Genomic DNA, 67,329 nt, shown 5'->3' with positions numbered 1-67,329 from the left:
TGCCACTTATGCAACCAAACGACAACGTCCAGTCACTACACACCACATGACTAGACACGAAGCACACCAGTGCAATCGAGCACCAGCAACCAATAACATTGGTAGCTACTGCGGTAGCCAAGGTAATCGTACAATCAACCATACATCAAGCCCGGCTGCTCATAGACACTGGTTCTGAAATCACAATCATCACGGAAAGGTTGGGGCGACTATTTCACGTGACACCCAAAAGGTCTGAAATACTTGTACACGGAATCATCAAGTCTTCACCACATTTACCTATAGCACAATTGTCGATGTTCGGCTGGGTAATTATTGGACCAACCGGCAACTACACTCATACTGCAACATCAATGACCATAATCACAGAAGAGCTAGAAGATAGCCTGCAAAATCTACTACTATGATTTGGATACTAGAAGAAGTACCAAGGGAACCAAACGGTCAACTTAATCCAGATGAACTGCAGTGTGAACAGTACTGTAGTCTCCCACCACCACTACTAGTTCATAACTGCGAGTAGGAGAATCAAGCACCAAGCTACCAAGAATACACTTACAGGATTCTTATCGCTCATATTAATTGAAGAAACTCTCATCTATTCATTGTATCATACATTCAATTCGACATCCATAGACCACTGATTATTTATTATATATATTATATTCAATAAAGGGAAAGACACTACATTCAAACGCAGTGTTGAATTATTGCATTGTCCCTTCCACTTGCCAGCAAGCCTCCACCCACCATCTCAGGGGGGCTTTTAGTCTGATCCCAGACAGTATATATTATTTTGACTAATATTTGATGACCAAATGCTGTGAAAAAGGTATTATATTATTATAAGATTATAATTGATAAAATATTTATAACTCACAATGATTCTTTTTATAAGACTTCCTTGTTACAATACTGATCATAAAAATTTTAAATTAGATTTATTTCATTCTAAAAATTTGAATTTTATAGGATGGTTGGTCGAAAAAAGTGTAGTGAAGCTTACATGGGCTTTTCAAAGTTACCAAATGGTTTAGACGAAAGTATGATCTGTATATTAGACACCAATATTACAAGGCGAGCAGATGCTTGTCATGGTGACAGCGGGGGTCCACTTTTACTTCATTTTGAGTCTACTAATATTGTTCTTGGAATCACTTCCTTTGGACAAAGTTGCGGGAGCTATATACCGGCCATTTACACATCTGTTTTTAACTATCTTGATTGGATTGAAAAAATTGTTTGGTCCGCATAAAATTAAAAATAAGCAAATTTTACACACAAATATTTGACTTTATAAAAAAAGTAACATACAAAAAATTTAATTTATATAGTTATTATTTGTTGAAACTAACTTTTTTTAGTGTAGTGAACAATTTTATTTTTATATTATATTTTCTAAAACTCTTAAAATATTAACGATAAAAGATTTAAAGTAAAAAATTAATTTGATGTATACCGTCATATGCATTTTAAGTAAATATTTAGAACAATTGTTATAAACTGTTTTAGATTAATTTTTATAAATTAATATTATTCTTATAAAAATAATGTTATTGTGTAGATTCTGCTAGCATGATAATATTTATAATAAGATCCAAGGAATTTCATAATGATTAACTATTATAACTATTCTAACAATTATAACTATAAATAACAATTATAAGTAATACGCTTAAGCATACTTCTTTTATATTTTCTTTATTAAATACCTTTATAATCATTAGACTTCATAATAGTTTTTATTATTATTCAATGTTACTTCACATAAAATATTAATGATTAATAACCATTGATCCAAAAACATTTCTCTGCAGTTTACTTCCATTTTATTGAAGGAAAATATCTTTTCTATCTTTAAATAATAAATCTATCATTGGAATTCTTAATTCAGATTCGTTGCATGATTTATTTTCATCGTTATTCGTTTTAATCCTTTTCTTTTTATCGGTATTCTTTTTATTCAAGACAGATAATTATAATTTAATTTTAGTATATATTATAATTTATTTTTGTTTATAAAATAACATAAAAAGGAACATGTTTCGTTAGGAACTGATGTTAAAGGTACAACATGTATAATGATAGACCTTTAATTTCAATGAGAATAAATTTTAAAATAAAAATTTTTAAAAATTTAATATATTAAACCCAACATTGTATGCATAATTATATTCTGCATTTTGTATACCATTTTATTTTCCATATATGTATACATTTTTTAAGTTTAGTTATACAAGATGTATTACATATATGTACATATCAATTGATTGCACATACATAATATTTAGAATGTGCATTAGCGAAAAAATAAGTGCGAGTTTGTATGAGTAATGGGTTGGAAATACTACTCTGGAATATCATTAATAACAATCTAATTTTTGTAATTACCTAAACAAAACAAACTGGTAATGCAAACATATTAATTCTAAGCCTTGTGTACAAAATGCAACTCGTCGTTCCGACTTGTTTTATCAAGGCCGGTTCGACGGATACAATTTGATGCCGTTGACAACTCAGAGGCCACGGGTGTTGTGTGGTAGCGATGAAAGGTCACAAGTGGAAGGGATATTATAATAATACAATACAAATATGGCTGAAGTATATGCGATTAATTTTGTTATTTATTGATGACAAGGTTGACTAGTATTACTATTATTAATTGTAGAACTAACTTTTGTGTTGAATTAATGTGTTTGCAGAGGCAAACGTTTAGTAATCTATGCAGCTTGATTGTTGAATACGAATGGCGAATGGCGCGAAGTTTCGTTCGTCGACACTAGCGCCTTTTGAACGAGCACGTGCGTGGTTGAGGTTATGAATGCAGCTTTATGATTGAAAGATATCACAAAGTGGCGCGACACTTGATACGTCGACACTCGCGCTATTTGGTGCTTAATTTCATAAGCGTCCGAGCTTGAACTAAGGTGAATGTTGCCGAAAGGGAGGCCCTTTTTGCGGGCGCGAACTTGACGACGCGTACTGGAATCTTTTCCGCACTGTCGCTCTAGGAGGAGCTTCTTCACCCTTAGTTGCTTGTCGATGTAATACTCTGAATCTCAATATATATGTAATTATTGTAGTAAAAATACTACTTACGAAGACTAATCGTTGACTCGTCTCCGGACTCTGATATGCGGATTGTCGTCGCTCCCTTTGAACATGTAACGACGGTTTCTTGAACTGCGTTAGTGGACATACGGGTTTATGTCGTCGTTCCTCCAGGACTTGTAACTACTGTTCCCGTAACAGCGTTAATGGACTTTCACTAGACACTTAACTGAGTATGAACTATATCAAGAGTATACTATATCGAGAGGGTACTATCGAGAATTATCTCGAACGGTATATTAAGAGTACTATCAAGAGTGTAATCTCAAGAGTGGAATATCAAGAGAGATGAGTATTGAAAAATGTGCACCTTAAATACATTTGCTGACCATGAATTTGACTTGAACCTTTTCCCTTATTTTTCGTCCAATCAGAGATTCCTCCCTTACAGTGCGAGGGCAGCGCCTCTTGTGGCTTCAGAGTTAATTAAGGGCCTAGTCGTCTCTTGGTTTTCATGACAAGAAGACCTCTTTGCTGCTCCACATGCCACAGCTTGTGGGCAGCGGAAAGGGAGGGGGGCTTCCGCTGACGCATCTGGCGACAGCATTACAACTTGTCGACAGCGGGAAAGGGAATGGAAGGTCCGCTTGCAGTAATGCTTGAAGTAATTACCGAGCGGAACAAAAATGCAGATGTCGAACTATGGGTTTTTCCAGATGTTTTATGACGCTAGTGCTTGATAATTGCGAGCAAGAAAGTTTTGAAATCTAAATACAAATTTTACAATGTTACTTGCCAGATGTTTTATTGTATTGAAAAAAGGTCTCGCATTCTCGAACAGTGTACTTGTGATGTTTCGGTTTCAAATAGCCTATAATCTTTATGGTCTTCGAGTAGTAACGTCGCTTTGAATTCTCCAAACGTCTTACGCCTTGTTTTTTCTTAGAATTCTCGAAATTTCTAGAGTTTTCTTTCTTCACCTCGTGTAAGATTCTAGTAAAGCAACAATGTTGCTTTGTTGCCAGATAAATAAGCTGCCGCGTGGATATATAAAGCAATCTTCAAGTGTGTTCATATACACACGTCAAGGCTACGCGTCCTACACAGGAGTGTGAGCATATTATCTCTGCTAGTCCTTACAATACTAGCAGAGGCTACGGCATCGTCACCATCAAGGAGCAATCTCATTATTGATACAAGACAGAGTTTAACACTCTTCTATAAGTGAACCATGCTTATTATAAATGTAACGTTTAATAAATTATATGTTAACAAAGTTTGCGCATACTACACCTTTCTATAACCCTTCCACTTGACTTCCACCCAAGCATCTGCTATTATTAAAGTATTAAAACAAATTATTAAAGTTATCGAGACACTAGCAGTTCGAGCTAGAAAATAACACCATTTTCGCACATATTTGGATTAAGGTTATTTGCCATAATATGTGAACATTAAAATTATAAATTGTAAAGTAAATATTTTTATTTATCTTAAATTAATCGAATTAATATATTCAAATATATTAAAATAATTATAATGATGAATGGAAGGAATTTAGGATGAATTTAGATAAATGAAGGAAATTATAATGAAAAAAAAATAATTATAAGAATCAAAGCACCGTGATACTAATAAATATTTACTTGGTTGAATATACTATATAGGGCAAGCCGTGCAAGGAAATTCATCAAAATTAATTTTTTTATTTTGACTCACGATTCTTAAGCCAATTTTACAAACTTATAAAAATATTTAAAATTTTCTGCATAGACGATTTGAACATTTGGAAATTTTCAAAAAAATTCTAGATCTCTTCACCAATATTTGTCATTCGAAAACATTTATTTAATGAATAAGTTATTTACTTGTAAATTCTTCGTTGTAATTTTAAAAAAGATAGCTTGTGCTTAAGATAGCTGTTTTTAACGTATATGTTCAGGATTGAAGTAATTTCCAAGACCGTTGGCACTCGGAATTTTTAATCCCTCTTAGAATAATCGCCAGGAACAGGCACTCTCAATAAGCAGAACGAATATCATCTTGCGGATTTATCTTGACCGGTAAGTCCAACGAATACACAAGGCATTCACAAGTAATCACTAACACGATCACTACGCACAGAATTTCTGCACCATACGCAACCCTGCTTTGCAGTGCAACAACACATTTCCGCACCATACGAAACCTTGTTTGTTGTGCACCTACATACTCTTACGCTTCAAAAGACACCACAATTAGCACTACACCAAAAGGTAAAGAGATTTACGACCTCTCACTTCTCATTGTAGTAACCATTCACACTACGTCAAGAGGATCCGGAAATTTACGACCTCCTACACCGACATGTAGTACGTGCTACCACCAAGTGGAAATCACTAAATAACTGTAAGGATCACAATAACGCTCATCATCAACTGAGAGTCATTATAGTGTAATTGTAAATAAACGCATCAAACAACACGAAAATAAACCTGTTAATTACTGAATAAAGCACTACTCCTTCCACTTACCCTCACTTTCTTCCACCAGTAAACTGTTAGTTATAGTCTAATCCAACCATCCTTCGACCACTGGATGACTGGAATTCTGAACAGTATATATAATTAAAATTATCAAAAACAATTATTTAAAATTATGTTCGAGATTTAGAGAATCTCACGAATATTATCATTTGAGGAAAAATATCAATGACTATCAATTCAAGAAAATTATTCAACGGTCATAATTTCTAAGAAAATTCTCCAACGGCCTTAGAGGTTCAGAAAAATCGGTACATTTGAAATGATACAATCATCTTCGTTGTTCTTCGCACCACAGTTGCACCCATTGTTTCTAGCGTAATGAGCGGTCCTTCGTTGTCAGCTAACAAAGCTGTCGCTTTAATATTTAAGACAAGCGCACCATGATGCGCATTAGTATACTTTCAGTCACTGACGCAGGCAGTCAAGCTATTCAACCATGAAGACTAGTCGGTCAGCAAGCTACTCACTACGATAGAAGGACGACGAATCAATTCTCCTGTGCTGCATTAAAAGGTGTTGACGTTATCTCCTTCTTATAATACAATTCATTCACATGGAGCATTCGGGGTAGAAAAACATTCATCACAGAACAGGCAAAGTACTATATCCCTGTGAGTAAACCAAGTCTTAAAATAAATCATTGTTAACCCTTGCAAGATTAGTATGATGCTATTATTACATATCACACTCACTAATAAGGAGTGTGCCCACTCGGTTGTTGATTCATATAAAATCAACAACAATTCATTATAATCAAGGAGCATCCCATGTAAATAACTAATTCACCACGGAATCAGTTCCAAGCAACTGTAATCACGTGATTGAATATAGTGTATACCCTTCCATCACATAATTTCAACACATCAATAATGTAGTTGTAAATAAACCCTAATAAACCATATTTATCGAAGAAGCACATACTGTACTCTACAGCCCTTCCGATTAACCCCTTCTCAAGCATCCGCTAGAATGGGCAGCAGATTATTATAATGCTATCGAAACATTGGCAGTTCGAGCCAGGGAATCCGACAGTTCCGAACAAATTGTAATGCAAGAAATTTGTAGCTGTAGAACAATTACATAAAAATCTTAATGGAATTTACAGTGCATAGCGTAATACTTTATAATTTTAAATATTTAATAAAGAACTTCTTATCTTTACCGAATTGATATATTCTACAAGCTCTTAAAAAATCTTTTAAATAATTCTTTCATAATCCTAAAACAGTATTAAAGTTTTTTTAACAATTTTTTTTCTATTATAAATATAATAAATCTAATTTTCAGGTGTATTATTTTTAAACTTATTTTTTAATTATTTAAAACAAAAGTTTACAAATCTTTCTATCAATGCACAAAAATGTTTCATGTACAAATTATGTTAACATAAATTAAAAAATTTCTAATGAAACCGAGTTAAATTCGAATATAATATTATGAGATTATAATTATGAGACATAGTACATGAAAATTAATTATATTAAAGACAATTATATTTAACAAGTGAAATAAGTGTATAAGGTAGAATAAATAATAAAAATAAAATAAAAAGATATAATATTTTTGTGAAATTTAATTCCAATATAAATTCCCTTTAATATGATAAAAAAAATTTAAAATAAGAATGTTGCAACTGTAAAAATGCAAATACATCATACATTAATTTTTTTAATGAAAAACCAGATACATTCATAGAGATAAATCTGATAAGAAATGTCTTTCATAACAATTGAAGGATAGAAAAACATTAGTCGATTTGGAACACTATTAACCGTTAATCTAAGTAATTATCGTAACATTATAATAATAACAATATTGTGTTTTAAAAACTATGTTTTTTTTACATATAAAAAACTCACGCTTTTTATAAGAAACAACCTTTTGGTATACAAAAATTTCAATATATTTAATTCATATATCGTCATTTAATTTAAAAAAAGAATATATTTTAAAATAATTGTAAAATTACTTAAATACTTTTATTTATATTTAACGCAGAAAAGTTTTATTGTAATTTTTTTTACATTTTTTTGTACTATAATATTGTTAAAATAACATTTCTGTTCATTGAACTTTCTAAAAATTTTATTTAAAAACCTTTGAAAATTTGTCAGTAACCTATGGACATTAAAGAAAAAGGTAAACATTTAATTGAAAAATCTATTATCTTAAATAAAATCTTAACTATAATTATAAAAAGTTAATTCAACATATCAAAAACAATAAAATCGTCCAATGAAAATAATAAATTCTTTATTTAGGTAAACACATATATAAATATATATATACACACATGGATATATGTATGCATGAACGAATCACTATACTTATATTATTCAACATATATTCAACATAAAAAATTTCATTAATTAAAAGGTACAATACTTTACACAAACACATAAAATTGTTTAAACTTAAGTAATATTTGTATTAGCTTATAAAGTAAAATTACATTAATATAAATAAAATACGCGTCGGAATAATTTTACATATAAATTTATGTTTTATAAAAGTAATAATAGTACACGATATTTAAATAATTAATTAACATAAAATAAATTATAAATAAGATCTACTAGAAAAAAATAATAAATAAGGTGATATAAAGTATAAACAGAATATTACAGTATTTTAATATATTATAATATGTTATATATATGAGTTAATATGTAATACAAACACTAAATATAATAATTAAAATTTTCTAGAATCATAAGTTAGAGAAATTTTATGTATCTAGGTTATTTGTTATAAATATTAGTGGTCATTACAAAGAATACAATCAAGAACATTACTTTTGAGAAAATAAATTTTTATTACAAATTTATTAATTTTTCATGTAAAAACGTTTACAGAAGAGAGATATAAGTGCACATGCATTGTAGCATGCATGCATATGTTTTCATATGTACAAGAGCAGTGTTCGAGAATACGAGAACATTTTCTTGCCACGACTTCCCACGGTCGCTGGACACTCGAGACGGTCAATACATCTGGAAAACACTCGTGTATAGTTATTTTATTTATTCTCGCAAATTAAAAAACGTGCTCATTCTTTCCAGGGCAGTAAAACTTTATGTGTTTATTGCCAAGAAAACTCAAACGTAGATTCTAAACGAATATCAGATAAGTACCGAGTACAAACATTTCCTAAATTTCACTGCAACCCAAAAACCCCGCACGTGTGACAACATGCAATAGCCGTACGTGAGCACTCGGCCTTTAAGACTATGCTTGCATTGTTCCTGACTACGCCGCATCTGGTCAATCGCATCGGAAAATCGACCACGCCCAAGAGGACCCTGCATCTAGCCAAGTCTCAGAGAAGGACCAATAGCAGTGGCTCCCCACTTCCGACACTTTCCGGATTAGCAGATTCGGGACTGAGCCCGGAAGGAAGTGGAAATGAAGGCGTGCATAATCTATTGTGCTGCCCAGATCAAGCTCTGATTGGTTAATTGAAAAAATAAGGGGTCCCAAGTGGAACTGGATTAATGAACTATTTAAGACGGGCAATGTAATGTACCACTGCTTATTCCTATTCCTGTTCTTCTCATGATTGAAAGGATAAGTCACGACTTACTCTCATGGAGGAGGACCAGAGACAAAATCGTTCAGCTGAGTCTAATAGAAGTTCCTTCTACGATTGTGAATTAGTATACAGTTGAAATTGATCTCATCAAGATTAGATTGCATAGGACCAGACCATTTGTAATCTCACTTGGAGACAAGGAAGGAACTTAAGAGCTGCAATTATTGAAAGGGAACTTCACATCAAGCCAACGAAGAGGGACTGGAAGAATCACGCTACACTGCAAGTAAGTCCTTACCGCTAGTACTGATTCTTCGTCTCTCGGCTTTATTCTGAAAACGGAAGGCTGAAGGTTCGACTACTGAAGCTTCCCATGCTTGCTTACGAAGCAAGACCAGCTGTTGACGCCAGTGGCTTTTTATTTCCTCTAACCTCTAATTTAGGCACCTGCTCACTCACACTGCCCATTATTCAGAGGCAACTGCTCACGTGTTGAGTAGAAACACGACAAGATTGTAGTGTTCCATCAGAGCACTACAACGATCATAACCTTCAAAGTGATAATATTCAATAGATTATAACTTATTTCTTTTCACAGTAAATCATAATCTCACCAGTTGCATGCAGAGAATAAGAAATTGATCATCTTCTAGTTCTCCAATAAAAGTATATCTCAACGCCACAAGAATATTAAGAAATATAAAGGCATGTAATCTCATCACGGTTAATGATCCCAACTTGGAAATAAAGTGAAATAAATGGAATAAACAGCAGTAACAATTATGTGTGTTAATTATTGAACCAGTGCATTAACCCTTTACTTGCCTAGCATTTCCTACACAACATCTAGTAGTTTTTTTGTTCTAAGTTGATTTTGCACGTTTGGCTGACGAGTCAGATTAGTGGAATTATTTTTGGAACAAGCAGTATATTATAAAAGAAAATAATTTTTTTAGTTTACCTAATAAACTAGTTTATAAATTATATTAGTAAATTACTAACAATACCATAATATTAAATATTATTTTTTTCAAAATGAAATTTTTTTATATTATAATTATTTAAATTGAATAAAAAAATAATAACCTACAATAATAATATTATATGTTTATAAATATCAATATTTTCAGCCTATCATATTTTTATATCTTTATAATTAAAGTAATTTAAAAAAAACAATTTAAATGTTTTTTCATTCAAAATATGTAATTCTAACGATTTACTCGATCTATGTATTTTGTTATATGCAAAAAATAATACATAAAAATCATACTTAATCTAACAGTATACTTGTCATTGTTAGTTTTATGTCTGAAAAATATAAATATTCTAATTTTTAAATACATTTACATTTTGATAAATTTCAAATAATTATTAGAAATAATAATTAGAATTGTACAACAGCTATTATTAGTTCTATTGAGTAAACAATCCAAAATGAGAAGATAATTACTTTATAAATATTTATGTATCCAAAAGAAAAAGTATCAATCCAAAATTATCTTAGATTTTGATTAATAATAATGTATGTAGAGTTAGCTCAATGAAAGTAGCAATTACTATCAAGTGATGAAAATACAATTAAGGCGTAATTAACAAACAATAATGTTCATCAGATTACGTATAATATGCAAATATTGTACTGCATGAAATCCTAGTTACATGTGAGGGCGCGCGTATTTTTAAATATATAACATTCTATATATAATGAAAATATTTATATTATTAATGTGTTTAAATTTGTTTGTTCTTTAAATTTCTTCTAATATAATGTAACATAATTAAAATGCATTTAATCATAATAATGTGGTACATAAAAATATATAAATATATATATGAACAAATTTAAATAACATGATTTTAATTTGATTTCAATAAATAAATGTGTAAAGAATAAAATATAGATTTAAATATGAAACTTAACTGATAACAAAATTATTTTAAGCGTATCTTACTAGAAAATAAAAATAACATAATATATGTAGATGTATATTTATGGATATAAATTATATTTTATTGTATTATTATTAATATATTAATTACCTTTTCAGATGCAAGGGCATACCTCAAAGTTTACTCTTTATTAGTCTTACATAAATTTCAGATTTCGATTATTAAATTATTCAATATATTTATTTAAATCTTATTTTAGGCATTTTAAAGAAAATAATTTATATTCTAATACGTAAAGAAAAATAAATAATCACTATTATTAGTAATTGTTTGTATGCACTGTAAATAGAATTATTAAATTACGCATATTTATTGTTACCAATAAACATAAACGACCATTACACATAATGAATACACTTAATTTTTCGCTGAACTAACGGTTCTATAAGAAATATTCAATGCTTGTTACTCCATGTATCTAATAGAAAATGATGGTTACTTTAAAATACAACAGCTCTTAGCTATTGAAAAATGAGGAAAAATAAATAGCGTACTTATTTGTGACATGAACAATTAAAGTTTGAATGCAAATACTAAGTTTATGTATGTATAAATAAATAAATATATAGTTATTGCAACAATATTTAATAAAACAAATAACCACTTTATGTTACATTTATGTTACATGACGTTTTTACTATTATGTTATTATATTACATATGACATCAAAAATCAAATATTTATTATTGTAATATATAATTAAAAAATGTATAAAACAAATATTTATATAAGCCTAGTATATAAACCTCAAATATATTATAATATTCACATAAGTTTGCTAATGCCATAAATTGCCAGAAACTCGTAATTATGTTTACGCATTATAATAGCTAATAAATTTACATTTTTATTGTGCATACTCCAAATGAATACCCTATTTTTCTATGAGGGGATCAACTTTGAGTTATAGATTGTTGTTTAACATGTCAAGATTAACATTGAAATTAATTTACATTGAAAATTGTATTTCTGCACGCGCGCGTGTATGAATGTATGCATATAATAAAATATTTAAATAAAATAATACTGTATTCAAACATTAAATTCAATGTGTTAAAATTTGTTATCATTTTTCTTACACAATTGTATTCAGTTACATAATATTAGAAATTACATAATTAATATATTATTTCTACAATTTTTTATACTTAATGTTTAAATATGTGTACAAGTTAAGATTTATACTCATCTGCTTATATATATTTATATAACATAATATTTATTTATTTATTTATTTATATCATCAATAAATTAAAAATGTTATATATCTATGTATGACGTATTCAGGAAAGAGAAAAATTCTTTATAAATACTGATTTAATAGTTTAGTAAGAAATTATTTTTAACCATTTTTAAAAATAATTAGTAATTCATAAATAAATTTAAAATGTTTAAAGTAGCACTATTTATTGTTATATGATCTTGGTTTGATTATCCACAAATTTCCAAATTAAAAAATATTTTAAATTCTTTATGAATTTAAAGTAATAAATATTTCTGAATTTCTTGACATAGATTATATTTTAAAATAAATAATATATAATAATAACAATTTTCATCAATAAAAAGTGCTCTTCAAAAATAGATAAAAGCATCAACCTATAAAATTTTTATTAAAATTTCCATTGATATTGATCACGTTATTCCTACGTATTTTTATCACTTATCTTTCCTAAAGGGAAAATTTGTGTTACTTTTCCTACAGCTTTTGTACGCCCCTCCCGTAATAGTAACTGCATTCCAACATGCAAATATTCTGGATGATTCAAAAATCTGAATAGTACAGATGCAGTATCAGTTGTTTGTAATCCACTTTTTTTTATATCCATTATTCCTTCTATAACACAAGTTTGTCGTACATTACCAATATGTACAGTTGCTTGAAATCCTGGATAAATAGCAGTAGAATGATATATAATTATTACAGTTGCCTGAAAAATAATTTATGTAAATTAAAATTTATTTTCAATATTAATATTTTTTAGTTATTATTTGATAATATATTTAAAGAAATAAATATAACTATTGGAACATTGCTTATAATTACAAAATTATAATTTTTATAGAATTTGTACATTGATAAAATTATTGATAATACAAATGGTTTTAGTTTTTTATTGTCAATAAGTTTCAAAAAAATTTTAATTGTATCTACCTGAAAAAAAAGAATTGCACGTGGCTGGTCTTGAACAGAGATTAATACCATACCAGGACGTAAATGAGGTAAAGGTGGATCAGTTTTTGTTAATGGTGCAAGTATTAAACTAGCACTCTGTGATGCTCGTACTAAGCAGCATGGTACTTTATTACGATGTAAACTAACAACTTTGACAGGGCTAAATTTTCCATCTGGTGAGGGACCAACAAGTAATCTTGTTCCTAAGGTTATTATTCCTTTGATAAGTAATCCACCTAATACTGGTTCTAAAGATCTTGCTATTCTAAAATGTTACAATTAATCTGTGTACTTGGTTTAAACAATTTATTCTATATCTAAATATTGCTACAATTATTAAATATTTCATTTGATAAATTGCAATATTTGTTATTATCATCATGAATTATTTCATACACATATTAATTAAAATAATTATAAAAATAACAAACAAAATTATATTATTAATTCATTAGAATTTTTAATTTAAACCTAAGGAATATAATTTAACATATTACACACACCTAAAAGTTTCATCTATTTGAAATAAGCAAACATCAGGAGCTAAATCTGGACTTATTGATTCTATAGGAGTCAAATCTCTAATAAATCTTGTTAACTCTTCTAATCCTTCACCAGTTACACAACTAATAGCAAACACTGATATTAATTTAGTATTATTCTGTTGAATACTTTGATTATTATTAATGGGTAAAGCAAATTTTTTATCACAGCCTTGTAAATTTGCAATTTTTTCTAAATGTGATAATGTTTCTTGAGGATTGCAATATCCTAAGTCAACTTTTGTAATAACAACAAAAAATGGCAAGCCAAGAGCTAGACACAAAGCCATATGCTCTTGAACGACTTCATTAACAGGAGGTGCAACGACTAGCATTACATAATGAGGTGAATAACCTAAAAATTTTAATAAAATAATGAAATATTGATTGACAAATAATAATATTAATTGTATATTATAAAGTTGATATATTAGTTTCAACTGCATTGATATATATTAGTAGTCACAATATAAAGCAAATAAATTTAGATATTGTATAAAAAATTATTTATATTTTAAAATAATTATTTAATATAAGTTAATAATAATGTTATAGAAATAAAAATTTGTTTACTGATTTATAAAAATCGATTTGATTTTCAAAAGATACTTTTATTTAACTACTTCTATTAAATATCAATATTTCATCAACATTAAACTTCTATATTAATATATATAATTTGTAAATTAATAAAATTTACCTGTCAATCCTAATAATGTTGTTCTTAAATATTTTCTGTGTCCTGCTAAGTCTATAAAAGTTACAACTTTTGAGGCATGTTCACAAATTTCTTCTGCTGTTGTCATTTCAGCATAATTTAAAACATGTCCATTATTATCAAAACCTATTATTTCATGTGAAATTGATGAAGTTCGTCCTGATTTTATTTCATGTAGGTGACGAAACACATTCAATCTTGATCGTCCTCGACCATTGTCTAATTCTCCTTGTGTTAATACACCTATATACAATTATAACAATTTCTTACAACTTTTAAGTTTTCATAAAAAGAGCATTTAATTATATTTAAGATCACTTAATTACCTAGTAAAGTTGATTTTCCTGCATCTTGACCTCCCATAACTGCAAGTCTTAAATCAATTACTTTTTCTTCTTCTCTATCATCTTTTCTAAGCTTACGAATTAAAACTTCAGCTACTGTTTTCTGATCTTTTTTGTCATTTTTAACTGTTGATTTCTGATTAGACTTTAAAGGGGTTAAGCGTTCTTTAAGGACATTTGTTGTTGCACCTAATCTAGTGGCCATATCTTGTAATGTTTGTAAAGAAGCTTTCATATCATTTATTGATAATCCTGCTAATTTTCCATTATCTTCTACTCCTAAAATTACAATAATTTATCCACATACAAATAAATAATTAGATTAGTTTGAATATTATCTCACAGTAAAAATATATTGACCAATTTGATAAATAGCTTCTCCATGTCCTTCTTGAAGACGCCATTTCATTTGGGTTACTAAGTGTTCAAATCTTTGACTAGATGGGTTTATCAGCTTTAATTTATATTCAATGTTTCCATGTTCTGGTTCTGGAGGTAATCGATCATCATTAGCTTCATAAATAGTACTATTAGAATCTGATATTTCATTCTCCTCATTTTCAGAATCATTCCAGGATTTTTCTCCTTTAAACATACTCTCTTTCATATCAAATAGCTCAAAAAATGATTCCATTACTGCCAATATAAAATTAAGATGATATTGTTATAAATTGTAAATACATTGTCAATTTGATGATCGATTTGATGATTGATCAATACATTGTAAATTTAACTATAGTATTTTATATATATGATCTATAATCATTCAAAATATTAAATAAATATTTTTTACAATTTGATTGTTTTTCGTTAAGTACTAGTAAACATTAGTAAAATATTAAAAAATAACTTATTAATAATGAAATATTTCATGTAATTCTTTTATTTTATAGTATTCCAATTCTTATAATAATGTAAATCAAAATAATTAATATATTATTGAATTAATTTAATTTTTAATTTACTAAATTATTTATTATTAGCTCACTATTCAAAAATCAATTTAATAATTAGATTATTTTCATATATTTATTCAAATTATGTCAATAAGGGTGAATGGTTTAATTAATTCTATAGAAATATATTCATAACATTAAGTTATAAGAAAAATCATTATAATACCTAATATAAAAATTAAAATGTTAATTTCTAATCAACAAATCCAAGTCATATTTTATTAATCTAGAATGTATTAAAGCAATATTTTAATCAATTTATTATTTATATTAATTAAATATTATTATTCTCTAATTTGTAAAATATCTATTTTTGCTTATTATTTTAAAATAAATATTTTCTTATAGGTTATTTAAAACAAATACCATGTTTCTTGGAAAATATACTCAATAGTTATATAAAACAATAAGAGTCGGATAAATTATAAAAAATATATATTGCAATTCTATATATTGTTTCTTTAATTACTTTGTGTTGTTTATATAATTTATAAACATGTATGCTTTTAATATTTTTAAACTTCATCTTGGTACAGTGATTGTTGAAACTTTTTTAACTTCCTATTTATATTTTTAACAAATTACAAATCTTTTTTTTTTAAACGACATATGTTCATTTATAACCGAATGGTGCAATATTCAGAATCGTCAACAATAATGAAGTATGAAATCATATGAATTCAATCACTCAGTGTAATATTTTTATATTTTATGAAAAAATATTATTATATGAGACAAAACTAATATAACATATAATAAAATTAACGGAAGTTAAATTTGCACTAAAAACGATTTATATAAAAATTAATACGAAAGTAATGGAATACTAACCTTATGTTATTTAAATGAAATTACTACTTCAATACACAATTTAAAATCCATATAATTATTTATTTATACTGTTGAAAGTTCAGCCGCAACTGATTTGCGTCTCTGATTTATGCTTTAAAATATGTAAGTAGTAGATTGATCTTCGAATATTGAAATCAACATACATATATATATATGTATATATATATAAATATGTATTGTCATTAAGAAAGTCTATGATAAATATAACAAAGTGGCATAGAATAAAGAGTTACTTGTTACATCTCTACTTTTGTTTAACAGAAAGAAAGAATTTAAATAATTTAATTTAAAATGCTAATCCCGCCCATGTCCTCACCCTCCGATGCCATTATACACTCCACCGCCATTTCTACTTAGAATTGATACCATAAATAATTCAAGAAAATTACTATTAAAAGTTTGGGGTCAAGTAGCTAGTCAATTGATAGAATACTATAATTGTTTTCAAACGTACTTAAAAATTAAATTATATTGTATAATAAATTAATTTGTTTAAATGGTATATAGTGTCAATTCTTGTCTTTAGGTGCAAAAATAGAGACTAAGAATCATTCACAATATAACATTTATTAATATATACTCAAACATAAATATTTGCAATATAAAATATTATATTCTTGAAATTATAAATTAAAACACCATGTTTCACTTTTGAATATATCATGCTTTATATAAATTAAAAATTATTGATTATTTTTAAATTAAAAATAATTAAAAATAATAAAAAAATATAAATTTTTTAATTTGATAATAGTATTTAACAATTTGTGACACCTCCATTAATTATTATCTAGAAAATATTTTTTTTAATTATAATTTAATTTCTAATCATAAAATCCATTTAAGTAAGCGTCACGGTTAAATTAACGAAATAAAATTGTATTTTGATATGAAAGAAAATAAAAAACGGAAAAATTATTTCTCAAATGAAGGAACTGATAAAAAAAAAAAGAAGCGTCTGGCGTTAGAAAATGGAATGAGAGGTTTTCTTTGCACGTGTAATTTTCGTGAAAGAGATTGTATACGAGAAGCATATAATTTGTTAAATGAATATTCAGATAAAATTTGTGAATCACAAAAAAAGCAAGTATGTAGAATGAGTAATTTCTAATTTTCGTATTATTTATTATTACATTTTCTTATATAATGTTAGCTAGAGACTTTGGATATTGAAGGAAAAGTTGAACTTGTGGAAAACGAATTAACAGTGAATAAAAATGTTGAAGAAAAGGATTACAACATAAAACAAATCACTGAAGATATTTCTGTTGCTTTAAATAAAGAAATAGATGAGTTAAAAGCAGAAGCAGTAAAACCATTATCTCAAAAAAGATTTCAAGTAAGTTTATTTTAAATACAAATTTAATACAAAATTATATTTATGTACCCATGTAGAAATATGAACTTGATATTTTCAATTAAAGGTTATTGATACTGGTGTTAAAAATGTAATATTTATCAAAAGTATGATTCCTGATACTTTAGAACTTTTAACAGCAATTATAGAAGATCTTCAAAAAACTAAAAAGCAAAAAACTAGATATTTGCTAAGAATGCTACCTATTCAAATTGTTTGTAAAGCATATCTTGATGATATAAAACCCAAAGTAGAAGTTCTTTTTGAACAATATTTCACACAAGAACCAAAAACATTTTGCATAGTTTTTAAGTAAGTTAATTATATGATAAATATTAAATTTATATAAATTTATTACATATGTTTAAATATATTAATAACCAATTTGAGGTTATAAAAATCATTAAATTATTTTTTTTTTTTTTAGTCGACGCAGCAATAGTAATTTACATCGAAATGAAGTCATAGACGACTTGGCTCAAATAATTTCAAAAAAAAATCCAGGAAATAGAACTAATTTAAAAAATCCTGATATTGCAGTTGTAATTGAAGTTATAAGAGCAGTTTGCCTTATTTCTATTGCTCCACTTTATTTCACGTACAAAAAATACAATCTCCTAGAAATATGTAATCAAAAAATAAAAATTTGAAATAGAAACCGATTTAAAAATCCATATTTATGCAAATTCGGTTCTTTTAAAAGCTAAAAATAGTTTAAAATAAGTATATAATAAATATTTCTTACATATGTTTGCATTTTATAATATTGATATTGAAATTATTTAAAATTTTATTTGTATATAATAAAATATTCATAATTCTAAACTTTTGATGTTTTTAAAGTTTTTCATAGAAATAATCACTATTTATATCGTTTAATGTACAATATCCGCAGACAAATTCTTGAATAAAATTAGGATAAAATAAAAGTATTTCATCTCGAGACCAGTGTATAGAAAGTAAAACTTCCAATAATATAAGATGAACAGTGTTTCTATCCATTCTCATCCTAAAACTCAAATTTACAATGTTAACAAATACAATATATAAAGTACAATTTTAATATCTTTTAATAAACATTCTACCATTTTGAACCAATATAAGCAAATTGAAAGTCCTTTGTTAAAGGTATTGGATGTGTGTAATTATATACAGTACTTCCTTCATCATTAGAACTTAAAATAATTTTATCAGTCTCATCATTAAGAATTAATTCAACAAAATTTCCCTTACTAATTGCAGATAATACAAATCTAGGATTATTATTGTCACATCGAGCAAGAATTAATTTTTCTGAATTTTTTTCAAAAGTATGTGAAATATTATTAGATGATTTAATTATGGAAGGAGTTAGTATACAGATACCTAACATGATTAAAAATAATAATTAATATATCCACACTATGAAGAATATTTTTTTAGTAATATTTTGATATAAAGTTAAAATTCATATGAACTTACTAAAGAATGATCTTAGAACTAAACTATCCATATACTTGTGCAATCTGTTTCTTATCAAAATATTATTAATAAAATTTTGATCAAATTCAGTTTGAATATTTTCTTCGTTTATTTGCAGTTGTCCATTATTAGAATCTTTCGGAAATGTTGCTAGAACAGTAATTTGATCTTTGTTTGGAATTTTTATAGTATTAACTCCAGCCAAATCAAAAAGAGCCTGCAGTTTCTGCCCTAATTTTAAAATTTGAATTGGAAGCTATAATATAAAGTATTTAGTATATTAAAAGTTGATAATATTTATGTCATATTTTACAAATAAAATCGTAATGAAAATATTACGTGTTCATGTGCAATGGATATTTTATATCTTCTTAATGTTGACATTTCTCTTGATGCTTCATAACAAGCTTCTGTGTATGGAATAAAAGATTTTCCATTTGCTTGCATTTGACATTCATTATAAGGCCATATATTTTTTTTGCTCTCCATGATTTGTTCATTGGTTATTTCACCAATTAAATCTATGAATATGGAAGAACCACTGCATTTACCTTTAGCTGAATCTGCTGTACCCCAAATGATATTCAATTTTATTAAAGATGGTTCACTAGGTTTTATGCTTAAAAGATTCCAATCCCAAGGAGTTTCTCTTTCTCCTTCAAAACATATCTAAAAAACAATATTATTTGTAAAATATATAAATAATAATTACATTCATTTTTTGTTAATTAATTTTAAACTGTAATATGAAAAATAAAAGTATGATAAAAATAATGCCTTCGCAAGTCTTTTAAAAATATTTGGAAAATAAAATACAAAAATTAAACATACTTTCATAACTTTTTCTCCAAGAAAACTACTACTTGCTTTTATTTTCAATGTGTCTGAAAACCAACTTGTTACAGCATATGCAATAACAACATTCCATTGTTGAAGTATCTGAGCTTTATTAAGATCTTGTCTAGTTAAAGATAACATATGATATTTATCATTTTTCATGTACTCAAAACGAATCTAAACAGTTAAAGTGAAAGGATTTATTTAAATTTCATTTTGTCAGTATATTTTTATCACATATACAATAACTTGTAAATAAAAATAAGCATCTACCTCAGAAGATTGTGTACTAATTGGTTCAATGTATACTTCTAAACCACAGCTTCCAGATGGTGGAACATAAGAAAAATAGTCGAAAAAGTGTAAACCTAATAAAACAATTTCTAAGAAAGGCCAAATTTGACAGTTACTTTGATGTGAGGATAAAATATCTGTTATAAATTTTTCAAATGGAATCTTGTCTTCACAGTTAAATACTTTTACTCCAAATAATCCACCAAGTTCAGGAGCTTTTAATACAAATAAATTATTTAACTGAAAAATGGTAATAAATCAACTAAATATATTTAAAAACTAAATATATTTTGAAATTATTTTATAACAAATATTACCTTAATTTCTTTATAAGGTAAACGTTTTACGGTATATAGATCAACACAGTTTGGACAAATAAAATTTAATTTAGTTTTTATATCAGGACCTCTAATATTTGTAACTGTTCTAACATGAGCTGTGAGTCCAGCTCTAAGTTTTTCTTCTGGTGTATTATAAGAAAAAAATAATTTGTCTTGAAAGCCAAATGTTACGTTGATTGGCAAATAACCATGAATAGATTGAGCTCTCACAGCAGCATGCCAAAGATCACTCAAAGGATTATAATTTTCAATAGATTCAGTACCATGTATTGTAGTTCTAATAAATGAAATTTTAAAATTAATAATTTAATAAAAAATAACAAATCACAAAAATAAAAATCCTACCTTAATATGACATGATTATTTCTACCATTTGATATATGCGTGAAATTTCCTCTTACTGAGAAAAGAGATGTAGCAGTAACAGCTAATCTTACAGTTGTTCCCAAATCTGTTACTTGAATAGATTCCATTGTTAATGGAACATGAATACTTTGCTGATTAACATGAAATTCCATAGTTTTATAAACATGATACGTGCTATCTTGTAAAGTTGATAAATCTGATACAATCATTAAACTTATAATTTCAGAATGATTAAAATATAATTATAACACTTGTAACATTGTTATTATTTTATTTCATTATAAATTAATAAATTTATTCAAATATAATATATTAATTATTATAAAAAGAATTTTTTATTTATATTAAAAAACTATTCAAATAAAATATAACGTGAATCGATAAAAATGTTTAGAAAACAATGTAAAAAAATATTTGTGATTCTTACAATTGAATACTTTAACAAGATTTGTTTGATTTAAATGCAAGCATAATACAGCTTTTTGTTGAATTTTTGCAATAATTTCAAGATGTACTGGATTACTAGATTGGCTTTTCAATTTAAATTGTTTAAGAATATTTTCAAGACGGGTCGATAAGGTTAAATAATTGATATTGGTTGAAAATGCATGTAAAAATCCTTCTGCCTTAATATATAACTGCAAAGAAATCGATAATCATTGTCATTTCCTTTAATTATTATTACATATAAATGGCATTTTCTAATTACCGAAATATGATTTAAATCAAAGCCAGTACCATGATTATTTAAAGTAATATAGGCTACTTCTGGAATATTTGTCAAAGAATTTGCAATTATAATTCCATGAATAATAGCACCAAAATGTCTTTGAGAATCTTGATAATCGAATAAGTAATTTCCAGTAATAATATGTTTGTTGAGTTGTGATTTTTTAAGTATTCGAGAAAATTGTGCAGCAATCCCACCACTATAATTAAATTAAAAAATTAAAATTCTAATTTATTTCAAAATAAAAAATAATGATAAAGTTTAATCTAACATATGAGTATAACACGGAAATTTCGAACGTTCCATTGATTTTATAGTAGTATAAAAAAAATTATAAAGATGTCGATTAGGTTCTCCTTTCAAATACCAATATAGAGATATAAGGCGACTTGGCATTGGATTAGAAACTATTAATAGAGTTAATGCGGCTACTCGCATTTCCAAATGCTCGGTTCGATTCACAAGAATAGGCCAATAAACAGGATATATCTAAGGAGAATAAAAAAAGAATTTTTTACATTTCTTTAATTCATATAAACATTGTTAGACTTTATTTACTCATGAAATTTCCTATAAAATATGTAATTAACATATTTTAATTTGTCCTATAACTTTGTAGTAATACAAAAGTAATAGATTCTTAAATAAACTTTATGAAATTAAAGTAATTGATTTTAAATTATTAATAACATATGTAAGAAAGATGCATTTGAATTATATACTTGTAATTTTGTAATTAAACTATAATATATACATTGCTGTTTTTATGTTAAATGTAAATATTTAAACATTAATGCCATTTTTTAAAACTTAGAGAAAATCGCTATCTACCTTTCAAAATATCGAAAGAACTTATTTTTTGTAGTTATTAACGAAATGTATGTATCAAAATATTAATTTAATTATACAAGAAATTGAAATAAAATTAAAAATAAATTAAAATGCTCAAAAGTATTTGCTGTTTTCAAATACAAATAAAATTCATACTGAAAATAATAAAACATTTTTATTAATTATTGTAATTTTATATCTAAAAATTCTCATATAATATTTTTAATAAAATAATATTAATTATTTTCAAGAAAATTATTTTCAAATTACGTATGTAATTTTATAATTTCAAAAATTTATAATGTCAGATTTCACATTTTAAAAGAATTATGGGTCATATGAAATAACTTCTTTTTATCATGATATTTACTTCTAATAAATCAAATTAAAATGTATGAAAGTTTAATATATCAATAGATACATATGTATAAAAATTATCTGAAATTTACTCATTCTAAAATTAAAATAAAGATGTACAGACCACATCAGGTCGAAGTGGAGCAGTTGGTAATGACGCCCAAGCAGCAAGCACTCGAAGATGTCGAGATTCAACACTATTTCCACTTGCAATGGGTTCAAGAAATTCAACAACACGTCCAAGTTGAATATTTGATAATCCTTCTAACCAAACCATTTTTTTCTCATAATCTCTATTCTCTTTAAAAGAAGTTAAATAAAATTATTAATTTGATTCATTATGCAATAATATACATTAATATCCATTCCAATAATTATATAGTAAAAATAAAGTTAAAAATGAAATCAAAATTAAATTACCTGTAAATTTATCCAAATAAAGTTTAACATAATCATCAAGCATTTCATAGGGGCAATAAAGAAGACATGTCTTATAAATTAAGGTTCCAAATGTAAGTATACCTGTATTCTGTATTTCGGAAGCAATTTTAATATGAAGATTAAGCAGTGGTTGCAAACCTAATAATAATTGTACATCAGGTTTGCGAACATGAAAAGGAAGATGTGTCAATAATTGTATTGAAGTAATATCTGATACTGTTTGTGATTGAATAAGTTCTAATACAAATAATGCAGATTCTGTAGTTCCAACTTGTGGTAGCGCTTCTAAAAACATATTTCTTAAGCATAAAAATATATAATTATTAAATACCTAGAAACTTCATTTGACAAATTTTTAAATTGCATAAAATTGTTTTGAATACAAATATATTATATGTTAAATAAAAACAATTATATATTATAACTAAAAAATAAAAAATATATTGTTATTTTCTTACAAATAAATATAAATTTTTTAAAGTTTTGAACTACCTAACAGTCTCTTCTTTATAACTAGTTCCGGATATATTATTATAAGCTGTTTGTAAGTCAACTCTATTTAGCATACCAAGATAATATATTAGAGCAGAAATTGTTGTGTTATGAAGATTGTTAATTTCTTTATCTAAACCTGGATTTTCAAGTCGTTGACTTAAACGATCCAAAAGAATGCTTATCTTTGTAAAAAATGAATTTTAAATTATTTTAAATATTTTAAGAATATATTTATCGTTATTAAAAATAAATAATTATTTTTCTACTTACATATTTAAAAATTGAACTTTTTTTTGGAGTTCCTCTACCTTGAGTTAAATCATCGTCAGGGAGTTCATGTTGCAAATTTTTTATTTGGAAATTTTTTTTAGTATAATTTATCATATGATCTTTTTCTGATATGAATGTTATTTGTTGGCTATTATCATTTGTTAAAATTAAAATTTATCATTAAAATTAAAAATTATTTTATGAATAATAACTTTAAATATTCGGTATATAACTTACTTAATAATCATAAACTGAGCTTCTCCAAGACTATGAAAAGGTTGAATGTAAATTTCACCAGTAACATTAATATAAAAAAGTTTAATTATATTTTTTTCAAAAAAAATTTCATAAATTCTTTCACTGGATTTCATTACTGGATTCTGTAAATATAATAATATATCGATTAACTATATGATTTTTTATTAATTATTGATTTTCAAATAAACGTTATTCAAATACTTGATCACTGCTAAAACAAGGCATTTGTGGAACATTACTCCATGTTCGATGTGGATGACCTAAGCATGTTCGAGGATCTACTGACTTACGTATTACTCGTTTATTAGCAGACTCAATTGTTACAACATATTCTGTTGTACATTGTCCATAATGATTTACCTATTTATGAATATTTACATGCTCGTGATTAATAATTATTTTATAATGATAACAAAGAATTCTTCATTATCATTATTTAGTATATTTATGTTTCTAAACGTTATCAAAATTAAATCTATAAAGTTCAATTATAAATTGAAAAATAGTTTAATACATGTTATTTAAATAATAAATGTTAAAAACAACAAGAAAAAGATTAAAATTTTATAATATATTTAACTAAATCATATATTTTAATGAAATAATTAAATTTCTTTGTTCAATATGTAGTTTTTCTTATATAAATCTGTACATATTAACTAATATATATATACATAATACTTTTACACATTGAAATCCAATAAAGTTGTATATAATAAATGTATAATGTTCATTATGATTTGAATCTTACTTCAAGAGAATGAAATGCAACTTGAGATTCTAAAGTAACCAAATCAAGTTGTAAAATTCCAGCAACATTCCGTTTAATATTTGTAGCCCACACTTCTTCATTAACTTCAACACTAAAATTTTCAATTTGACCCATTTTATATTGAATTTTGAAAGGCTTTTGTAACTGTTCTATATGTCCATCTAATAATATAGCATCCTTTTTCATATCAAGTTCATCTATGCCATTAGACACTTTAGTTTTTAATGATTGAAACTTAAAAAATAAATCACTTTTATATTATTTATATATCATATATCATATTTAAAATTATTTATATTTCATTGATTAAAATGATTAATTGATACAATGTTTTAAATATACCTGCATTATAACTGCATTTTGATCAGCTTGAACTATCAATAACCCAGAAAAACCCCAAACCGATTGTGCTTTTGAAGGCGACAATACACCTGAACTAGCTATTGCTTCATAATCAAAAATATATTCTTTTCCTGGTATAAAAAATCCATCAATACTCTCAGAAGTTAATATAAAAATAACACCTAAAATTGCTGTATATTTTGAATTATAACTTAAAACTGTTCTTGAACGATCTATAACTAAACCAATAAATTTGTAAAACTTGTTATGTCATAAATAATTGAAAATATTTTACTCAATAATGAGAATTTTTTACTTAAAATAAATATACATTAGAGTAATCTCAACCTGAAAGTTTCAAGTAAATAAAATATAAATATAAATTATAATTTTTATGAAATTTTATAACAATTTAATTAATTTAATATACACGTTTAAAAATTGAATGTTACTGCATTAGTTTATTAAAATAATAATTTATATCATACTGTAATGATAAAAAATAAAATTAGAATTAGATTAATGTATTAAAAATTGTTGATAACAAACTTACTTTGATGCTTCATATTATTTACAAATTCCGTAACTGCAAAGAATGGTCTATAAAAATTCAAATTATTTGATGATTTCACTGAAGCTGTCTTTTATCTTCTTATTTGCTTTCATCAATATTTTATATGTGATTAGTAAAACCACAAACTCAGCTCTTGAAAGCCAATAAAAAATGAACAGAAATGGAAAAGAAGCAGCAACAGTTCAACGCAAAATTAAATAAAAAAATTTTCAGAATCCAAAAGAACATATTGAGTGAAAGTCAATGATGCAAAAACTGAGTAAAGACCTTGCGCGCTATTTATAGGTTGGTGATTGTTATAATAGGAAAAGAGAGAAGGATTAAGATAAGGCGACTTTTAACCTCTCACCTATCAGTAAGTGAGCGAGACATTATCTAGCTGACTAAGACCGATAACGAAGACTTTGCACTTGTAGAATAGATTTTTCCATGTGTTTTATTATGTACAATATTCAAAATCGAAATATCTACAAGATATAAAACTTTTAATTAAAGAAATTATTTTATTTAAATATTTAATTCATTTATCGATTTATGAGTTTCGTTTAATATGTGCCTCAACCATTTAAATAATTCCGTGGATTTACATGGTGTAGATGAGTCACTCATAAAAGAATCGACGCTGTAGATTTTTGCAACTATTTACATAGGTGTGATGATTTTTAAAATAGATCTGGAGTATTCCCAAGCCTCACTGCAAAGTAAAAAACAAATTATAATAATTAGGCCATTGATACAAAATATTGAGTTTTATACATCAATTATATTTTATAAAAAATGTATTTAATATATTTATTAGATTAAATAATAGAATAAAAATTAAAATATATATATTTTTACAAATAATCTCGGGTAATTAACAACTTTTAATAATTTATATCAACTGTAATTCATTTAAATTTCTTAAATAAGTTACTTGTGAGCTGGATTAGCTTGATCAAGTTGTTCACTCAGTTGTTGAATTAAAGCAGCAAACATTTTTAAATGATCGATCGTTTCCCCTTGTAACCAAGCTCGCGGTAGTGTACTCATTATCTAATTAAAAAATGTTTAAAATATTTAAAATTTATAAACCCTATAATAATAAAAATGCTGTATTGAAAAATACCAAGAGCATAAGCAGGAATTGACACTCTTAATCCAGCAAGAAGATATCTGTTTAATATCGATCCTAAGGCAATATTTTTTAGTTTATTATCACCGATCAAACCCTGCCAACTTAACAGATTTCGTAGTAATTTAATAGCCATTGCGAATTGCCGTTGAAAAAATTGATGCTTTGTATCTAAAATTCTAAATATAAATTTGAGAAAATTATTTACAAAATAAATTAAATATATTATAGAATTTTCTAAATTAAAAATATATTAACTGTTTTGGAAATATTGGAATAAAAACGTCGTTTTCTACCGCCGTTTGTATTTTATCTAAAATAGCATTAAAAAGCGTTTCTAATTGTTTACTAGTTTCATTTAAATTTGGATAATCTCTTATTAGGCGATTGGTTATTCCAACTAGTCGCAGTGTTTGTGATGTTGACATAGGATCCCAAATTCTTTCAACAATTGCTAAAATATTTATTAATTAAAAATTGTACGTTTGTACGTATGTATAATTATGTGTGTATGTGTGTATGTGTGTCTGCGCGCGCGCGCGCATGTATATATATATGCACACAGAATTTGAAAATCTCGCATACTTGCTAATTTTGGAATAATAATTTTTTCAATTACTGATGGAATCAATCGAACATCTGGATCGCGTCGTAAAGATTCCTCAGTTTCTTTTGTATCTAACGCATATAAAAGTAACGAATTGTACCATTTTGATCTTTCAAGCTCAACACTTTCCTAGAAATAGAAATAAATATAATTATAAATTACAAAATAGTTTATTATTAATTGAAATGTAAACAACACACTTTATAGATTAATAATAAAGTTACATAAGAAATTTTCTTTTTTAAAATAGTTATTTAAAAAATATATTAACTTTTATTAGACATGCATTTCATATTTATTAAAATAAATATACTTAATAAATTATTTTCATCAATTAAAAATTTTATGATTTTTCTTTATTTATGTAACAAAGTATAAAATATTAATTATTGTACATTAAGTATTTGAATTAATAATAGTTAAAAATAAAAATATATTATAAAATAATTTAATTTATATTTTAGATAAAATAAATTTCATTTTTCTTTTACTTAAACTTTTGCTAAAATGAGCAATATACAAAAATATCTTATTAGTAATATCAATGATTTTTATGATAAATTTATAACAAAATATATTTACAAAATTTACAGGCAATTATTTACAATATTTATAAAAATTTTGTATTTTATAATATATTACTATTATTAAATATTATTTAAATTTGTATGTATAAGATTAAATAATAACTTAATTTGCTTCTCACCAAAAATTAAACTATTTTTAGAATTATGAAAAAAGTATCTTACCATAATTGGATTCCAAGTAATTAATTGAAGTCGAACTATGGGAGAAATAATTTTGGGAATACACAAAGAAACATAAGCTTCGCTATAAGAATCTAGATCAGTTATTCTCCAATGTTCAAATTTCAATAAAATCCCTCTAACAGTACAAAAATCTTCCTCAACATCTAAAAACAGTTCTCGAGAGTCCTTTTCTATTTCATCTACAAATAATTCATAAAAATAAAATACTTTAAAACTTGAAGCATTAAAGTTATAAATATATATAAATAAGGAAATAATATTAAAAAAAAATCATCATTGCATATATTAATCTTTACTTAATGTAATAATTTAAATGCACTTTATAGAGGAGGTATTTCTAGAAAATAAATTATATGTATGTCTAAACTATAATAATAATTTTATATTTGCTTTTAACTATAATTTGTATGTATAATAAATACAAATAAATATTTAATGGTATAATATTAAAATTAATTATAGAATTATCGATACAGTTTATAAAATCTTTATATCTAATATATGAATTTATATTTTTAAATTTATATTGTACTTTATATAGTAATTTCCTTTCCATTGTATAAATTGTGCTCATTTTCAAAGTATGCCTATCTATAACAGTTTTTTTTTATTAATTATGCCATTAATTTTATGATATATATAAATATAAAATTATTGTTATAAAATTATTATTTGCCTATTTTTATAATACTCTACATAAAAAAACAAATACGTAAATTATATAATTACAAATATTTTCAAAAATATGTTTTTTATTTCATTAATCGAATATTTCAATAATTTAATTTTTACTTCAAATCAAGAGCACACAGTGAAAGTTTTATATATTCATAAGTTTATTAAATTCATTGCATGATGTAAATGATGCAAATGCGCTCGAAGCAAAATGATGTAATCAATTTCATTATATAATTATGTTAACACACTACAGTATTAGTTATAATTATTTTTAAAATCTAAAATTTGTCATTATTAGGTAGGTGTAACGAATTTATCTATTTTCGAACTATTCCGATTTATTTTTCTGTAAGCTTTTGATAAATTATATAATAACAGCCTAATATATTAGCGTTAAGAACTTTAGTAAATATAATTATTTATCAAAATCTAAAAGCGGTTTGACATTAGGAATAACTAGGAAGGTGATCAAATCTCAACATATCTGCTACATTTCGACGGAAGATAATGTAAATATTAATTAAATTCTATTACTAAGTTAAATATTTATAATATTCATCAAACATTTCTTAGCTTTATACCAGTACATGAATTATCAGTGCATTATTAAAAACAAAATAAATTAACAATTTTTTTTAAAATATAAGCAAATTGTTTATTCTCGAATCATAAAAAATAAATAAATTTCTCATTCATAAATTATATTGGAACAATCTCTACATAAATAAAACTGGCAGTTATATAAAATCTGCTAACTATTATTTAGACAACATTCTATATACTTTATATTGAATAGATATTAGACGAAATATAAGTTCTTTTAAATATTTACCATTAAGAATTTATTAAAATATAAGCTCCTGTTTCATATTTTGATCTTGCATGTATTAATCACATAACAAACAATTAATACTTGTTTTATATTATTTTCCTATTTTATTTAATTATAAAAGTGGTATCAGGCTTAGTTAAGTCAATCAATCATTAAAAATTTTGATACCTAATTAACTATTATCTTTGTTATTCAACAAATATTTCTTCATATATAACTCTTATTATGAGTTAATTATCTCACTCTATTAATATTTTTATTCTCTTTGGGCATTTAAATATATAAAATACTTAATAATACTTGCTGACTTCATTACAAAAATATACATTAAAATATATAAATTTTTCATAACGATTACGTTGGCAGTTAAGTTGCAAATTTTATAATTTTTTTATTTATACACTTGATTCATCTCTGCAATAAATCGCTTAGATTTTCATACACATATACATATTTCATGTACAAACATTATTTTACTATTTAGTTAGATATTGATGAAAATACTAATATAATTAATTACGTTCTTGGTAACAACTATGTAAGAACTTTGTAGGTTTAACCATAATAAGAAAATAATATATTAATAACATATTTATAGTATACTCTTAAGATATGTAGCTTCAGAAATACAATATTACGATTTTAATTAAAATTTTATTTTTTTTAAATAAAATATTCTATCTAATCTCAAAGATCAACTAATATATTTTGTTAATTTTATTTTACTTGTTATTATTTAAATTGAATTATCTGTACATATATATATTATAAGTCTTTGATTTAAAGATTTAAAGATTTCGATTTAAAGTATGAATTATTTCTATTTTAATTATTATAATAAAATTTAAAGAAAGTAATATTTGTAGATTTTTGTGTTACATTCATAAATAAATTTTATTTATAAACTTAAAGAAAATTAATAATCTTTAAAATAATTTAATCCAAATTAACAAATTGTTTTTTGTTAGCAACTGTTGTTCAATTGAACAATAAAGTTTCTTGATGTTTAATACACACACGAAATGATTCCAATTATTAACATAACTTTATATAGAAGTTTTTTAATTTTTTTATCATCATTAAATTATCAAGAAACTAGTTTCAGACTTTTTCGTATTTAAATTAAATAATATATAAATAGAAGAGAAGATGAACATTGGTACTTACACTTCAATTACACCAATACAATGAAAATTGTCAAGTTTCAGACTTTGTTACTAAATTTTACTAATCTTTAATATTATAAACAATTAATTTAGGTGTGCTCTATTCATCGCTGTTTATTAGCAATAATTAAGTATTAATTGTAAATACATCATCTTATAGAATTTCATAAATTATAAATATAAAAATAATAGATACTAAATAAGTATAAATTTAAAATTGATTGTAATACTATGTAATGTTTAATCTAATGTTTTTATATGAAATACAACTTACCTTTTATGTTTATTTCTTATAATAAAAAATGTTATCCTAAAAAATTTACACGATTTAATAGAGTAAAAATATTTTTAAAAATTAAAGAATTATTTCTTAAAAATATTTAAAAACATACACAACCTTTATTAAATTCATTTAATTTTCAATTTGTTAATACATTATTTCAACCTATAATTTTATATAATATATGATTATAACTATAATAATAACTATATTTTCTTTTATTCAGTCATTATAACCTTTATGGATTAAGTTGTCATAAAATTAATTGGATTAATTAAATTAATAAAAATATTATAAAGTACTGTTGTCATTTATAAAATTTACTAAATAGTACAGAAGTTTAAAAAAAATTTAATTTTTAAAAATTATTTGAAATTAAAAATTATTTGCTTATAAAATAAGAAATTTTTATAAAATTTTTTATTTTTGCTTTTAATAAATTAAAAATTTTAAAAGTATAAATAAAACAAAATACCTTTAGATTGTCTAAAAAGAAGATTTTGTTGTTCCGTTACTTCATCATCGCTAGACATGCCATCCATATGCCGTGGCAATATCGGGGCTAGTTCTCTTGCTCTTCGTCTACGAGCTCTTCTACCTTCTCTTTCAGTAGCTCGCCTAATACGTGCTTCTACTTCAGGACCTCTTCTAATCATTTGTCCCCCTTTACATTTAAAAAGATTTTATGCAATAAATTAATAGCCAGTAATATATTAATTAATACCAGTAATATTTTGTATTTAAATAGGCATTAAAAAAAAAAAAACTGACTTGCAATACTTGTCACTTCTTCTGCTTGATCTCTTGTATCTTGCCTACGCCTTTCCATTAACTCAGTTGATCGATCTCCATGTAAGTCTATCCAACGGGTCTCCAATGCGGCAACCATAGGCAGCTAAATAATGAAAGAGAAAAGTTTATTACTTTCAAAACTATTTCAAATAAATTTCTATAATAATATTTTAACCCCTTTCAAAGATTAAAATTAATTTAGTATATACAAATTATGTATATTATAATTACATCCAAATATTTAAAACGAACGAAAATATAAAAATAAAAAATATAAATAAAATAAGTATTTTTGATATAAATTAAAAAAGGAATTAAATGTTAATAAAAAATTAAAAATGATTAATTTAAATGAATGTGAACAGTTAAAATTTAAATTCATTTTTACTCTTAAACATGCTACCCTTTTGGAAAATTTTTTGTTTTTTTCATAAACATTCTTTGTTTCTTTTTTTAATTTGTAAACCCACCTTCTCATCAAGACACTCTACCAAGTCAGTGACATACCCACGCAACTCTTGGTAATATTTGTAGCGTTGAGCCATCTCTGGTGCTAAAGTTTCTCCTTCTTGTAATTCTTTCTTACTTTGATCCAATTCCTCCATTACTGCTTCAAAATTTAATTCGTGTCGTCGATGAACTTCTCGTAAATTGTTCAATCTATACAAAACGAATTTTTTAAAATAATATTTAATCGATTATTTTTATTTTCAGATAATTAATAGTAAAACGATATTTTAAATTTAATGTCTTGAAAACATTAAATTTAACATAAAATTATACATACAGTATGCATTATCTATAATTAAAAAATTGTATGTTATTTCATTTATTCAAAATACTTTCAAATAAATTTATTTGCGTAGTTTACTTATAAAATATTTATACGTTAATATTTTTTATAATACAGAATTATTTTGAAATATTTTAAAATTAGAAAAAAAATTTTTCTTAATATTTTTAAATAATTAGAAAGAACCTTTTAAAGTACATTATTTTAATTGAATATTTTCAAATAAGATATTAGATTTTTAAAATTTTAACAATACATACTTTTCTCTTATTTTAGTTAATACTTCTTCGACAGTAATTGGAATACTTTTTGTAGGATCTGGAGGCTGTATCATAGGAGGTGGTGGTGCTGTTGGAATTGCATTAGAAATAATCAATGAAAGTTTGGATTCTGACATTTGATTGGAACCCATTACCAGTGAATTATATTGTATAGAATCTTGTTGGGCAGCTGCAATCTACAAATTTAACAAATTTTATTGCTATATAATAATTATTTAATATTTATTAAATATCGATATTAAGAAAAATATGTTTTGTTTAAATTGTTCATAATGTACCTGCGCCCCAGTAACACCTTTCTTTATTTGTTGAACTTCCCATTCTTCTTCTTCAGGCTCACTTTGTTCATCCGAAACTAAAGCAAATATTTTTTGTATCAAATTAAACTAATTAGTTTTGACTTCTTATATTTACTTAATACACAATTGATACTAAAACATACAATTTAAAAATATTCATTTTCTATTGGTTGCCCACAATCAAATAATATAAGTATTTTAAACAATTAATACACACTAAATTAATATTTAACAAAGTATGTTTTGATGTAATAAAATTGTATGATTTAAATATCTTGATTAATGCTTAGTAATCTAATAATTAATAACTAGTAAAATTAAAAGTATTACTAGATTTTCTAAAACTGATCCAATTTCATATTTATACAATTTAAATAAATATGATCGATTCATAAAACAATATTTATTAATATTCAAAAACAAATATAGAATACTTTCAATCAAGTTTAAGAAAATATATTTTTTGTCAATAAAATTTTTAAAGAGTATTTAATAAATTATATAAATATATCTTATAATTTAAATGAAATTTATTAATTATAAGGTCTTATTTGTCATTTAATTGTAAAAATATTAAATAAAACAAGATATTTATTAACTTACAATGAGTATTCAATGGGAATATAATAATAATTAATTTATGTAGTTTTATCATAAATAATATTTGATAAAGGTAATTTACACTTCTTTTACTTGAAATTGAAAGCTTTTTAAATAAATTCCATTATTCAAACAATATAAATTATTATAAAATATATGTATATATTAAAATAAAAAATTATAGAATGTTAGATGTACATTATAAATAATGCAATTAATTATCAAATTAACACTTTTATAAAACTTAAGAAAAAGAAATAAGAAAAAAAGAAAAAATAAAAAAGTAACAATTAAAATGAATTAAACTTATAAATATTATTAAAAAATACATTAAAAAAATAAGAGGAGTTCTAAATTACGTTTTGCTATTTGCGTCTGTGATTCAAGAAAAGCTTGGCGGCGTTTCTCTTTGTCAAGAGCATTTATATCCACAGTCATATTTACTCTTTCTTGAGAATCATCATCGCTTCGATCTTGATCTTCTTCTCGAACTATTCTTGAAATTCCTTTTTCATCTCTATAATATATTATTACATTTATATGATAATATTAAAGTAAAATAGTTATGAAATAAATATATTTAATTTAAAACTATCTAACCCTTTTTCTTCTATTGGGATGTAGTCATGACCTAATTCTCTTGCTTTTTGTCTGCGTTTTCTTGCTGCATGAATCATGGCAGCATCTGGTATACAACCACCTATTAAAATTGAATATTGTATAAATTAAACAAATGTTTTTCATGGATATAAACTTATCTTACTTTCAAGAAAGAATTTCATATTTTCTGATCTATTTTTTTTTTTTTTAAATTTATGTCCTTGATTTTCCACTAATTCATCTTCTGATGTATAGTCATCTTTACCAGCTACAAGAGCATCACGACCATTTAAAACTATGGGTCCAGTATTCTTTATTTTAACCTATTAAAAAATGATTAATATTAGCTTTAATTAAAAATATATTTAGAATTCACAAAATAGTATGTGAGTTTTCTCTATAATTTGAACACAGAAAAAAGACCAAATATATCATTAAAAAAATCATTTTAAATAATAATTTTGGCTTTTTTTCTTTTCAATAAAGCAAATTGAACTAAGTATTATAAGAACATTATAGAGATAGCTTACTACTAAATCATCTGTTTTAATTTCTAAATCTTTTTCTTGCTTATTAGATATATTTGTTGAGTCAGAGTTCACTTGTGTTTTCTCTTCACCTTTCTTTTTCTTTCTCTCCTGATCGAGTTGCTTCATCAGTCTTCTACTTCTAGATGATTTCTTCACTTTGAAAACTTCACCATCATCAGCTACATTTATTTAATTTTAAAAAATTAAAGAAATATTTACTTATATTTTTGTTTTTTACATTAATAAATTTAATTTCAAACAAATGCTTTTATAAATTATTTAATTGTATTAAAATACTAAATTAATGAAAAATATTTAATTACAATAGGTTATTTTTTGTTTGGATTTATTGAAAAAATAAAATTTTATTTAATTTGAAGATAATTCATCAAATTCAGAATAAAATAACCATAATGATATGATTAAATAATTATAAATAAGTTAGTAACTCTAAGATGATAAAATTTTAATGATATAAAAAACATATATAAGTATTAAATGCCACATATTTAATAACATACTGAAAGTTAATAATAAGTAAACTTTCTCATAAGCATTTATAAAACATTACTTTTACCTTCTTCCAATTCTTCTCCGAAACTAAGAAGAGTTTGTTTTGGTCTGTCTTTTTTTTTCATTTTATTTTTTAAATTCTGCATCTCATCATTTTCAATCGATCTATTTTCATTGTCTTCTTCTTCATCATTCAAGTGCCGACGTCGGATATTTCGCTTTGGTTTATTGAATAACGACATTTTGCTCTTTCATTAATTTTTCAAATAAAAAATAAAACCATAAAACGATTATTAAATATTTTTTTGACAATCAATATTAATAACAAATAATATTGAATGATGATATGAAAACACCCTGAACAAAAGCAAAAGTAACCTCTTCCAAGATGGCGATGTGAACAAGGAAAAACTTAAAAAAAGAAATACGAACAAGATATCAGAAATTTCAAAATTCAATTTTTTTATAATTAAAAATATAAATGTGTTAAAAGTCTATTAACATCCATCTACAAATTATAAAAAAGTTCATCCTATTCGCATTTTTTTAATATTTTGAAAACATTCCGGCAGTTGCAAATTTTTTAAGATGTTTTTTAAAAGTTTTATAAAATATGTCGCATAATTTAGCATTATATATATATATAAATGCGCGCGCTCGAACGAGTGTGCGGAAGTATTTGTGCGTAATTTAACATTCATTAGTTGCCCGTATTTTCATTTGAAATATATTCTAATTTATTTTAACAGCTATTTATTATCAAATTGAGTTATCAGTAAACATATCAACAGTTATATGTTATATTTATGAATATAAATATTGACAAAATATATTAGTTGATCTTTGAGATTAGATAGAATATTTTATTTAAAAAAAATAAAATTTTAATTAAAATCGTAATATTGTATTTCTGAAGCTACATATCTTAAGAGTATACTATAAATATGTTATTAATATATTATTTTCTTATTATGGTTAAACCTACAAAGTTCTTACATAGTTGTTACCAAGAACGTAATTAATTATATTAGTATTTTCATCAATATCTAACTAAATAGTAAAATAATGTTTGTACATGAAATATGTATATGTGTATGAAAATCTAAGCGATTTATTGCAGAGATGAATCAAGTGTATAAATAAAAAAATTATAAAATTTGCAACTTAACTGCCAACGTAATCGTTATGAAAAATTTATATATTTTAATGTATATTTTTGTAATGAAGTCAGCAAGTATTATTAAGTATTTTATATATTTAAATGCCCAAAGAGAATAAAAATATTAATAGAGTGAGATAATTAACTCATAATAAGAGTTATATATGAAGAAATATTTGTTGAATAACAAAGATAATAGTTAATTAGGTATCAAAATTTTTAATGATTGATTGACTTAACTAAGCCTGATACCACTTTTATAATTAAATAAAATAGGAAAATAATATAAAACAAGTATTAATTGTTTGTTATGTGATTAATACATGCAAGATCAAAATATGAAACAGGAGCTTATATTTTAATAAATTCTTAATGGTAAATATTTAAAAGAACTTATATTTCGTCTAATATCTATTCAATATAAAGTATATAGAATGTTGTCTAAATAATAGTTAGCAGATTTTATATAACTGCCAGTTTTATTTATGTATAAATTGTTCCATTATAATTTATGGATGAGAAATTTATTTATTTTTTATGATTCGAGAATAAACAATTTGCTTATATTTTAAAAAAAATTGTTAATTTATTTTGTTTTTAATAATGCACTGATAATTCATGTACTGGTATAAAGCTAAGAAATGTTTGATGAATATTATAAATATTTAACTTAGTAATAGAATTTAATTAATATTTACATTATCTTCCGTCGAAATGTAGCAGATATGTTGAGATTTGATCACCTTCCTAGTTATTCCTAATGTCAAACCGCTTTTAGATTTTGATAAATAATTATATTTACTAAAGTTCTTAACGCTAATATATTAGGCTGTTATTATATAATTTATCAAAAGCTTACAGAAAAATAAATCGGAATAGTTCGAAAATAGATAAATTCGTTACACCTACCTAATAATGACAAATTTTAGATTTTAAAAATAATTATAACTAATACTGTAGTGTGTTAATATAATTATATAAAGAAATTGATTACATCATTTCGCTTTGAGTCTACAGAATTCAATAAGAGTTACATAAATTTCATGCAATGAATTTAATAAACTTATGAATAAACAAACTAATAATGATAAATTTTAGATAAAACGTATAAAAATCGAAAAATTAAAGAATGAATTATTTATGTGACAGATTAATATAATAAATACCAATAAATAAAAGATAGTTTCAGTTTAAGTATAAAATCAGAAAAGATTGAAAATGGTATCTACACTAAAACTTACAAGAAAAACAGTGAAAAACATCATCAACGAATAGTAATTGCTATTGGAATTTGAAAAAATTAAAATAAAAATCAAACGTTTATTTTAAAGTTGTTATAATGTTTAGGATTATAGTTAGAATCTTAGTGTATGAATAAAATATGGCTAAAAAAATCAATTTAATTCCACATAAGTTTTTAAAATCCAATCTTAAAAAATATTATCTGAATAATAAAAATTATTTGAAATTATAAAATTATATATATGAATTCTTTTTATATGCATATTCGTATGTTTTTTAAAAAAATTTAGACAATTTATGTTCTTTAACAATAATTTGATGGTAAAAATCTCTTTTGGAAATGGTAAATAACACCGGGACATACAAGATCAAAATCTAGCTGCATGTATATGCACTTCAGTATATAACTAAATTCAAAAATAATAAATAAGCAAAGTAGTAGTCTGCAATAAAAATATGAATTATTAATATAAATTTTTTATTGTTTTAATGTTATAATAGAACCCTAAAAGAAATTACATAAATAACAATATTATTATTATTCAATATTCCTTAATTTTTTATTAAATTACTTTTTTTTTAATTTAAAAGAACATACTATTATACATTTACTTTGATTACTTTTAACTTTCATTTGTATCAAATAATTTTATAATTTAATATATGACATTTGAAACTCCTTAATAATACATTATGAAGAACAAAACAAGAACATTCGTATATACTATAATGATTTTATAATGGGTATTTGTATGCCGGTAATGTTATTGTAACGTGGTGTTCGATTATTGAGGGTTTCTTTTATGGCTCGAACTACCATTTCAATAGTTTAGTGGATTAGTCTCTTGTCATGATAACTTAAGAGGAAATAATAAGTAGAAGGGCTGCAAAATATTATGTATTATGTAATTTTAATAAAAACAATATTTGTTATTTGTTAAATATTATAATAATATTGCACTGTTGTTGAGAGAGAGAATTATTCTATTGCAGTAGTGAGGGTATTTCCTTGTGTTCTTGATTGTTGTAGATGCTATTGAAATTATTATGTATCTTGGTTATGCTGATGTTGTAAATAGCAACCTGTATTGTCGATCATGCTCATTAATTAGCATGAGAAGATGGTGTTTAAAATAAAATGTGCTCTGTAGATAGAATGATAATACTTAAAAATTTTGATGGAAATTGGTGTGTAATCAATTATGTTTTTAATTATGATGGGGGTAATTGAAAACTAGTCCCACACAAGAATCATAAATGATAAGCCTTCGAGCTCTGGAGGACTATGATGAACACGTATGTTGTTGTGGACTATTCTATAAATTGTTGTCTGAATTTGACAATGTAATTGACGTGTTGCGTCAATTGTGTCGACTCTTTGAGGATCTGTACGGTGTCGAAGTGTTAGTTCGATAGAGCGTGCGCTTTTCCAGTCGATTCTTTAAAAGCAGTTTTCTGAAGCGTGATTTTGCGCGTGTGCAACTAGCTTATTTAATAATATAAGGAATAAATATATATAATAATATACATGCAGCAGGATGCAACACCGGCAACAGTGCCGCTGCTTATCGCTATGCCGAAAACTTCTTTGTGCAGTTAGAAAACGAAGTTTCTAGAAGCTTCGTAGGATCCTTTGTGTTGTCTTATAGTATATTGGATTTCATATCGTAGAACATGCTCGGATATATCGAGCTGTGTTTATAAACGATCGCCCGAGCGCGCGTGCTCTTCTTTCTTTTAAATTAGTGGAAACTACGTTAATCACAAACACGTGGGAAGAGAATTAAATATAATTAAATCGTGTCAACTAATTATGAATTTCATTCACAAAATAGTACTGTATTTATAAATCTCATTTAGAAAAAAAGCAATTAAAAAGAAGTAATAATTATATGTTCAAAATTATTATTAGATATTCCTATATACAGAATAGAAACCCACTTAATTGGTTAATGCAAACATGTGGAATATTAATTAATTGAACGGGTTGAGTAATGATAATTAAGTTACTATAATTAATTGCAAGTACAAAATAAATAAATAAAAAAAGAGTTTTTTTATTTAAAAAAATTATATTATAATACATTATAGAAATGAAATAATATATCCTTTCATTATAACTGAGCTTTTGTTCAAAATCATTGAGAGCATTATTTTTGTGCATATTACTTATATGCATATGCACATGTATTCTTTACGTTTAAAATGTTGAAATACTTTGAATATTTATCTTTGAAAAGAGAAATATATAAATATTTATACACAATAAATATTTATTTAAAACTTTTTATATGAATTTAAATATATATATACATGTAGAAACATAAGTAATTGATTTTAGTATAAAAATGGGAATTTTAATTCTTTTTCGAATCTAAAATGATGCCAAATTCTTATAAATGTAACAGTTCATATTTATAAAAAGTTTTTCATATTTATAAAATAGAGCACTTGCAACTGTACTAATGTCATCTGATCACGATTCCCCCCTCCTCTCAGCTGGATGATGTGGTTGTAGATTTATTGCTAGAGACTTCGTTTGAAAAGGCTGTGTGCAACAGTGTTATCGTGGCCTTGGCATTTCCTGCATTTAGAATGTGCGTTGTATGAACCATTGTTGTGGCGATATAAAGAGTTTACGCATACTCCTCGCTTTTCTACAAGATTTTGTCTATCTACGTCTGACATGTTACTAAACTGCTTACAGTGGTAGATCGTATGTTTTCTATCGCACCACACGCACCATCTTGTCTTGTCTTGAAATGTAGGACGACTCGTCAGAGGTTTCTTTACACATACTTGATAACAGTTGGAGGACTTCCTTAGTGAAGAAGACCGCCGCATCTGCTGAGATCGCGAAGGTAAGAATCTCCTTGGGCATGTTGAATGTGGTGTCAGATGTTCGCCTTGTCTTAAAGACCTCACCCTTGTTGTGAGGAACGTCTTTAGTTCAACAGTAGCACAGTCAAACTGTTGTGAAATTTGATGCACCAAGGTGTAGTTCTATAAATCTGGTATATCGTCCAATGAGAGGAGGTACTTCATTGCCTCTTCTGAATTTTTGGCAAGATACTCTAACGTGTCTGCATCAACCTTTACTGCCTTTGAAGGGGGCAATAGCTTAATAAGACATGAACGGATTGATAGGCGTTTATTATTGTATCGTTCAATGAGTAGCTCCCAAGTTGGCATCTATGATTCGTTGGTTAGCGGAAGTCCCATTATTAATAGCAACACAGATTCCTCCAAGGAAGTGCAAAGACAATGTAACTTTCTACCTGGCTAATATCCTTGTTCTTCAGGACGAGTGCTGCGAACAGATCGCTAAACCCTTCCCAGTCTTCTTGCCTTCCAGAGAACTTAGGGAGTTTGATTACTGGTACTCGGCTCCCGGTAGTCTTCAAATGAGGTGATGAAGTCTGTTGTACGTCGCATTCGGCCTTGTATTTCTGGCGAAGCTTATTAATGACTCCTCGAGTGGTCGAGTATTGGGCAGCTTTTCTCATGAAGGCATTGGATATAATATATTCATGATAATATTGAGCAGCTCGCCAGATCACCTACAGGTAAACGTGTTACTTAGTAAAGGCTTTGTGGACTTCTTCAGCGAATGAATATGAGTTTGAGAGCTCCTCTGATGTGACGTCAGGTTGAGGTACAGCATATTTTCCCGCAAGATTCTGTAATGTTTGAATGCTGATTTGGAGGTCCTGGCATCCTTGGCCTCCATAGTGGCGTCTTTTATATCTTACTTATTATTTGGTAACTCGTGGTGTAGGGCCACGTGTTATATAGGATGTACTGCTTTCCACTGTGTCTGGCAGACCTAATGCTTGTAGGCCCGGCTCGTTTCCTTGGTCTGGTTGTCTGACGATGAGGCTATCCGGCACGAAGGATCGAATGTTCGATTATTGGGGGTTTGTTTTATGGCTCGAACTGCCAATTCAATAGTTCAGTGGATTAGCCTCTCGTCATGATGACTGGTGCAAAAAAACAAGTGGAAAGGCTGAAATTATGTGCAATATATATTATTGAGTTAAGATATCGTTTATTCTGCTTGTTAATTATTATAATATTGTAGTTTTTATTGCGTCAAGTAAGAGAAGGAAAAATATTCTATTGCTGTAGTGAGGTTCTTCAGTGTGATGGTGATGTCGTTAGTGCTATGGAGATTGTTCGGGATTGACGCAGTTCCACGAATGAAAGAAAAAGTGGGCCAAACGCATTGTACGGCGCACGGCACGCGCGCTAGGGCAAATGTTTATAAACAAAACTTGACAAGTCTGAGCAAGTTTTACGATCTGAAATACAATATACTATAAGATCTCACAAAGGAAGAACGCCTATGAAACTTCTAGAAGCTTCATTTTCTAACGCCACAAAGAATTTTCGGTATGACGATACGCCGCGGTACTGTTGCCGGCATTGCATCCGCTGCATGCATATTTGAGGGCAGCTCGCCATGTGGCGATGCTTATTGTAATCTTATATCGCGCACACTAAACTGTAATTGCCGCTCAGTGTTTTTGTGTATATTGTGAAGACGACACGTGGCCATAAATTCGGCAGCCTAGTAAATAATATACGCGTGCATTATTAAAAGGAAATCAGCAGATTTAGTAGTGAATTACAGTGAAGCCAATGAAATAGTAATCAAAGGGGACATCAATTACGCAGCAATCAACACACCTTGTTTGCAGCTCACAAGGTACATTTTTATATTAATAAATAAGCTAGTCATATCACGCGCAAGAATAGATCGGGCAAACTTACGGTCTCTCTCTCGAACCAACGCTTGGACCCCGTACAGATCCACATCAATAGAGCGGGCAAACTTACGGTTTCTCTCTCGAATCAACGCTTCGACCCCATACAGGCCCACATCAATAAAGCGGGCAAACTTATGGTCTCTCTCTCGAACCAACGCTTCGACCCCGTACAGGCCCATAAGAGTCGACTCAAGCGACGCAAATCGTCAAGCACATTGTCAAGACCAGACAATAATATATTGAATATCGACTACAATTACATTTCATTAAGTCCTTCAAGAGCACAAAGACTTATCATTAATTAATTACTCGTGTGTGTGACTAGTCTTTTTACGGCCCCCACAAATAATTAAAGCATAATTGATTCTTCAACAAGTTCCACTAAACATTTTACACCATATCAAGTTTAGTTATTCCTACATCAAGCATGCTTGATTCAAACACCATCTTATGATACCTCATAAGCATGATTGACTGACTACACCTGCTGATATTTACAATATCAGCATAACCTCAACTTCAAGATACACAGTCATATCCATAGAATCTACGATAATCAAGAATACAAGGACACACCCTCATTACTGCAATAAAATAATCTTCTCTCTCCACAACATTGCAGTATTACTATTATAATTATTTACAAATAATAAACATTGTTTTACTGAATACATATTTTTCAGCCTTGTCACTTATTATTTCCTTTAAAGTTATCCTGACGAGAGACTAATCCACTGAAGTATTTAATTGGTAGTTCGAGTCATAAACTAAGCCCTAAAATCGAACAGAGATTAATGTGGATCTTGACTATCGGTTTTATGCTAATGTTGTAAGGATCAGCATGTGTAGTCGATCATGAATGTGCATGAGAAGATAGTGTTGGAATCAAGGATGCTTTGTAGAGAGAATGATCATACTTAATAGAATGTAAGTAGTCTCGATGGAATTGTTACGTAATTAATCATGCCTCTAGTGAGGATGAGAATAGTTGATAACTAGTCACACGCAAGAACAATAAATGATAAGTCTTCTCGGAATAAGCTCGGAAGGACTTCATGAAATCTATTTATAGTCGATTCTTCGATAAACTGTTGTCTGGCCTTGACAATGTAATTGAACGTATGTGATAAACGTACGTCTCCGGCTTGTTAGCCTGCGAGAGCGTATTGCGTCACCTGTCGACTGTAAGGGGGTAAATGTACGTTCGCAGACTTGTTAGTCTGAGAGAGCGTGCTCTGTCACCTATATCGACTCTTTTGAACAGAAGTTATATGAAAACTTGATTCGCGCGTGACTGACTACTTTGTTCAAATAATAGACATTCACATCGTAGAAACATGCTCGTACTCGTCGAGTCGTGTTTTTAAGCAATAGTCCGAGCGCGCGTGCTGTTCTTTGTGTTAAGGTCGTGAATACTACTTCAATTCCGAACATCATCTTTAATTGGATGAAATTACTTACAACAAACGATTCCTATATATAAGTGTTCCCAGGGGTGATGGGTCTGTCAAAATAAAAAATTCATTATAATATTACTAAATTTAGTGAAATTATACAGTGCAATATAGATGTATTGTTACGGATTGCAGCATTTTACGCGGTAAACAAAGTGGGAGAGGCAAAGACACCTGCTTAGGTTAAAATATTGCGCGCCAAGTCGTAAACACGATTCTACGAAATCGGGAAATTTCAATACTCAAATAGTCAAAATTACATTACCATTCCGACTAACAAGGGCCGATGAACTCTTCAAGGCTAGATTCTAGTGACGTCACTTTAACTATCAGCATGACAAGAGCAATCTAGAATTCACTGGAATCGCAAGCCTGTACTATAATATTTAAGGAGACGCGCTTGACGCTCTCGACCAGTTCAATCAAGCAGTCATCATGATCGCATCGCCGTCCTAGAAATCGACGATATTCAACGGAAGTCAAGCTTACGACCTTCTAACGCCACTACACGGTTCGACCTTAATACACGTGAGTTACGCTATTACACACGTTCTTACGTACCATCAATGCACTGAGATCGACTCCACACGTTCTTACCAATCACTAACACACGGCTCCGTTAACTAAGTAAGCAGCAATAATAATAAACGGCTTATGGTACGAGGACTACTCCCATACGTCAAGCAGTAACGTAACACGGATATCCTCCTTCCACTAAACCATTACAGCGTGCAAGTCGCTAGACAACGGCATCAGCACTGTTCCTCAGCAGGGACATTACACAGGCGCCCTCCACTAAATTATTACAGCGTGCAAGTCGCTAGACAGCGACATCATTACCGCTCCTCATCAGTGACGTTACACAGGCGCCCTACACTAAGCCACTACAGCGTGCAAGTCGCTAGACAACGGCATCATTGCCCCTCATCAGTGACGTCACACAAGCGCCCCTACTCAGGCCTCTACAGTTCTTATCGGTAGCGGCAACGGCGGCACCATCGCTGCCCCCTTACAGCGCGACACTCGTCACGGCCTCATTATTGCCCGCATCAGTGCCGTCATACAGGCGCCCACACTCAAGCCGCGACAGCTCTCATTGACAGTGGCAAAGGCGGCACCATCGCTGCCCCTTATCAGCGCGTATCTCCCACTACCACTACGAATCATAACTACGAGTAGGAGAATCACGCGCCACATCAAGAATACACTTATAAGATTATTATCGCTCATATTAATTGAAGAAACTCTCATCTATTCATTGTATCATGAATTCAATCCTACCTCAATAGACCACTGACTATTTATTATATTATTATATTCAATAAAAGGAAAACCACTACATTCAAAGGCGGTGTTGAATTATTGCATTGTACATTCCACTTGCCAGCAAGCCTCCACACCATCTTAGGGAGGCTTTTAGTCTGATCCTAGACATGTATAAATGCGATGAAATTATAAAGAATTTATATAAATTTATTTAATAAAACATAAAATTGATAACTTAAAAGTAAATAAATGATTGTTTATGCTTAATTTTATTATTGTCTGAGATCAGACTAAAAGCGCTTCCCTGAGATGGTGAAGGGAGGCTTGCTGGCAAGTGGAATGAACAATGTAATAATTCAATACTGCCTTTATATGAGTTGATTTTCCCTTTTATTGAATATAATAAATAATGAATAGTTAATAATCTATGAATATCGAATGAGTGTATGATAGAATAAATAGGTGAGAGTTTCTTCAGGTAATATGAGTGATGATAATCTTATAAGTGTATTCTTGTAGTATGGTGCGTGATTGACGCCACCGATTGCCGCTACCGATACGCTTGAGAGACCTGGGTGGTGGAGTTGGTATGTAACGTCACTGTTGAGGAGAATTGATGTTGCCGTTGCCGTTACCGATGAGTTGGAGAGGCTTAAGTGGGGCGCTGGTGTATGACGTCACTGTTGAGGAGAATTGATGCAGCCGCTGCCGCTACCGATGAGCTGGAGAGACTTGAATGGGGCGCTGGCGTATGACGTCACTGATGAATGGCAATGATGCCGTGGTTTTGGTATTGCTGCTTACTTAGTTCACGGAGTCGTGTGTTAGTGATTCGTAAGAACGTGTGTAATAGCGTAGCTTACGTGTGTGAAGTCGATTTCAGTTGTATTGATGATACGTAAGGACGTGTGTAATAGCGTAACTTACGTGTATGGAGATAGATCGTTGTGTATTTGATGCAACCTCTATATAAGTGGTATTTGACTTGTAAGAAAACGATTTGTGTGAATTTAAGGCGATCTCTGTGTAAATGGCGTTGACTTGTAGAACAATAATTTGATCTTGATGATTGCTTGATTGAACTAGTAAGAGGATGAGACCGTCATGTGCAGCTCCTTAAATATTCTCGTATAAACAAGCTGCGTTGAAATTGGATAGATGATCGTTGCTATGCCGATATTTGTCGTGACGTAAACAGGGCATAGCCTCGTAGAGTTCATTTGTTATTACTTTTGGAATTATAGTAGTATATTCGAGTTTTTCTGTTATAGCATTCTTTGAATTCGTTAGTCAGTTTTTAAAAAACAAATGCTCGCGCGCTCATACCTCTTCCACTTTTTATTTTGCTTAGAAACTACTGCAATCCGTAACATTCTGCTCGCCATCATAAATTTATTGATGATTGATATCTGTACCTTCGATGGGAACTCGCAATGGAGCAAGAATGTGAATTGGTCTTGAAATTATTGAAGAAGTGATTTTAGTGTCACTACTCTAGTTAGTCCACCCTTTCCAGGGTGCAGTTTTATGACTCTAGATTGAGCCATAAACGGCCACTTGTATTGTGGTTGGCGTTGATCTGTGATGAGAACTAGTGATCCAACCTTGATCGTGTTGCTTGGGTGATGCCACTTAGAGGTTGAGAGGAATTGCTGTAGGTAATGTTTTTTCCATTGCTTCCAAAATCGTTGAACTCGTTGTTGTAAGAATTGCCACCTTGACATTATTGACGCTTTATGATCACTTGTGGATGGGTTAGGAATTGTGTTGAGGGGTTCTCCTATGAGGAAATGACCTGGAGTAAGTGCAGAGCAGTCATTGGGGTCGTCCGTCAATGAGTGTATTGGACGTGAGTTTAGAATGGCCTCTATCTGGGTTAGTAATGTGTTGATTTCTTCAATGGTGAATGATGCTTCTCTTGTTGTTCGACTGATATGGAACTTGATTGACTTCACTGTTGCTTCCCATTTTCCTCCCATGTGGGGTGTTGCAGGTGGGTTAAATTCCCACTGCGCGTGGTCATTCGTGAGTGTGGTTGTAATGTGGTGGAGTTCCTTCGTGTGTTGGATGAAAAGTTTTTTTAATTCCTTGTCAGCTCCGATGAATGTCGTTCCGCAGTCAGAGTGCATAACCTGTGGGATGCCCCTGCGACTTGTAAATCTTCGCTTAAGCTGCAATTAATCCCTTTGCTGAAGATAATAATAATGCTCCCACTTTTTATTTTGTTTAGAAACTACTGCAATCCGTAACAATTATGAAGTTATTGAAATGACAAATGTTTTTATTTAAACGTCTCAAGCTGATTTTTAGAGTTATAAAGTTTAGTTCTTAAGTGACTTAACCAATATTCATATAATTTCGCAAAAATACTAAATGACTAAAATACTAATACTAAATTGTTAAGTTTCGAATTGTGCTTGATATTTTGCTGGTATTCTCTTGAAAAACAGAATAGTACATAAAATAATTATATAAAATTTATATTTAAAAAATTAAATATGTATAGTATTTTCAATATATCCGTATTATTTTTGTTAGGAACAATTTCTATCCAATTTGTTTATTTTCAACGTATTTTTTCCTGTAATTCATATAGTAGATTTATATATTTTAATATATTATATAAAGGGTATAAATTTAATGCACTTTAAAAAATATTATTGAAAATAAATTTGATATCTGTCATATAACAATATGCTCCGCTTTTTTTACTTATTTTGAAGTTATCATATAACAGTAATATGAATTCATATTATAAAATTAATAATATTACCTAATCTAAATAAAATTAGTTGAAGCTCGCTTAACCGATCATTAACAATTTCTGAATATTGAATATATATGTATTTATTTATTTAGAATTCTGTATAACTTATAATAATATATATTTATATTTTTAAAAGTAAGAGCGAGCATATCAAACTACTAATTTTATTTGGCTATAATTCACTTTTTTTTAACACAATATTTAAATTTTTTGAACTTGTTGCATTATATTAAATAAAAACTATTTTTATAAATATTTATAAATCTTATAATTTTTAAATATAATTGTTTGTTTTATAAAACATTATATAAATGAAAATAAATATTTGTGTTCAATGAAAAATTTATATTGATATATACTGATCTGTAAAATATAAATAGATATTCATATTACGCGCGATTTCAGAAGCCAATAAACTTAACATCTTTTGCGTATAAGAATGCATTCTATCTTTGTTAACAATAAGTACAAGAAAACGAAATAATTAAAAGTTAAAGAATTAATTTTTAACTAATAAAAAATATTTACATATGTTTAGCTCAACTTTATGAATCAATATTATTTACGATGGCTGAATTTGTACAAAAAAAAGTAGAGGATATGCGTCCTGTTCTTGAACAAATGAGAAAGTTAAAATTATTTAGTGAACGTGAAATTTGGTAAGTTTTTAACTTACATTTTTATTAAATTGTGATCATAATTATTAAATGACAATATATATTTTTTGAACATTTATATTTATAACTAAATTTTTTTAATAAGTACTATAAATAGCTTTATAAATTTATAGATTTATAAATGTTTTTTATTCTTTAGCATTTTATTTAAGTATATACACATTTATTCATTGTGTAATTTATTAAGAAATTGAATTGTATTGTATATATTGTTTCATGTAAAAGATACTTAAAGACAATTAAAATATAGTTTTAATAACTTTTTGCACCATACACATACAAATATTATATGTATATTCATATACATAATTTTGGTGCTTCATAATATTTAAATTTGAAGAAAAGAACTTTTATTAATTATTATTTTACTTATAGTGAAATAACAAAAAAATTAAAAGAATATGAATATAAACTTCAAAGACATACAAAATCAAAAGAAGATTTTTTACGATATATCCAGTATGAAATGGATTTAATGAAACTTGTTAAACAGCGTAGAGAAGTAAATAATTAGTATATTATAATTATTTATAAATTTGTATGTTTATTAATAGAATTACGTAAAACATGTTTATAATTACAGAGATATGGAATTACACAAATGAAATCTGATATTGATTTTACAATTGCAAATAAAATTAATCATTTATACAAAGATGCTATTTTAAAATTTCAAGATGATTTACGATTTTGGATTGCTTATATGAAGTTTTGTAAACATGTTGTAAGTGTAGTTCTTTTATTCAATTGAAATTAAATGTCTTTTTTAGCATATAAATACAATCCCTTTTTGTATATATAGAAATTTCATAGTTGTATTAGTCGAATGATTGGTAGAATGCTTTCAATACATCAAGATAAGCCAAAATGTTGGCATATAGCAGCTCTTTGGGAAATAGAAGAGAATAATAATCAACAAAATGCAAAAAATTTTCTTTTAAGAGGTTTACATTTCCATCCGGATTCAAAGTTACTTTATACAGATATTTTCAAGTTTGTTTTATTAATATAAAAATTACTCTTAATTCTGAATAATAATTTTGTTCAATTATTTTAGATTAGAATTAGATTATGTTTTTACCAAAAATAATAAAGTAAAATCAATAGATATATCTACAGTTAGAACTATTAGAAATAATTCAAATATTCCTGTTGAACTACAAAAAGTTTTTATTATTTATGAACAAGCCTTCAAAAGAATTAGAGATATAAAATTTATAATTGAACTCTTGAATATTACACAAGGGTATGATAAAACAGAAAAATTACAACATAAAATTGTGAGGTATAACATATTAAAATTGTTGTTTTTATATATACTCAATACATATTAAATATTTTTTAGTGACATGGTCAAGGAATATTTACATGAACCCATGATGTGGGATACAATGGCCCATAGAGAACTTAAAGGTTTGATTCAACCATCATTGGAAACTGACGAATCGTCAATGGAAATTCAAACTTTAAAACATTCTTCATTGCGTGATCGTATAAGTAACTGTTATAAAGTTTATCAAACTGCAGTAAAAAAAATTAAAACAGAAGAAATGTGGTCATTGTTCATTGATTGTATGCTTGAAATAAACCAAGAAACGGACACACTTCCAAATTTCAAGCGTAAACTATTAAAAAATGTGTTATTACAATGCCATCAAGCCAAAAAATTGAAGGAGAAATATTATTTAAATTGGGTAAATTTTTTATATATAAATAACTAGTTATTTATTTTATTTTATAATAATTTTATTGATAATTTTTAAAGATTGATATGTTAAATTTCGATAAAAATAATCAAAATAGTAATACACAAGGTAAGTTATTTGAAATTCTTAATTGGGCTACAGAAGCTTTGCCAGAAAGTGAAAGTCTTTGGCATGCTCAATTACATTATCTTCTTAGCACTAATCAAGAAGAACTAGCAACAGAAATTTTTAATAAAGTACGTAGATTACATTTTTTAAAAATAGATTAAATACTTTTGTTGGTTTTAAAATCATATAAACTTAATATTAATTTGTATAAACTTAAATAACCTTTTAGGCAATAGATATCTTAGGAAAGAATTCACTTCCATTGTTCAGATTGAAACTACTTCATATACAAGCAAAAAATCCTGAAAATTTGGAAAAATTTTTTCAAGATGCATTAAAAAGTGAACCAATTATCAGTAATTATATTAAACCAATTTATATTGAATGGATAGTGCTTACTAAAGGTAAATTTTAAATTCAATATTTGTTTAATTGTTTTATATAAATTTCAAAATGCTAAGATTATATCTTTATCTGTAGATATACATATAGCTCGTAGGATTTATGATAAATTATGTCTTCATCCACCTCCATGTATAGAACTTCATAAAAAAATGGCTGCTCTTGAACTTTTACAACCTGATATTTCTTTGCAAAATGCTCGAAGACCACATGAGATGACAACGTTACAATTTGGTAAAGAGAATACAGATGTTTGGATGGAATTTATAAATTTTGAAATGAAGTATGGAGAAGCTATAAGAGTATCTAATATATACAATAGAGCTGTAAAGACATTGAAACCTAAACTTGCAGATAATTTTATAACAGAATTTAGTTTAATCAAAGCAAATCCAGAATTACTTGGCATTTCACTTTAATGTTTTAATAAATTATAATTATGAAATTCAAATTTCAATAAATATAACATTACAAATAAGAAATTATTTATAAAAGTGTTCGAAATTTTTAATTATTTGCAAAGTATGTTTAAAGAAATTTTATTACTCATATCATTTATTATATTTATCCATTTATTTCATTTAAATTTCCTTCCAAAAATTAAGTAAGTAAAATGAATATCTAAACAAGATTGTCATGTAATATTTTTTAAAATAAAAAAATTAAAGAATTATCACTAAACTACACCAATTCTCCAAGAAAGAATTTAGTTTAACAGAAGACTCGCCAACCAAGGCGCAAGTGAAAAAACCTCGGGTAGTTTAATCATTTGGATCATCCGAGCCATAGGTGTGCATATACTGCCCCAAAAAATATCTCGTTCAAATGTGTTCAAAATAAAATAAAAAATGTCTGCGCTACAGACACAATCTGAGAAGAAAACGTAGACTCTGCCTCAATTCCTTAAGAGACTACACCGGCTTCTGCAAAAGCTCCAGAAAATGTAAAAGATGATCCAATAGTTCAAGCCCATCATCGACACATAATTCATTTCACCATATCATTACTTGCTACAGCCATGGCTGAAATACGGTCAAAAACTAATACAGTGCAAGTTCATCTTCTCATTGACACAGACTCTGAACTTTCATTCGTCATCGAGAACCTCATCAGACAACGCTATATTCCTATAAAACGTTCCATCCTTCGCATTCATAGAATTGGGGGAGCTCAAGTAACTCAAGACACAAGATGTTGTGTCACTCACTCTCCACTCAATTCACTCGAAAGCCATAGTCACTATACAGGCTCACTTTCTTAAATCATTAACATCAATAATTCCTTTTTTAGAACCAACTTCACACTATTGGTCATACTTGAAAAACTTAATATTCGCCGATCCGCAATATCTTACACCTCGAACAGTAGAAATCATTCTTGGAGCAGACATATATAGGCAGATCATCAAGTCCCATATCATTACTCGTTCTCCATCCATGCCACTGACGCAATTATCCATTTTTGAATGGCTCGTGCTAGGACCTGTCAACTCTATAAAGACTTCTACGTCTACAGCACGCAGAGGTAAAATCAAGCCGCCGGCGTGGGGTGAGAGCTGTAGTGAACGGAATGGTGGGAGAACGTCCGTGTGACGTCACTGCTTGTGTACGTGAGATCAGATGTAGTCGTGGCATTGGTGCACGTTCGTGTGGTAGCTGCTTATGTAGTTGACAGGAGCCGATGTTTTAGTAAGCCGTAAGAACGAGCGAAGTGGCGTATCTTATGTGCGGGCGTGAGTTGATAAGTAGAGATAAGATGTAAGAACCAGCGTGGTGCGTTGCTTACATGCGGGCGTGAGCCGATGAGTAGAGGTAAGATGTAAGAACGAGCGTGGTGCGTTGCTTACGGAGGCGTGGGTGCCGGTATAGTTGTGGCGTCGCTATTAATTCTTTAGGTTGCTTGATGCTTGCTATTGCTTCATAATGGCGATTGCAGGTTGGATAGCGAGCCCGATGTGGAGAGTGCGTAATTAGTACTAGCAAGAAGGAATCGCGGCACGTGCAGCTCCTTAAATATTCTCTTACGAACTTGCAGCGCCGATAGCGCATCGGTGGCTGTTGCTATGCCGATATTTTTCGTGATGTCAATAGGGCCATAGCCTTGTAGGGTTCATTGTTATTACTTTTCGAAATTATAGTCGTATATTCGAATTTTTTCGGTATAGAAGCATTCTTCGAGTTCGTTGGCCAGTGTTTATAAAACAAATGTTTGAGCGCTCATACCTCTCCCACTTTGTATTGTGCTTAAAACTGCTGTAATCCGTAACATATACTTATTTTTTTTAATTATATTTTATTTTGTTTTTTAAATTAAAATTGTATTGTATATTATATATATATATATATATAATATTAACAAATAAATAACCAATTTTACTTGATAATCTTTTCCAATAGCATCGATACGTTACTCATGTTGTTCGAGATTGCGAGAACCTTTTCCAATGCCATAAAACATCTAGCAAAACAACATCATTAAATAGTCGGTGGACTTTTGAAAACTTCTTCCCATAAATCATCTGGCAAAACAAGTCGTTAGACTCAGGGATCGGGGTTAGAATCGTTATACCCAAAATCTAAAATCTAACGGTATATGCTGCCCCCTCCCCTCTTGTTGTCAAGTCTGTCATGCGACTGCCAAAGGCGCGTCAAGGGCAATGAGGTCGAAGGCCAAGAGAAGACTGAGCTTCGTGATTCAAGGCGATGCCGCGAGAGCCACTGCACTCGCTTTATAAGCCGCAAGCTCTCTGATTGGACACAAAAAAGGGAAGGGGTCCCAAGTAAAGACCATGTTCAGTGAACTGTATTTAGGAGGGACAACTATAAGATTTAATCACTCACATTGGAGTCTTCAAAGAAAAAGGAAGTGGAAAAAAGTTTCCCTTATTGGAGTCCGAAGACAAGCACTTACCTTGTCCTCATAGAAGAAAGAAGTGGCAAAGTTCCATCAACTGAGTCCAAGACTAGTCTTCATTTGTAGTCTCATCTACTTAATCCGTTATATCCATCATCTTCCAATCAAGGTTTCTCCAGGAGCCAGGTCACCGAGCATATTTAAAGGATTATGTTCGTTTCAAAAGTAAAACGCAAAATTATCTTGACTAATTCTATTGCCTATAACTAAGGAGAATCTTGCTATTGCTTCAAACGCCAGAATCACACATCGGCAAGCCAATTTTTGCGCTATTCAGTGCCTACTATGCCGATCTTACTTCTCTCCTAGCTTGGGTCCTATGCTCACGTGGTTAATCTTCGCACTCAGCGCTCATCTTGCAGAAACATCGAAACAGCACGTGCCCCACCAGCGCACGAAGCAATCGCAGAAACACGCGGCTTTATTTGAAGAGTGGTAAGAGCTTTTAAAATCCCTCACTTCCCAAGGAATAGCACCAGTGCAATACGCCAAGAGAAGCAGCAAATATACATCTTCCTACATCTGGTTAAAGCGCATGCTAAAGCTATGTGTGATCTGCCCTGAACCAAGAGTTCATCGATTGATATCAGCAACAAGAATCATTCCTGTATCTGGAAATTAATGGAATAAACAGCATAACAAATAGATGTGTTAATATTGAATTTAATACGCCATCCCTTCCGCTTGGCCGCACATTTCTACCACATAACAGCTCGTGGTCTCTGAGTTATTTTAAACATTTTGGTTCTTCGAGCCGGATTTGGTGAACAAGCCGAATCATCGGACACATTTTGTACACATGTATATAATAAAAATGATTATATAAACACTAGTAAAAAATTGTTATATTTACCCTATAAATAAACATCGATTATATAGTGAGCTGGAATCTAAAGCATCTGCATTTTTAAGTTGTGAAAACTAATTTTCTAGTATAATATGAGACTGAACATGACATTAGCCGATTGAGAAGGAACCAATTAGAAAAAAATGTGAAAAATATAAATTGGAAACAAAAAGGAAATTTTCCTATGTTAGTAATTATTATTAAATGATTTTAGTAAATGAGATTTAGAGTAAATGATATTTACATATTCTTTCTGTTTTATTGCTACTTAATTGTTAATCGTCCATTCGCAGGCTTTGAAAGTACCTTCAAGAAATTCATTATTTTATTTCACCATATAAGATCCAATTTAAAACATATTTTTATGAATTGTTTTAAGAATATTTTTAAAATAGTGAATTCTAAAATTGCCATCTAGCACAATTTTATTAATCCATTATAAATATCCATCTCATAAGAATCAAAGATTACATTACATATTTGTTACTTTCAAAATTTCAAAATAGTTTTGGAATAAATTATATATTTTACAACAATGCGGGAAATTCAACTAACTAATTAAATAATAAGAAAAATATAAAAAATAAAATAATAATAATATTCATTTCGTTATTTTCTTTCAATAATATTTCAATAAAATTTTCAAATGAATTCACTTACCTTTTTTTGAATTTTATTTTCAAATTATGGGAATATTAACATAATATTATACTTATTAAACCCATTTTTGGTGTAGCATTAGCTAAGAAATAAAATTACTTATTTAAAATAAAAATAATCATTTGAGCCATAATTATATGTTTATAATATAATTTTCAATTATGTAGTTAAAAGCTATCTGCATTAGAACCTTTTTTAAATTAAAGAATTACTTTTATTTTATTGAAATTGTATAAGATTTTAAAATCTACCTATTACATAAAATTTATTGAAAAATTATTCCTCTTTTCTAATCATACTACAAATTTATAATCAATCTATACAATATAAGAATTCATTTAATATTATTAAAATGTTTATTAACATTTGTCATTGTAAATTGTACGAAAGACGATAGTAATAATTATATAACGTATTCTTAAGAAAAATTAATATTATAAGCATTTGTATACTAGTTGCACTAGAGTTTCTACCTTAATTTTTTTCATTTTTTAAAATATTTATAGTAACATTTATTAAAAAGTTTTTTGCTTTTAAAATCGTACATAATCATGATGAGGAATAAAATACTTATTTATAATGATAATAGTTCGGAACAGTATTATCAAATATTCTTTCAGACGATTAGTTTTTTATAACAATAATGAATAATTAATTAATGTATAAACAATACCTAATAAATAATATTAAGTAATATTTTTGCATTTTCAATAAACTAATTAATTTAAGTTATTAAATAACGATTGTTTTTTTATTGAGTACTATAACTTTTTAAACTTATTCTCAATTTGTGTATATTTCATATTTATTTAGATTAAATTGTACTATTATAAAACATTTAAAACAAGTTTTTTAAGAAATTATAACACTTTTTAATATTTCAAACATTCGTCTTCAAAAATATTTGAATACCTATTTAAAGAAATTTTAGATATATTTTTTCAATGATATACTTAAAAACTTTTGTATAAAAATATATAAAATATCACAATTATGTTATTTAATTTAAAAATGTCAAAAAATAAAAAAAAAACTAAAAGTTTTTATATTTATAACAGTAGTCAGGCATTAATAAGTAAACTAAAATGGTGGAATAATTAAAAGTATGTTAAAAATCAAATGTTAAATTAATGATTGTAATATAAACCAAAAAAACCTTATTAAATAAGTTTCTGGAAATATAAATTTTTTTAATGATGTTTATTAAACATTTTTATAATCATACATTTATATTTATGTAAAATATTGAGAATTAATCATTAAATATATGGTTTATAACTATAAAATCATACCAAAATATTTAATCTTGGATAATATTGAATTAAGATTTATTCTGATAAAGTTGATACAAAATGTACAAAATCTCCTTTTTTTTCATAATTTCAATTTTAATCCTAATCACAAAATCGATAACCTTTGAATGTTCTGAATACTAAAATATATAATTCAAGCCATTGATTTAAGCTTCTAAATTTAAGAATATTTACAATTAAAGTTTAATAATTAAACTTGTAAATAACTTAAGTAAAATCAAGTAAATATAATGTAGAATTAATTCATTGAGAAAAGAGTATTTGCATAAATTGACTTGAATTTGAAAGAGATGTTTTAATAATGCAGTCAACGAATATTAGAACAAATTAAAATTATAGTGGCCAAGTGTGTTAGAAATTATAAAAAATTATGCCTACTTATTATTCGCCTTGAAGCCATTGTTAATATAGATTTAACTTTTAAAATATATAATCTTGACATCACTCGTTGATTTTTGATTAGCCAATGAATGTAGGCGAACATGTGTGGTTCAAAAAGTCACCGCTTCATTGAACTACGTCTCTTGATTCGACTTTACTAATTATTATAGATATTAAATGGTTAAAAAAGTGAGAATTAAGAAACGGCAATAATGGTATTATGTCTAATAAAATAAATTAATATTAACGAATAGTACATTTTCCAATAAATTGAATTGAAAGAATCACGCTTTTTCTGCGTGTACAATTTCTATTGACTGTCGCGCGTGCTTTTAATGAACTTAAAACTAAAAAAGGCGCCATTAACATAAACGCTTAACCTTATTTCAAAGGTACATGTATATTATATTTTGTATTTATTTTTTTTAAATTCGTATTCGGTGTACTTAACTTTTATTTGAGTATTTCTAAATCATGTCAGGTTAGGAAGTCAAATAGAACATACAGTAGTACCAATAACAACAGTAACAGTATTTTTCGATTTTGTATTTCTTTACCTTTCAATTGTATTCTCAAAAAAAAATGCTTATGAGAGCAATTTTAAAAAAGATGTTTCTATTTAAAAATGCAGCTTCAAAAACAGTAAGCTAAAAGGAGGGGGTAAAGTATAGTATACGTTCAGTGAAAAATGTTTTATGGCGGGAAATTATAAAATATAAGATTCACCAAATTATTTTAATCAACATATCTATTGCTTATTAACAACTTAAAAACTATGTTAAAATTTCTGTTAAATACATAACAAAATTATTGAATAATTGTATAAATTTATTATACATGGATATATAATAATATTTATAATTCTTTTTTAGGTTGCACATTGAATTAATTTCAAAATAATGCATCGTATACATAGAGGTAAACAAAGAAAGCCTGAGATAATTAGTGAAGACGCTGATGAAACCCTTAGCTCAATTAAAACTAACAATGATAAAACCAGTTATGATTCTGAATTAATAAATTACATAGAAAGAAAACGTAACAACCGTAGTCAAGTAAAAAGAAAAACAAATGAAGAAATTCATAACAATTCTAAGGATGAAAATGAAGAACAATCGAATGATAAATCTTTAGTTAAAAACTGGAAGAAAGACTGTGATAAAATTGTGAATAATAAAAAGGAATTAGATGAGGAGACTGAGAAAGATGATAAAAAGAAAATGAAGAATAAATCTGATAAATGTAATATTGAAAATTATGAAGAAGAAAAGAGTATAATTGATGAAAATAAAATACTATTAGTCAAAAATAAGAAGAGTAAAGTTCACAGAGAGAATAAAAATGAACAAGATGGAGAAGAATATGAGGTGTGTTTCATTATTAATTAATTTTAGAAAAACTATTTATTTATAGATTGTATACAAATTCTTGGTTACTTTAAATTATTTGATATTGATTATATAGAATTATATAGAATTATATAGAATAACTTATGATTAATCTATTACATATTTATTAGAATAAATATTTTATTAAATGGATTTAATTTGTTATTTTTATATAAAGTAAATAAAGTAATAAAAATTAAATATATAAAATTAATATATTCTATTTGTTAAAAGTTCATTTGAAGTAAACTTAATATTTAGAGTATGATCCAATTGTATACATTCTACATTTAAATAACTATATTCATTTGCTTGATACAATTAATATTGTTATATATATATATATATATATATATATATATATATATATATATAATATAATATATATTTAAGTATATTTTTTTATTTTAAACAAATTTAGTTTCATTAATGCATAGGTAATATAGAATGAATGATAAATTGTATTAAGGATAAAAGAATCGATAGATTATATTTGAATAGAATACAAAAGTTGAGTTAAATATATTTTATACTAAAAATTTTATTATTTTTATCGCTAAATAAATTATTTCAGGTAGAAAAAATTGTAGATCAACGTACGATAAAGGGTCGTCGTCAGTTCTTAGTTCGGTGGAAAGGTTATACGGTAGAATCTGATACATGGGAACAAGAAAAAGAATTAAACTGTGACAGGTTAATTGAAGAATTCTTAACTGAACAAGAAGAAAATACTGAATATTTTGAAAAGGACATAAAACAAATTAAGAAAAAAATCAAAAAGCAAGATAAAAAAATTAAAATACTGGGAAAAAACAATAAAATTAAAAATGGTATGTTAGAATAAAAATATTTCGTTAGTAAAATAATTAATTATTTTAAACTGCATGAGGTAATAATTGTTTTAAATTTTAAACTTTTTTAATTGTTTTCTAAATTTAAAAGTTTTAAATAAATCATTGTTAGTATTTTTTATCTTAATCGAAATTAGTATTCTTTATCTTGTTAATAAATTATATTTTTATCATTAAAAAAATTGTTAAATATAAAATGTAAACTTGTTTTCATAGTTTTAAAAATATAATTAATATATCTAGTATATACAAAAATAATGTTTAATTATATTTTAATTTACATACATTGTATTAATGAGACAAAGTATTCCATAAATGATATAGTTTTTTAAAAAATTATTGAATGATAAATGTTGAAATTTCAAAAATCTAATTAATACAATTATAAACTTAAATTCTATTGAAAAATAAAAGTTTAAAATATATTGTAATTTACATATATTTTCATCATGAACAAAGTATGGTATACTAAAAAGTTTATTTTCATAAAAAAATTAGAACATGATTTTTAAGTCAAAATTTTGCATATTATTGTTATTAAAAATAATGTAATTCTGTAAAAATTAGATAAAGTTGATAGAACGTTTAGAGTTTTATATATCATATCCATTCATTTTAATTTATAAGAATAAAATATTTTAAAGTAGCACTAATTGCTAATAAACTTTACTTAATTGAAAATATTATAATGTCTCTCTATTATCTATGTCTTGAAAAATGTTCTATTTATAAAACTATCAATCTACAATAAAATAACTATTTTCAAACTTGGTATCAGATATTTTCATCAAAAAATTAGTTTTTTTTAATTAGGGTTTATATTCTGAAAAAAATTTAATATTAAAAAATTTTACATATTTTTAATTTTTGAAAAATAAATTAAAATTATAAATATTGGCTGATTTTCTTTTTTACTGTAATGTAACTTATATGAATGTATGCAACAAGCTTTCTATACAAATATTTGAATGTTGTTTTTTTCTTTTTTAATCAAATTTCTTTTTATTTCTTAATATTGTATCCAGTATTGGTTAAAATATTATTACGAATTATAACTTTGCAAAAGTACTATCATTAATTGTCAAACAATTCTCATTGATATCAATAATTTATTAATAATTATATTATAAAATATAACATGATGTAATTGCAATCATAATGTATATGAAGTTTTATATCAGAATGATAAAAATTTAATTATTTTAAAATTAAATTATTTCAATATTAGTTTATTTTTGAAAACTTTAATTTAATAATCTGTCATTATATTACAAATTTAATTGAAATTAAGTCTTACCAATTATAAAAAAAGTATTAAAAACAAATTTTTTTATTCTGTAATTTACCAGTAATAAAAAAAGACAAAGAAAATATTTTTATATCTTTTATATTAAATAAAATATTAACAAAAATGATTCCATCTTTATATGCATATAGACACATCTAAAATACATACAAATGAAGACATTGAAGATTCAAAAGAATATGAAGTTGAAAAAATTATTGAAGTCCATTTTAAAAAAAATAAAACCCGCGAATTTTTAGTTCGATGGAAAGGATTTTCACCAAATGAAGATACTTGGGAACCTGAAAAGCATTTAAACTGTCCAGAACTTATTAATAAGTTTATGGAAAAATTAGAAAAAATTAAAAGTGTTGAAGCGCGTGAATTACGAGCAAATCCTTCTCATACAAAACATTTCTTATTAAACGTACACAGAGGAAAAAGACAATCTCGGCGTAACTCAAATAAACAAAGGTAAATAATATACTTTAAATTTATTTAAATAAAAAAATCTTACTTTTCATGAATTTTAATTAAATTCTTTTTATTCGTTAATAGTCATTTATAATTTAATTTCATCTTTAATTCCTATTTAATCTACATATTTAACCAATATAAAACTAAATATTTGAAAATATTAATATAAAAAAATAAATAATTTTTAAATTAAAATGCATTTTATTATTTTATTTTATAAGAATTTACAGTTGTTATTTCTTCTTTTAAACTTTGGCAACAAGGGCGTTATATCAAATTAAGACTGGTTAAGATTTGAATAAATCATGACAACTAGATTGCTTTTTTATTTGAATATTTCGTTAAATCATTATTCAATTTATTTGAAATCTTACCAAACCTTTATTACAAATATTTCTAAGACCTTTGTATCAGTCAAATATATTATTAAATTTCAAGTAAATTATTAGAATTAAAGTATTTGAATACTTGAAAAGAATTTATGTATATTTACTTTAATTTATTATTCCATAATTTATTTATATATTTAATTTGCCTTGCAGAGTTACTTACTATGAATATGATTAATGAAAATCATAAACAAACATAAAAAAGGAATCAATAGCAAGGATCATGTGATTTTTAATCAAAGAATGTAAGATGAAATTTTATATGAATTATTCAAAAAATATATTTGTTATTTTTAAAAGCCCAATTTTTAATTAGTTTTAATTTATAAACCCATTTTTAATAGTTTATACCTTTTTCGTTTTATTAATTGTAAATCTTTATATATAAAAATAAAATTTAAAGCTTTTAATTTCTTATATTTAAAATTTTTTAAAATTCTTTAATCCAATGTTGAATAATAAATGACAGTATAATTAGAAAACTAATAATATATATAAAGATATAAGGTTGTAAAAATGTACACTATAGAGGATTTAGTGAAATTGAAATTAATAATGTAGATTTAAAGTAAGATTTAAATTTATAAAGTTCAAAATAATTATGAAAATAGCTGTAATATAATAAGAAAATATAAAATAAATATTTTAAAAAGTACATAAATATTCATATTTATATTTATAAACATATTTCAATAATATTATATGTTAAATTATAATAAAGAATAAAATAATAATACAATAATAATATTAATAGTCAAACTATTCTATAAAAGGGGTCTTATTAGCGTTATTTTATATTATTTTTGTTTTATTTTTATTTATTTACTTTATTAACGTACTGTATGTGAAAATTACTCTTTATTTTAAATACATTTAAGATTAAATAAAAAATTGTACATAATGCAATCAAATATTTTATATATAATTTTCAAATTGCTTATATAATTTTTAAAGTAATCTGTTTTAATGTATTTGAAACAAATTATTCAATTTTAAAAATTATTTTTCGCCAGCCTTATCAAATATGTTACAATTAAAAAATATGAGTAACACATAATTTTAATAAAAAATTATGTAGTTTTTGATATGTTAAAATTAACCGTTAACAATATTATATGAATTATTTGTAATTTCAGATACAATTTTATTCAAATGATTCGAAATATTAATTGAAAAATAAATAAGTTAAGAATATAATTATCTAATAAGATATTATTTAAAATCAATTGTTTCAAAAAACAGTTACAGTTTATGATACTATTTATCGAAATATAAAGGTAGCAAACAAACATTCTGAGTTAATGAAATTGTGACTGCCTGGTCTTATTACATATAGGTAAGATAAAGTGTATATAAATAATGTGTGATTTAGTTTAAAATTAATCCATCATTTTAGCAATAAGGGACAATAAATTTTCAACATAATCGAAACTAAGTGAAATATATTTATATAGAATGTTTAACAAATTTAATAACATTCTTAAAAAATTAGGATCACTCTAAGTAAGCTTCACTAATTTCTATATGTAAATATAAAGTATAAGTAATATAAAAAAATCCGTATAAATCTTAAACAATCTATAATCTTGCTAGAAAATCACTAAAATCACTAAGATCACTAAAGAATTAATAATTCAACATAAGTAACACGCATGCATTTTAATAAAAATAGAAACCGATTTTTCGTATTTAAGATATAAACTTATAATATGAAATTAAATAAAAAAAAAAACAATATTACATAGTAAACATAATATTTAAAATAAATAATTTAAAATTTTAGTTACGTTATTTTTTCAAAACAATTTCTTTTTTACATTTGATGCAAGTATTCGAATAAAAAATGTTTATATGAAAAATATATACAATTACATAAATAAAACTAAAAAATATGTTAAAATAATATAATTTTATTATCATAATTTTAATTAATAAATATATAAAAATGTATTTTTTATACAAATAATATTACACAAATTAATATATATTTGCGTATTATATTAATTAATGTATTTTTAATATTAATATTATGAATTATATTAATTCATATTATTTATATAAATCGAAGCGAATCTAAATGTGTATTTATTATTTACAGAATTGTAAAATTCTTTTTTTTTATTTTTAAATTATAAATTTCATAGTTTTTATACAAACAATTTTAATTTTTAAAAATAAAAGTACTGAACTATTGTTTTGCATACTATTAGAATATGTAGATATTTATATTCATATATATCTTTATATGCCAGTTTCTAAGAATCCATAAATTTAAGTCTTCATTGTGCATGCGACAAAATAGTGTATTGTACTTTTGTTAATGTGCTTTCAGAAAGTTCTCCTTTCGTTAATCTATTTTATTTCAATTTTTTTTTTTTTTTACATGTATGCTTCTTACTACCATAATTTATTATTATTATCTTTATTTACAGCAATGTATCATCAATGGCAAAAATGAAAGATAACATTTTCTTTTCTGAATTTATTTTCTGGTTTATTTCTAAATTTATACTCTCGAACTGTAGAAAAATAAATAGTCTCAAAAGTATCGATTTCATATATATGAAATATTTATATAGGGACACTTATTCATGTAGGCAGATTGCCTATCATATATAATATTAGTATTCTTGTTTTACGAATATCAATATAACTGTTGTATGCTTGTTAATTAAAAAAAATTCATCCGGTTGCTTATTTTAGGAAGATTTCATTATATAATTTTTATAATTAATGTTTTATTCTATGTAATCATAACAGTATTAATCAGTTTTTCATCACTATACTAGCGGTGAACTCATATTAAAACGGGTGCCTTAATGTAGGAATCAATACTACAATAATTCTATAATAATGGATTTTTACGAAAAAAATCTACGGCTTGTTCATGAGCACTAACCGATGTACAAAATTCCACATATTAAATTAAATACCATATACGTATGAGCACAATTGAAAAATTACGTAAATCTCTTTAACAAAGTACCAATGAGTATATAGTACTTGAACAATCGAAAGTACTTCTCAGTCTGAACATCTACAGAATTTTTTGTATTTAGACAGAAGTATTTGCTCCTTTTTGAAAAAAAGGATAGTATAATTTTTAGTAGACAATAAATCATATATATTACAAAATTTTACAATATTTGTTACTTTTTTTCTATTGTCTGTAAAACCATTTATCAAATTTTGATTTGTTAAATGTTACAAATCTTACAGTATTTATTTTTTCCTATTCTCCATAAAGCGATTTGTGTGTTAAGAAATTATTACTTGATAATAATTATTATTTAAACACACTTTTAAAAAGTCCAAATAAATTTAACTGAAAATTAAGCATTTGTTAAATTTCATGAAAATCTTATATCATAATTGTATTTTCCTTATGCGTAAGATTAAAAGGAATCAAGTCAAGAGTAATGAATTAAATTTTTCTTTAAATTCTGATTAACGATAATTTAATTACTAAATTAGTAATTAGGTTATAATAAACATTAACAAAATTCTAACAATTTTACGATAAATATATCAAAGTTATGTAATTAATTATATGTGGATATTGAAAGATGTAAATTAAGTATTATGAAATGCTTTTTACCAATATACAATTTATATTACAATAAAAAATTAATTTGTATTTTTGCAAGAGGTTTATTTGTAATTTTTATTATTATTTCATTATTAAATAATATATGTAAATATTTTCAATATGTAAAAAATGCCCAACACTGTAAAGAGTAAATGACCAAAAATCATCCGATCAAAAATAACATTGGTAAGAAATTATTAATGATTATTATTACTATATAATTAGAAACAAAAGTAATTAAAGAAAAGTTTTATTATCGTGTTTGTATTAAAGAAATTAACTTTCCGAAGAATTCTAACTAATTAATAATATTATTTCAAGATTAGAAAATTAAATAAAAATTTTTCTTTTCAAATAATATCGGCTAATTTTAACGTTTCATTAAATCAAATGATACATATTATATAAATACAGTATTGACATAAATTCATTAAGCAATTGTATTTAAAAATCATAGAATTTAATTGTTTTTGTTTTTTTGTAAATATACAGTAACCAACAGCATTGAATGTATATCGTTAAAAAGTTCCAAATTGAATGAAAAGTGAAAAATTGAACAAATTTTTTAATTCTCTTAAGTATAGGGAGTTCAAAATGTTGATGGAAAAGAAATATTAATTATAAAATTTTTAATATATCTTTGAAATGAATTGATTAGAATTTTTAATTTTTAAATGAAGAATATAGAGAAATTTGTTTTTATATATATTTCAACAAATTTCGAAAGTTGTATGTCTCAAAATAGTGTTTTCTGATTGGATTGTTTTTTTTTTATTTAACAATTATTATTCTATTAGAAAATTAAAAAATAATTAAATTTAATTAAAGTATTTTGCTGTATAGAGAAGAATAATAGAATGTACGTACAAAATTTAATTAATATTACATGTTATCATATAAGTTCAAGTACAGTTCATTCTTATATATTTCATTGCATTTCTGACTTTGTTTAATTTAAACTTTCTTTTTACGAATAATGGAGTAATTTCTTTATAGAATAAAATCATTTATAATATTTATATTTCATTAAATTCTAGATTATTTAAAGGTGAAAAACAAAAGTATATATATTTTTCATATTTTATAATTTCCATTTTTCTTTTATTCGAAATTAAAAACATTCCATTTAGTTTTACTGCAAACATTTATTTAAATATGAATAACTTCACTCGACCTTCTATAAATAATGAATATTATTTTAAATAAAATTCTAAAATTTATATTCTCTTAAATTTAACGTAATATTATAAAACCACAAAATATTATAACAAAAAAATCTAGTATACAGTTGTATTTATGAAAATAGTAAAAATAAAAAGATCACTTGATTGTAAAACATACATTTTTATTATTACTAGATAATGTAAACAAAATAGAATTTCTCGTATAGATAAAAATGAAGAATTGAGAGGTTATTTGAAAGAATGGAAAATTAATAAAAATATTAGATTCCTAT

The 67,329-nt window shown here is 26.2% G+C and overlaps 8 protein-coding genes across 11 annotated transcripts in view; 4 read left to right on the top strand and 4 right to left on the bottom strand.

The window, feature by feature from the left end:
• LOC105360843 (serine protease snake-like) overlaps window positions 1-5,036 on the top strand; it is a 39,554-nt gene extending 34,518 nt beyond the window's left edge. Inside the window, exon 3 of the mRNA XM_011497842.1 lies at window positions 4,994-5,036. Coding sequence (XP_011496144.1) covers window positions 4,994-5,036 — 43 coding nt within the window. The remainder of the gene's footprint in view (window positions 1-4,993) is intronic.
• Window positions 5,037-12,659: 7,623 nt separating this feature from the next.
• Window positions 12,660-16,780, bottom strand: LOC105360689 (GTP-binding protein 2). Of its 3 annotated transcripts, none has more exons than XM_011497661.1 (7): window positions 16,629-16,780; window positions 15,202-15,477; window positions 14,824-15,120; window positions 14,480-14,740; window positions 13,741-14,134; window positions 13,217-13,502; window positions 12,660-12,992 (listed from the first exon to the last, which is right to left on the bottom strand). In XM_011497661.1, exons 2-7 carry the CDS (start codon window positions 15,473-15,475, stop codon window positions 12,708-12,710), a joined length of 1,797 nt encoding a protein of 598 aa, XP_011495963.1. In that variant the 5' UTR covers window positions 15,476-15,477; window positions 16,629-16,780; the 3' UTR covers window positions 12,660-12,707. The 3 variants fall into 3 exon arrangements, with proteins under 3 accessions (XP_011495963.1, XP_011495966.1, XP_011495964.1); XM_011497664.1 differs by having other exon boundaries at window positions 14,824-15,114; XM_011497662.1 differs by lacking the exon at window positions 16,629-16,780 and adding an exon at window positions 16,267-16,466.
• A 648-nt stretch (window positions 16,781-17,428) lies between these two features.
• On the top strand, window positions 17,429-18,672 carry LOC105360688 (THUMP domain-containing protein 1). The gene is made up of 4 exons (XM_011497660.1): window positions 17,429-17,736; window positions 17,803-17,988; window positions 18,074-18,318; window positions 18,434-18,672. The coding sequence occupies exons 1-4, from the start codon at window positions 17,539-17,541 to the stop codon at window positions 18,654-18,656; spliced, it is 852 nt and encodes a 283-aa protein (XP_011495962.1). The 5' UTR covers window positions 17,429-17,538; the 3' UTR covers window positions 18,657-18,672.
• Window positions 18,673-18,843: 171 nt separating this feature from the next.
• On the bottom strand, window positions 18,844-27,424 carry LOC105360685 (uncharacterized). Its single transcript, XM_011497658.1, has 22 exons — window positions 27,292-27,424; window positions 26,932-27,069; window positions 26,355-26,842; window positions 25,802-25,992; window positions 25,439-25,693; window positions 24,889-25,047; window positions 24,667-24,809; window positions 24,430-24,577; window positions 24,157-24,341; window positions 23,644-23,963; window positions 23,348-23,523; window positions 22,307-22,524; window positions 22,015-22,234; window positions 21,733-21,943; window positions 21,285-21,501; window positions 20,916-21,216; window positions 20,578-20,838; window positions 20,299-20,481; window positions 19,807-20,136; window positions 19,468-19,723; window positions 19,092-19,371; window positions 18,844-19,015 (listed from the first exon to the last, which is right to left on the bottom strand). The coding sequence occupies exons 3-22, from the start codon at window positions 26,365-26,367 to the stop codon at window positions 18,844-18,846; spliced, it is 4,239 nt and encodes a 1,412-aa protein (XP_011495960.1). The 5' UTR covers window positions 26,368-26,842; window positions 26,932-27,069; window positions 27,292-27,424.
• Window positions 27,425-32,633: 5,209 nt separating this feature from the next.
• Window positions 32,634-36,541, bottom strand: LOC105360686 (PAX3- and PAX7-binding protein 1). The gene is made up of 9 exons (XM_011497659.1): window positions 36,295-36,541; window positions 35,718-35,896; window positions 35,351-35,510; window positions 35,188-35,287; window positions 34,947-35,104; window positions 33,967-34,043; window positions 33,668-33,864; window positions 33,122-33,274; window positions 32,634-32,717 (listed from the first exon to the last, which is right to left on the bottom strand). The coding sequence occupies exons 1-9, from the start codon at window positions 36,470-36,472 to the stop codon at window positions 32,681-32,683; spliced, it is 1,239 nt and encodes a 412-aa protein (XP_011495961.1). The 5' UTR covers window positions 36,473-36,541; the 3' UTR covers window positions 32,634-32,680.
• An 11,042-nt stretch (window positions 36,542-47,583) lies between these two features.
• On the bottom strand, window positions 47,584-48,249 carry LOC105360842 (uncharacterized). Its single transcript, XM_011497841.1, has one exon. The coding sequence runs from the start codon at window positions 48,247-48,249 to the stop codon at window positions 47,584-47,586; it is 666 nt and encodes a 221-aa protein (XP_011496143.1).
• A 1,171-nt stretch (window positions 48,250-49,420) lies between these two features.
• On the top strand, window positions 49,421-52,254 carry LOC105360684 (U3 small nucleolar RNA-associated protein 6 homolog). Of its 2 annotated transcripts, none has more exons than XM_011497657.1 (9): window positions 49,421-49,546; window positions 49,940-50,066; window positions 50,148-50,288; window positions 50,367-50,557; window positions 50,622-50,810; window positions 50,910-51,258; window positions 51,330-51,506; window positions 51,608-51,782; window positions 51,859-52,254. In XM_011497657.1, exons 1-9 carry the CDS (start codon window positions 49,455-49,457, stop codon window positions 52,197-52,199), a joined length of 1,782 nt encoding a protein of 593 aa, XP_011495959.1. In that variant the 5' UTR covers window positions 49,421-49,454; the 3' UTR covers window positions 52,200-52,254. The 2 variants fall into 2 exon arrangements, with proteins under 2 accessions (XP_011495959.1, XP_011495958.1); XM_011497656.1 differs by having other exon boundaries at window positions 50,622-50,849.
• Window positions 52,255-52,798: 544 nt separating this feature from the next.
• Window positions 52,799-62,475, top strand: LOC105360841 (uncharacterized). The gene is made up of 6 exons (XM_011497840.1): window positions 52,799-52,954; window positions 54,908-55,128; window positions 59,132-59,261; window positions 59,857-60,112; window positions 61,571-61,892; window positions 62,438-62,475. The coding sequence occupies exons 1-6, from the start codon at window positions 52,799-52,801 to the stop codon at window positions 62,460-62,462; spliced, it is 1,110 nt and encodes a 369-aa protein (XP_011496142.1). The 3' UTR covers window positions 62,463-62,475.
• Window positions 62,476-67,329: the final 4,854 nt, after the last annotated feature.

The sequence above is a fragment of the Ceratosolen solmsi genome, unplaced genomic scaffold, assembly GCF_000503995.2.
Source record: "Ceratosolen solmsi marchali unplaced genomic scaffold, CerSol_1.0 scaffold47, whole genome shotgun sequence".
NCBI classification, from domain to species: Eukaryota; Metazoa; Arthropoda; class Insecta; order Hymenoptera; family Agaonidae; genus Ceratosolen; species Ceratosolen solmsi.
This window is presented reverse-complemented; position numbering and strand designations above follow the sequence as displayed.

Excerpts from the sequence above, each read along its gene's own strand:
- LOC105360842 (XM_011497841.1), bottom strand. The coding sequence starts at position 48,249 with ATGCACTCTGACTGCGGAACGACATTCATCGGAGCTGACAAGGAATTA.
- LOC105360686 (XM_011497659.1), bottom strand. The coding sequence starts at position 36,472 with ATGTCGTTATTCAATAAACCAAAGCGAAATATCCGACGTCGGCACTTG. Across the intron at positions 35,511-35,717 it reads TTAAAACAGATGATTTAGTA|GTTAAAATAAAGAATACTGG; the intron begins GTAAGCTATCTC and ends ATTTTTTAATAG. Across the intron at positions 33,275-33,667 it reads TTAACTAAAATAAGAGAAAA|ATTGAACAATTTACGAGAAG; the intron begins GTATGTATTGTT and ends CGTTTTGTATAG.
- LOC105360688 (XM_011497660.1), top strand. The coding sequence starts at position 17,539 with ATGAAAGAAAATAAAAAACGGAAAAATTATTTCTCAAATGAAGGAACT. Across the intron at positions 17,989-18,073 it reads TATCTCAAAAAAGATTTCAA|GTTATTGATACTGGTGTTAA; the intron begins GTAAGTTTATTT and ends TTTCAATTAAAG. Across the intron at positions 18,319-18,433 it reads ACATTTTGCATAGTTTTTAA|TCGACGCAGCAATAGTAATT; the intron begins GTAAGTTAATTA and ends TTTTTTTTTTAG.
- LOC105360685 (XM_011497658.1), bottom strand. Across the intron at positions 22,235-22,306 it reads TTTCCGTGTTATACTCATAT|TGGTGGGATTGCTGCACAAT; the intron begins GTTAGATTAAAC and ends ATTTAATTATAG. Across the intron at positions 20,839-20,915 it reads TACCTTATAAAGAAATTAAG|TTAAATAATTTATTTGTATT; the intron begins GTAATATTTGTT and ends ACCATTTTTCAG.
- LOC105360689 (XM_011497661.1), bottom strand. The coding sequence starts at position 15,475 with ATGGAATCATTTTTTGAGCTATTTGATATGAAAGAGAGTATGTTTAAA. Across the intron at positions 15,121-15,201 it reads AGAAGCTATTTATCAAATTG|GAGTAGAAGATAATGGAAAA; the intron begins GTCAATATATTT and ends TTGTAATTTTAG. Across the intron at positions 14,135-14,479 it reads AACATTATTAGGATTGACAG|GTTATTCACCTCATTATGTA; the intron begins GTAAATTTTATT and ends TAAAATTTTTAG.
- LOC105360841 (XM_011497840.1), top strand. The coding sequence starts at position 52,799 with ATGGCTGAAATACGGTCAAAAACTAATACAGTGCAAGTTCATCTTCTC. Across the intron at positions 55,129-59,131 it reads GCGGCTTTATTTGAAGAGTG|TAAATGTAATATTGAAAATT; the intron begins GTAAGAGCTTTT and ends GAATAAATCTGA. Across the intron at positions 60,113-61,570 it reads AAACAATAAAATTAAAAATG|ACACATCTAAAATACATACA; the intron begins GTATGTTAGAAT and ends ATATGCATATAG.
- LOC105360684 (XM_011497656.1), top strand. The coding sequence starts at position 49,455 with ATGGCTGAATTTGTACAAAAAAAAGTAGAGGATATGCGTCCTGTTCTT. Across the intron at positions 50,558-50,621 it reads CTTTATACAGATATTTTCAA|ATTAGAATTAGATTATGTTT; the intron begins GTTTGTTTTATT and ends CAATTATTTTAG. Across the intron at positions 51,259-51,329 it reads AGAAATATTATTTAAATTGG|ATTGATATGTTAAATTTCGA; the intron begins GTAAATTTTTTA and ends TAATTTTTAAAG.